General features: G+C 37.7%; 2 protein-coding genes across 4 annotated transcripts; one reads left to right on the top strand and one right to left on the bottom strand.

Annotated features, from left to right (window-relative positions):
• The first annotated feature begins 39,358 nt into the window (after positions 1–39,358).
• Positions 39,359–40,810, top strand: LOC104121690 (protein PELPK1-like). Its single transcript, XM_070174826.1, has one exon. It carries the CDS (start codon positions 39,359–39,361, stop codon positions 40,808–40,810), a length of 1,452 nt encoding a protein of 483 aa, XP_070030927.1.
• Positions 40,811–46,321: 5,511 nt separating this feature from the next.
• LOC138903719 (uncharacterized) lies at positions 46,322–59,802 on the bottom strand. Of its 3 annotated transcripts, XR_011413081.1 has the most exons (5): positions 59,698–59,802; positions 57,468–58,521; positions 47,908–51,173; positions 46,654–47,813; positions 46,322–46,584 (listed from the first exon to the last, which is right to left on the bottom strand). XR_011413081.1 is itself a non-coding variant. In XM_070192196.1 (4 exons), the coding sequence occupies exons 2-4, from the start codon at positions 58,485–58,487 to the stop codon at positions 47,240–47,242; spliced, it is 4,860 nt and encodes a 1,619-aa protein (XP_070048297.1). In that variant the 5' UTR covers positions 58,488–58,521; positions 59,698–59,802; the 3' UTR covers positions 46,322–47,239. The 3 variants fall into 3 exon arrangements, 2 of the variants coding, with proteins under 2 accessions (XP_070048297.1, XP_070048304.1); XM_070192196.1 differs by having other exon boundaries at positions 46,322–47,813; XM_070192203.1 differs by lacking the exon at positions 46,322–46,584 and having other exon boundaries at positions 47,576–47,775.
• Between the last annotated feature and the right edge of the window lie 12,287 nt (positions 59,803–72,089).

The raw sequence follows: 72,089 nt of genomic DNA, 5'->3' as shown, positions 1-72,089 counted from the left end.
CCTTATAATATTTTACTAACATAATAAACAGGAAATTGCGTACATTCGTCTTCTTGGATCTAAACGACACTTACCGCTACTTTTGCGACCGCTAGATATATCAGTAATTGTTCAAATTCCCCCGATTTTGATAGTAGCGGGGGACTTGATAGATACCATTTCAAGTCTCTCAAGGACTACTGGCATTCCGGAGTCTATTCGAAATTATTTTTCTTCTTCAGAAGTGAGAAGAAGTGGTGACATTTTTTCGAGGATCGAGATATGAACCCGCTTAACGTGGCCAATCTTCCGGTTAGCCTATATACTTCTTTTACACTCGTTAGCTGGTCCAAGATGTCTTCAATGGCTTTGATTTTATCAGGATTAACCTAGATCCCTCTCTGTGAGACTAAGAACCCCAAAACCTTACTGGAGCCAACCCTGAACGTACATTTTCCAGGTTGAGTTTCATGTTATGCTTCCTCACGATTGCGAAGGTTTCTTGGAGGTGTTTCAAATGATCACCTATATTCAAAGACTTGAATAACATGTCATCAATATATACTTCCATTGTTTTGCCTATTTATTTTTTAACCTCTTATTAACAAGCCTTTGATAAGTGGCTCCGATATTTTTAAGCCCGAATGGCATCACATTGTAACAATATGTGCCGAAATTCGTTATGAAAGAAATTTTTTACTGATCCTACAGATTCATCTTGATCTGAATGTACCCAGAGTAGGCATCAAGGAAATTCATTAACTCGTGCCTGACCATTGCATCAATCATTTGATCAATGTTTTCCAATGGGAATGAGTCTTTAGGGTACGCCTTATTTAAGTCCTTATAATCTACGCACATTCTAAACTTGTTATTATTCTTTGGAACTACAACTACATTAGCTAACCATTCAGTGTATTTTACCTACCGGATTGAACCGATGTCAAGTAGTCGGGTTTTACCTCTTCTTTAACAAACTTATTTCTGTCATCGGCTATTGGGCATTTTTTTTTGCCTTACCAGTGGAAAATTTGGGTCCAGGCTTAGCTTGTGCACGACCACCTCTAGCGGGATACCTGTCATATCCGAGTGCGACCACGCGAAACAATCAACGTTAGCTTTAGGAAATTAATAAATCCTAATCTGAGTTCGGGATTGAGCACTGTTCAAAAGTGAAACTTCCTTTCCAAGAATTCTTCAAACAAGGCCACTTGCTCGAGTTCCTCTACAGCGGTCTTAGTTGCATCTGTCTCCTCCGGTACCTGAAAGTATCTCGCCACCTGGTGGGATTCCGAAGACTCCTTGCCTTTATCATCTTCATTTGGCAAGGGAGAAGGCGTAAGTTCATGTAATTTCTATTTGCTGCGCTCCTTCCCTTTACTGTTGGAAATCGATACCGCGTTCAGCTTTCTTGTTGCCAGTTGATCTCATCTTATCTGCTTGATTCCTTTCGGGGTCGGGAATTTAAACAATTGATGATATATTGAGGGCACAACCTTTATCTCATATATCCATGGCCTTCCGAGGATTATGTTGTAACCCATCTTACCATTTACTACTTCAAATAAGGTGGTCTTGGTCACCCCTTCAGTGTTCATGGGCAGCAGGATCTCTCCCCGGGTTGTCACACTTAACAAGTTGAACCCAGCGAGGAGCTTTGTTTCCGGAATGATGCTTCGAATTAACTTTGTTTGTTCCAGCACTCCCCATGAAATGATGTTGTCCGAGCTTCCTGGGTCAACCAAAACACGCATAATCTTGAAATCTAGGATATTGAGAGAAATTACCAGGGCATAATTATGTGGCAGAAGAAGTCCGCCGGTGTCTTCCTCCGTGAAAGTGATGTCATCTTCTACGACCTCCCGGAGTCTCTTCTTGTATGTTACTAATATCTGTTTTTTCTTGGCTACCGAGAAGGTTACACCATTAATTTCTTTCCCCCTGAAAATCATGTTGATAGTCAACTGAGTGGGGGTCTTTTGCTATCTTCAAAGGCTTTGCATTGTCCCAGCTACGGCTGTAATTATTCTTGGCTCGGACTCTCAAGAACTTCCTGAGATGGCCATTCTTCAACAACGTCGCCACCACTTCACACAGATGTCACCAGTCCCCAGTTCTGTGGCCGTAAGTCCCATGATATTCACACTATAAGTAAGGATCCCTCTTGCTGGGATCGGATCTGATTGGCTTCGGAAATCGTGCTTCTTTGATGTTCCTCATCGTTGATACCAACTCCACTATGCTGATGTTGAAATTGTAATTTGACAACCTGGGATATGTGGAATCTCGGGCCCCCGATACCTCTTTTTTCTTGTAATGATTTGTTTCTTTGGCCACGGCCGGTCCTTCTATTGGGAGAAAACCTATCCGAGGACTGGAACCCCTTGTTGCTGTGTCCTTTATTTCTCTCATATGGTAGGAAACGACCTTTAGAAGATCGCCAATCCGTATTGAAATCGCTTTTGAACTTATCCTAGTTCTTGTCTCGGTCTTGCCCCTTGGTTGATATTGGGAACCTGAGCTGATCGTATTCTATCCTTATTTTCTACTCATAACGGTTATGGACATTCGCCCATGTGGTTACTTGGAATTCGAGCAGGCTTTTGTTCAACTTTTGGGAGGCGTCAGAACTCCTCAGATTTAAACCCTTTGTGAATGCCTCCGCTGCCCACTCGTCTGGTATAGCCGGTAGCAACATCCTCTCGTTTTGGAATCTGATCACGAATTCTCATAATAATTCAGATTCACCTTACGCAATATTGAATATGTTCGCCTTCCTAGCTTTGACCTTCATTGCCTCGGCATGGACTTTTATGAATGAATCTGCAAGTATTTCAAAAGAGTCAATTGAGTGCTCGGGTAAGAGTGAATACCATGTCAGGGCCCCCTTCGTGAGGGTTTCAGCAAACTTCTTCAGCAAGACCGATTCGATCTCATGTTGAGCCAAATCGTTCCCTTTGACAGCCATAGTGTAGGTTGTGATGTGCTCCTGCGGATCCAAAGTCATATCGTATTTTGGTATGTACGGCATTTTGAACTATTTCGGACTTAATTCTGGTGTTGCGCTCGGTTTAAACGACAGCTGAGTGTATTTTCTCAAATCTAGCCTTTCAAAACTAGTGGTGCGCTTGGAATCTAATTCATGCGGGCATGAAACTCCTTCGCGTTTTGATCCATCAGTTCGTTCATTTCCTTATAAATCTCATGAGCTTAACTTTGAAGGGGTCATTCCCTTCATCATTACCAGATCTGCTACAGTCCCCCTGGCACCGTCGAAACCGACCTTGCCCCTTGGGGTATTGTTATCAACTCTTCGAGCCATTTGATTTGCAGGAACGCCGAGAAGAACCGGGCCCTGGGCCCCTTTCGTTTGCATTGTTGAAAGCACCTAATAATGTTTGTTTCAACTCCGTAATTACCCTATCCTGCCTTGAGAGTTGGCCCATTACGACTTTATGTTGCCCTCTTAGGATTCTTACTATTTTCGCAATGTCTTCCTCTTCCGCGTCATCGTGAGATGGCTTTCGTACATGCCGGGGTTACTGCCCTTCACGAACCGGGGTCGCCTCGTCCCCTTTGTCATGGGTGTCGCTGATTGAATCCTCATGTTGGGACAGATTTTCGTGTCTGTCGACGTTGTGTGTAATGTTGACATCATTAGCTGCCATTTTAAATTTTTTGCTAAGGAAAAAATCAAACAGGTTAGTTACAAACGTAAGGATCAAAGCAATTACGCAACTGTCTAAGCCTCACGGTGGGTGTCAAACTGTTTACCCGTAAAACGGTATAGTTAAATTTGTTACATTGTTTATAGACAATAGAACTGATTCGATCCAAAATGATAAATAGATAAGATTAAAAATAAGAACTTAGCAATTAGAATTGAAAGCAATGACAAGCCTGGCTCCGAGAACAGTGCCTCCGAGGACAGAAATGAGAATAATATAAAAGAACAAATAAAATTGTTGAATAGAGAGCGAAACAATATGTTTCGCCAAGAATTTTGTGTCTTACAATGGCTGCTGAGCCTGTTATTTGTAGCTATTCCTAGGGAAACAAGATCCTAGGATCAAGCACCACTTAAATGATAACAAAGAGGTCATGAATGCAAATATTCCTTGCAACGACTAACCATTTAATATTCGAGAATATTCTTCATTGAATGCTACCCGATGACAAATATTCAACCTGCTCCCCTTGACCATGCTCTGTTCGGGGTTTATCCAATATCAATTGCAACTGTTGATTTCAGTGTTGATTGTTACTTGATTCGCCTTTTACCGGTCTTCGGTTCCACGTATTAAAAATCAAATCTAAAATTCTTCTATCTTTTAAATACAACTTCAAAAATTTGAATATTAAGTAGTTCAATCTCTTCAATGCAGCTTCAGAAATCAAATCTAAAGTTCTTCTATATATCTTTCAAATGCATTTTCAGAAATTTGAATCTTAAGTAATTCAATTTCCTCAATGCAATTTTAGAGTGGAATGTTAAGTTTGAATACATAAACTTATTCTTTGAATTTCAACAATCCAACACACGATTCAATGCCTAAACCATTACAAATGAGCTCAAATTTGAAACATAATTTTTGAATATCATAAAGAGCAAACCTCAATCAACAAATTATCAAAACAACAACAAATTCAACAAACTCATATGGCAACTAAGAAGAAGAAGAAGAATAAGAAGAAGAATAAGAAGGAGAAGAAGAAGAAGAAGAAGAAGAAGAAGAAGAAGAAAGTGTATGTATCTAAATTATCAAAAATTAGGTATCAGTTAAATGTAACGACCCAGCCGGTCGTTTTAAATATTATAACCCCATTTCCCCATTTACTGCTCAATTTATGCCTCGCTATTGATTTATGACCTATCGGGTTAGTTAGTTCGGGTCCGGAAGGAATTCAGAGTGAAATGAGACACTTAGTTTCATAATTGAAAATTTAAGTTAGAAAAGTGGATCGGATATGGACCTATGTGTAAACAACCTCAAATTTAAATTTTGATGATTCCAATAGCTCTATATGGTAATTTTGGACTTAGGAGCGTGTCCGAAAAATTAATTGAAGGTCTGTAGTGGAATTAGGCTTGAAATGCCGAAAGTTGAATTTTTGGGAAGTTTGACCGGGGGATTGACCTTTTGATATCAGGTCAGAATTCGATTTTGAAAATTGGAATACCTCTATTATGTCATTTATGACTTGTGTGCAAAATTTAAGGTCAATCGGACGTGATTTGATAGGTTCCGGAGTCGTTTGTAGAAATTAAAAATTTCAAAGTTCATTAGGTTTGAATTGGGGTGTAATTCGTGGTTTTAGCGTTGTTTTAGATGATTTGAGGGTTCGACTAAGTTTGTATGATATTTTAGGACTTGTTGGTATATTTGGTCGAGGTTCCGAGGGGCTCGGGTGAGTTTCAGATGGTTAACGGGTTGGATTATGGACTTGGAACTCTGTTGAAATTTTTTCTGATGCACCATCTGGTTTCTTTCATCGCGTTCGCGAGTGGAGCCTCGCGTTCGCGAAGAGGAACTGAGAGGCTGGAAATATTTGCTCTTCGCATTTGCGAAGAGAAGAACACGTTCGTGAAGGGTGGACTGGGTGTGCATCGCGAACGCGAGAGCTGTTATGCGTTCGCGAAGAAGAGAAAAAGCAGCTGCGGACCCCAGGCAATTGGTCTACACATTCGCGCAGGGGTGTCACGTTCGCGTAGTGAGGGGGAATGAAGCATCGCGTTCGCGATGGGTTGAATGCGTTCACATAGAAGGCATTAAGGGCAGAGGCATTTTGTGCTTCGCGAACGCGAGGGTGATGTCGCGTTCGCGAAGGAGGAATTTGGACGGGAATTATTTTGTGCTTCGCGAATGTGAGGCACTGACCGTGTTCGCGAAGAAAAAAAGCCTGGGCAGTGAGTTTAAGTTCTAAAAATGGGATTTCGTCCCATTTTCAGTTTTTAACAATTTGGAGCTCGGATTGAGGCGATTTTTGGGCGATTCTCAGAGGAAATAACAGGGTAAGTGTTCTTAACTCAATATTGGTTAAATTACCAGAATTCATGATTGTTTTCATCATTTAAATTGATGAATTGAGTTTTGAAAGTTTGAAAACCCTCTTGGCTTAAATTGAAGATTTGAGGGTCGAGTTGGGGTCGGATTTTGGTAAAATTGGTATGGTTAGCCTCGTAGTTGAATGGGCTTTCGGATTTTGTAACTTTTGTCGCATTCCGAGACATGGGCCCCACGAGCGAATTTTGAGCTAATTTTTGGATTTTATGGAAAATTATTATTTTCTTATGGAATTAATTCCAATGAATTTTATTAACTGAAACGAATTATTTATGGCCAGATTCGAGGCATTTGGAGATCAATTCACGAGGAAAGGACATTGCAGAATAAGAATTTCACGGCTTGAAGTAAGTAACAGTTTTAAATCTGGTCCTGAGGGTATGAAATCCCTGATTTTGGTATCATGTGATTATTTTGGAGGTGACGCACATGCTAGGTAACGGGCGTGTGGGCGTGCACCGAGGGGATTGTGACTTGGTCCGTCCTGGGAAACTGTAAAGTTGAATAATTTATTGTTAGCTATATGCTCTCTATGTGTTGATAAAATTTGACTATAAATCATGTTAGAAATCATGTGTAGGCTATATGATAGTACTGTTGGGACCCACAGAGGTCGTGTACTTGTTGAATTGCCTGCTAAATGCTATATATACTCAGTCTCAGTTTTTACTTGCACATTTTATCTCAGTCTCTGTTATTATTATTGATACATCATATCATTGTTGTTTGGGCTGATTTCATGATTAATGAGAGCCCGAGAGACCGGAGAGATTTATGACTGAGAGAGGCTGAGGGCCTGATTGTGAGATATTGATATCATAGCACGTGAGTTGGTCGTGCATATCCTTATATTATACTATAGCACGTGAGTTGGCCGTGCAGCACGCGAGTTGGTCGTGCGGATCCTTATATTATATTATAGCATGTGAGTTGGCCGTGCAGCACGTGAGTTGGCCGTGCGGATCCAGATATTTATATTATGGCACGTGAGTTATAAGTGCAGCAATGAGCGCGGGTACCCATTGAGAGTGAGTGATGAGGGCTGGGAGCCTAGGGAGTGATGAGGGCTGGGAGCCCAATAAGAGATTGTTGTCCTAAGCGGTTGTACTATATTTTCATTTTTTGTTGCACTTAGTTGCTATCTGTCATTGTTGTAAAATCTCTGAAAGATTTTGATATACGGATTACATGAACAGGAACTGTATAAAAATTGATTTGACATTAAACTTCCAGATTTGATATCATGCCTATTCTTTGCTGGAATTACTAGAAATGAACTATAACTGTGTAGCTCGTTACTATCTTCAGTTCCTTATTTATTATTGTTACTTGCTGAGTTGGTTGTACTCATACTACACCCTGCACTTCGTGTGCAGATCCAGGTATTTTCGGACATAGCGGGTGTTGATCTTTTCGCGTGGTTAATTTTTCAGGAGATTTTGATGTAGCTTCCGTGCTTCGCAGACCTTGTCTCTCCTTCTCTATCTCTTTGTTTACTGTATTTGGTCTTAGACTATTATAGACCATATTTTTCCAAAATTGTATTCATATTAGATGCTCATGTACTCAGTGACACCAGGTTTTGGGAATCGTATAAGTATTTGTAGGATTATGTATTATATTTAAAATATTATATTTTCAGACTTAAGAGAATTACTGGTTCATTGAGATTCAGCTTGCCTAGTATTGAGATAGGCGACATCACGACGGGTTAGAATTTTGGATCGTGATAAGTTGGTATCAGAGCCTAGGTTATGTAGGTCTCACGAGTCATGAGTAGGTTTAGCAGAGTCTTGCGGATCGGTACGGAGACGTCTGCACTTATCCTCGAGAGGCTGCGAAACCCTTAGGAAAATTTCACTTTCTTGTATTCTGTTGTGCAAATTTGTTAATTCTTGAAACTAAATTCCTGCTATTCTATTCTCTCACAGATAGTGAGGACACGTACTACCGGATCAGAAAGTCAGCCACCAGTGCCACCAGTTAGGGCCGCGAGAGGTTGGGGTCGTGGTAGAGGCCGGGGCCGAGGTAGAGGTCGAGGTGTAGCTCGTACCACAGTTGGAACAACACCTGTAGTACCACCAGTTATTACAACTCAGGGGCAGATTCCAGATACAGTTGAGCTGACAGGATCAGCTCAGGCACCATCTGTGCCCATTGAGATTGCAGGCATTCAGGAGACTTTGGTCCAGATATTGGCAGCCTGCACTGGCCTTGCTCTGGTGGTTTCGGCTCAGGTCGCACCTGCCACTTCTTAGGCTGGGGGAGGTACTCATACCCCCATTGCCCGTACTCCAGAGCAGGTAGTACAGGGACTTCAGATACCGGGGGCACTACCAGTCCAGCCGGTTACAGCTGCTCAGGCCCCGGTAGTTCCTGTTATGGCAGATGATGAGCAGAGGAGACTTGAGAAATTTGAGAGGCTTCAACCTCCACCATTTAGCGGTACTGAGTCAGAGGATTCTCAGGATTTTCTGGATAGGTGCCAACGGATGCTTCGGACAGCAGGTATTCTGGAGACCAGTGGGGTCTTATTCACTACTTTTCAGTTTTTTGGGGCTGCACTCAGATGGTGGGAGACTTACGAGAGGCGTAGGCCTGTTGGCGCAGCACCCCTTACTTGGTATCAGTTCTCCGTGGTTTTTTGGAGAAGTTCGTACCTCAGTCCCGTAGAGAAGAGCTGCACAGATAGTTTGAGCAGCTTTGCCAGGGTGATATGTCTGTGACGCGATAAGAGATGAGATTTTCTGAGTTGGCTCGTCATGCAATTCGGTTGGTTTCCACTTATAGGGAGAGGATTAGGAGATTTGTTGATGGCCTCACATATCAGCTGCGGTTACTTATGACTAGGGATAGAGTATCTGGTACTACTTTTGATGAGGTAGTGGACATTGCTCGGCAGATAGAGATGGTTCATAGCCGGAAACGTGGAGAGAAAGAGAGAGGCTAAGAGGCCTCGTGGTCCGGGTGATTACATCGGTGTTCCTTCAGGGGGTCAGTTTCACCGAGGTAGGGGTCGTTCTTACAGACACGCTCAGACAGGTCGTCTAGCTCATTGTGGTGTATCAGCTAGCCATGGTTCTTACAGTGCTCACTCAGGCCAGTCCTCATTCAGTGCACTACCAGCTTAAAGTTCTCATCATGCCTAGCCCGCACAGGCTTCTGCAGGTCATTCCTCGGGTTATCAGGAGTAGCAGTTCCGTCAGAGAAGGGGTTGTTTTGAGTGCGGAGAATTTGATCATTTCAAGAGAGAGTATCCTAGGCTGTTGAGCAGGGCTTCACAGCAGAGTTCTCGACCGACGACACCAGCACCAGCAGTTACACCACTCGCCCTTCCATCTCGGGGTGGGGGTCAGGCAGCTAGGGGTCGCCCAAGAGGGGGAGACCGATCAGGTGGCAGGCAGGCTCGATTCTATGCTTTTCCTGCCAAGCCAGATGATGTTGCCTCCGACGCAGTGATCACATGTATTGTTTCAGTGTGCCACATGGAGGCTTCTATATTATTTGACCCTGGCTATACTTATTCATATGCATCATCGTATTTTTCTCATTATCTGGATATGCCCTATGAGTCCTTAGTTTCACCTGTTTGTGTATCTATACCGGTGGGCGATATTATTGTTGTGGATCGTGTGTATCGGTCGTGTGTAGTAACTATTGGGGAATTGGAGACTAGAGTTGATCTCTTATTACTTGGTATGGTTGATTTCAATATAATCCTGGGTATGGATTGGTTATCTCCATGTCATGCTATTCTTGACTGTCATACAAAAATCGTGACGTTGACAATGTCGGGGTTGCCAAAGGTTGAATGGAAGGGTTCTCTTGATCTTGTTCCTAGCAGGGTAATTTCTTATTTGAAGGCCCACGTATGGTTGGAAAGGGATGCTTGTCATATTTGGCCTTTCTGAGAGATGTTGATGCAGATACCCCTATTATTGATTCAGTACTGGTCGTGCGAGACTTTTCGGATGTATTTCCTGTAGACCTGTCGGGTATACCACCCAACAGGGATATTGATTTTAGTATTGACTTGGTACAGGGCACTCAGCCGATTTCTGTTCCTCCGTATGGTATGGCACCAGTTGAGTTAAAAGAATTGAAAGAGCAACTTCAGGAACTCCTTGAAAAAGGGTTTATTAGGTTTAGTGTGTCGTCTTGGGGTGCACCAGTTCTGTTTGTGAAAAAGAAAGATGGTACTATAAGGACGTACATTGATTATAGGCAGTTGAACAAAGTTACAATCAAGAATAAATATCCATTACCGCGTATTGATGATTTATTCAACCAGCTTCAGGGAGCGAGGGTGTTCTCTAAAATTGATTTGAGGTCAGGGTATCACCAATTAAAAATTGGGGATTCAGATATTCTAAAGACGACATTCAGGAATCGTTATGGCCACTATGAATTTCTTGTGATGTCTTTTGGGCTAACCAATGTCCCAATAGCATTTATGCATTTGATGAATAGTGTATTTCAGTCATACCTTGATTTATTTGTCTTGGTATTCATTAATGATATTCTGGTGTACTCACGTAGCCAGGAGGAGCATGCACAACACTTGGGGATTGTATTACAGAGGCTAAGAGAGGAGAAACTTTATGCCAAATTCTCTAAGTATGAGTTTTGGCTTAGTTCGATGGCATTCTTGGGACATATAGTGTCCAGTGAAGGAATTAAGGTGGATCCGAATAAAATAGAGGCAGTTCAAAATTGGCCCAGACCATCCTCAGTTACTGAGATTCGGAGTTTTCTCGGCTTGGCTGGTTATTATCGTCGTTTCGTGGAGGGTTTCTCGTCTATTGCATCGCCTATGACTAAATTGACCCAGAAAGGTGTTCTGTTCAGGTGGTCGGATGAATGTGAAGAGTGCTTTCAGAAGCTCAAGACAACTTTGACTACAGCTCCAGTATTGGTGTTGTTTACAGCTTCAGAGTCTTATACTGTGTATTGTGACGCATCACGGATTGGTCTCGACGCAGTACTTATGCAAGACGGTAGGGTGATTGCCTATGCATCCAGACAGTTAAAGGTATATGAGAAGAATTATCCAGTCCACGATCTTGAGTTAGCAGCTATTGTTCATGCCTTGAAAATTTGGCGGCATTACTTGTACGGTGTCCAGTGTGAGGTATATACCGATCATCGGAGTCTACAACATTTGTTTAAAAAGAAGGATCTTAACTTGCGGTAGCGAAGGTGGTTGGAGTTGCTTAAGGATTATGATATCACCATTCTCTATCATCCCGAAAAGGCCAATGTGGTGGCCGATGCCTTGAGTCGTAAGGCAGAAAGTTTGGGCAGCTTAGCATATTTACCGGTAGTAGAGTGGCCTTTAGCCTTGGAGGTTCAGGCCTTGGCTAATCAGTTTGTTAGATTGGATGTTTCCAAGCCGAATCAAGTTTTGGCATGTGTAGTTTCTCAGTCTTCCTTATATGACCGCATCAGAGAGCGCCAGTATGATGATCCACATCTGCTTGTCCTTAAGGACACGGTTCAACACGGTGATGCCAAGGAAGTCACTATTGGAGATGATGGTATATTACAGATGCAGGGCAGGCTATGTGTACCTAATGTAGATGGTTTGCGTGAGCTGATTCTCTAGGAAGCTCACAGTTCGCGGTACTCTATTCATCCAGGCACCACGAAAATGTATAAGGATTTGAGACAGCACTATTGGTGGAGGCGGATGAAGAAAGATATAGTTGGGTTTGTATCTCGGTGTTTAAATTGTCAACAGGTAAAGTACGAGCATCAGAGACCGGGCGAATTGCTACAGAGACTTTAAATTCCGGAGTGGAAGTAGGAGCGTATTACCATGGACTTCGTAGTTGGACTCCCACGGACTTTGAGAAAGTTTGATGTTGTTTGGGTGATAGTAGATCGGTTGACCAAATTTGCACATTTTACTCAGTCAGTACTAATTATTCTTTGAAGCGGTTGGTTGGGATTTATATTCGCAAGATTATTCGCCTACACGGTGTACCGGTGTCCATTATTTCAGATCGGTGTACGCAATTTACCTCGCAGTTTTGGAGGGAAGTACAGCGAGAATTGGGCACACAGGTTCAGTTGAGTACAGCATTTCACCCTCAAACGGACGGACAGTCCGAGCGCACTATTTAGATATTGAAGGATATGATACGCACTTGTGTCATTGATTTTGGGGGTTCTTGGGATCAATTTCTGCCACTTGCAGAGTTTGCTTACAATAATAGCTATTAGTCAAGCATTCAGATGGCTCCGTATGAAGATTTATATAGGAGACAGTGTCGGTCTCTGGTGGGTTAGTTTGAGCCTGGTGAGGTTAGACTATTGGGTACTGACTTGGTTCAGGATGCTTTAGAGAAGGTCAAAGTAATTTAGGAGCGGCTTCGCACGGCACAGTCTAGACGGAAGAGTTATGCCGACAGGACGGTTCGTGATGTTGTTCACATGGTTAGGGAGAAGGTTCTGCTCAAGCTTTTACCCATGAAGGGTGTGTTGAGGTTCGGGAAAAAGGGCAAGTTGAGCCCTCGGTATATTGGGCCCTTTGAGATACTTAAGAAAATTGGGGAGGTGGCTTATGAACTTGCTTTGCCACCTAGTCTATCAGGTGTTCATCCAGTGTTCCATGTATCTATGCTCTGAAAGTATGTCGGGGATCCGTCTCACATTCTGGATTTTAGTACAGTACAACTGGACGGTAATTTGACTTATGATGTGGAGTCGGTGGCTATTTTAGACCGGCAGGTACGAAAGCTGAGGTCAAAGAACATAGCATCAGTAAAGGTGCAGTAGACAAGCCTGCCAGTCAAAGAAGCTACTTTGGAGATGGAGCAGGAGATGCGGAACAAATATCCATACTTATTTGAGACTCCAGGTATTATTCTAAACCCGTTCGAGGACGAACGTTCATTTAAGAGGGGGAGAATGTAACGACCCGGTCGGTCGTTTTGAATATTATAACTCCATTTCCCCATTTACTGCTCAATTTATGCCTTGCTATTGATTTATGACTTATCGAGCTAGTTAGTTCGGGTCCGGAAGGAATTCAGAGTGAAATGAGACACTTAATCTCATAATTGAAAATTTAAGTTAGAAAAGTGGACCGGATATGGACCTATATATAAATGACCTCGGATTTAAATTTTGATGATTCTAATAGCTCCGTATGGTAATTTTGGACTTAGGAGCGTGTCCGAAAAATTAATTGGAGGTCCGTAGTGGAATTAGGCTTGAAATGCCAAAAGTTGAATGTTTGGAAAGTTTGACCAGGAGTTGACCTTTTGATATCGGGTCGGAATCTGATTCTGAAAATTGGAATACCTCTGTTATGTCATTTATGACTTGTGTGCAAAATTTGAGGTCAATCGGACGTGATTTGATAGGTTCCGAAGTCGTTTGTAGAAATTAAAAACTTCAAAGTTCATTAGGCTTGAATTGGGCTGTAATTCATGATTTTAGCGCTGTTTTAGGTGATTTGAAGGTTCGACTAAGTTCGTATGATGTTTTAGGACTTGTTGATATATTTGGTTGAAGTCCCGAGGGGCTCGGGTGAGTTTCGGATGGTTAACGGGTTGGATTATGGACTTGGAACTCTGCTGAAACTTTTCTGATGCACTATCTGGTTTCCTTCATCGCGTTCGCGAGTGGAGCCTCACGTTCGCAAAGAGGAACTGAGAGGCTGGCAATATTTTCTCTTCACGTTCGCGAAGAGAAGAACGCGTTCGCGAAGGGTGGACTGGGTGTGCATCGCGAACGCGAGAGCTGTTACGTGAGAGCTGTTACGCATTCGCGAAGAAGAAAGGAAGCAGCTGAGGACCCCAGGCAATTGGTCTACGCGTTCGCGTAGGGGGTGTCGCGTTCGCCTAGTGAGGGGGAACGAAGCATCACGTTCACGATGGGTTGAACGCGTTCGCGTAGAAGGCATTGAGACAGAGGCATTTTATGCTTCGCGAACGCGAAGAAGAAAAGCCTTGGCAGTGAGTTTAAGTTCTGAAAATGGGACTTTGTCCCATTTTCATTTTTGACGATTTGGAACTCGGATTGAGGCGATATTTGGGTGACTTTCAGAGAAAACAATGGGGTAAGTGTTCTTAACTTAATATTGGTTAAATTACCCGAATCCATGGTTATTTTTATCATTTAAATTGGTGAATTGAGTTGGGAAAGTTTGAAAACCCTCTTGGTTTAAATTGAAGATTTGAGGGTCGAGTTGGGGTTGGATTGTGGTAAAATTGGTATGGTTAAACTCGTGGTTGAATGGGCATCCGAATTTTGTAACTTTTGTCGAGTTCCGAGACATGGGCCCCACGAGCAATTTTTGAGATAATTTTCGGATTTTATGAAAAATTATTATTTTCTTATGGAATTAATTCCAATGAATTTTATTGACTGAGACGAATTATTTATGGCCAGATTCGAGGCGTTTGGAGACCAATTCACGAGGAAAGGACATTGCAGAATAAGAATTTCACGGCTTGAAGTAAGTAATAGTTTTAAATCTGTTCCTGAAGGTATGAAACCTCGAATTTTGGTATCATGTGATTATTTTGGAAGTGACGCACATGCTAGGTGACGGGCGTGTGGGCGTGCACCGAGGGGATTGTGACTTGGTCCGTCCCGAAAAACTGTAAAGTTGAATAATTTATTGTTAGCTATATGCTCTCTATGTGTTGATAAAATTTGACTATAAATCATGTTAGAAATCATGTGTAGGCTATATGATAGTACTGTTGGGACCCACAGAGGTCGTGTACTTGTTGAATTGCCTGCTAAATGCTATATGTACTTAGTCTCAGTTTTTACTTGCATATTTTATCTCAGTCTCTGTTATTATTATTATTGATACATCATATCATTGTTGTTTGGGCTGATTTCATGATTAATGAGAGCCCGAGAGACTGGAGAGATTTATGACTGAGAGAGGCTGAGGGCCTGACTGTGAGATATTGATATCATAGCACGTGAGTTGGCCGTGCAAATCCTTATATTATACTATAGCACGTGAGTTGGCCGTGTTGCATGTGAGTTGGCCGTGCGGATCCTTATATTATACTATAGCACGTGAGTTGGCCGTGCGGATCCAGATATTTATATTATGGCACGTGAGTTGTCCGTGCAGTTTATAGCTCTTGGGCTGTAGGAGCCGCTACGGAGTCTGTACACCTCCAGTAAGCGCGGGTACCCATTGAGAGTGGGTAATAAGGGCTGGGAACCCAGGGAGTGATGAGGGTTGGGAGCCCAGTGAGAGATTGTTGTCCTAAGAGGTTGTACTAGATTTCCATTTGTTATTGCACTTAGTTGCTATCTGTCATTGTTGTGAAATCTCTGAAAGATTTTGATATACGGATTACATGAACAGGAACTGTATAAAAATTGATTTGACATTAAACTACCAGATTTGATATCATGCCTATTCTTTGCTGGAATTACTAGAAATGAACCATAACTGTGTAGCTCGTTACTATCTTCAGTTCCTTATTTATTATTGTTACTTGCTGAGTTGGTTGTACTTATACTATACCCTACACTTCGTGTGCAGATCCAGGTATTTTCGGACATAGCGGGTGTTGATCCTTTCGCATGGTTGATTTTCAGAAGATTTTTAGGTAGCTGCCGTGCTCCGCAGACCTTGTCTCTCCTTCTCTATTTCTTTGTTTACTGTATTTGGTCTCAGACTATTACAGACCATATTTTTCCATACTTGTATTTATATTAGATATTCATGTACTCAGTGACACCAGGTTTTGGGAAGTGTTCGTATTAATATTTGTGGGATTATGTATTGTATTTAAAATATTATATTTTCAGACTTAAGTGAATTTGTGATTCATTGAAATTTCGGCTTGCCTAGTATTGAGATAGGCGCCATCACGACGGGTTAGAATTTTGGATCGTGACATTAAACCTTTTTTAAAAAGAGGGTACAAATTCAATGGGTGATATAAAACTTGACCGCACATGAAAATTTTGCGTCAATAGTTCGGTTGCTAACTTATCCACGTGGAAATATGCAAGGTGCGAAACATCAACCTAAATTAATCGGGGACTTTTTATTGTTGTAGAAAATGGGAAGATCACATGAAGTGAATTCCCGAAAAAGATAATTAGAATGGAGAAATAACTAAAAGAGTTTTAAGCTATTAATACAATCCCTGCAAATAGCAATGATTGTTAAAATGAACAAACGACTAACGTAACTTGTTACACAATCAATAAATTAATCTTTCCAATGTAATATTAATAAGCATTCTAATTAATTAGCGTAGTTGCACATTCCATAAGCGCAAGAACTGCCATTCTGGCACTTGTTATTGCAACCCCCACAATGCCTCTTATGAAACAAAGTGTTGACACACTTCCCTTTACAACAAGTTTCATTATACTTACATTTCTTCCCACAAAATCCACAGTTTTGTTTATCATTCAACACATTTACACACTTCTTCTTGCAGCAGAATGGCCCTGGGCTACCTTTTGCCCAACAGATTGTAGGGTTCTTGTTGCATGTCATACGTGTAATTTTTTTGATTTTCAACTTGTGATAAGATGGAATTTGTGGTAGAAAATTGCCAAATCTTGGAAAAGATAACGTTGGATTGTCATTAGGTTCGTCAAATGAAAATGATTCTGTAAGAGATATAACTAATGACATTATCATGGCTAACCAAAAAAAAACTTTTACACTCTTCATTATTTTCTTGTGTAGGGAGTGAAATGAAACGAGAGATATATGGATGGATATTAATGAAGAAGGAAGCAAGGGAGTACGTATATATATATATATATATATAGAGAGAGAAATTAAGTTGCATGTTAAAAAAGTTGACTTTTGTTTTGCTAATGGAGTGGTCTATATTCAAAGCTAATACATATATTCAAATAGTTAACCCAAATTAGGTGCTTCAACGTAATATAATGTGTTCTATAACGCTATCATCAACCTTATATATCAATTATTCCGCAACTTATCATTTTGTATGGTGGTGTTTGATTAATGAGCGTCAAGTTTAAGAAAGAAAGAAATTTTGTAATAATTATAGTTAAAAAACGTGAGAACATCTTTATGACAATAAAAACATATCATTAGCGATAAAATAAAAAGTATAAAGCTAAAGAATTTTCAAATAAAGAGAGGTGTAATTCTTTTTATTTTTTTAAAATAGACTTAAAAAAAGAGTGGTCACATTAAATATCGGCATCTTAATTCTAAGATCAATGTTTTTAAACTAACTAATTAATGGCAATAAAACCCTATACCAGCATCTTAACTTTAAGAAATCTAATTCTTTGTGTCTAAGCAAAATATATCGGCAATAAAGTGAAATATTGACCGCAGATTTATCAAAATTTTAATGTGAATTGGACAATTGGACTATAGTCGTATACGTTTTTGGGTTTTAACCATACTTTTTTGAGTTAGGTCTCATTGGCAAGAATATAATTCTGCTCGTTTATATAATAATGGGAACATCATCAAAATTTTGTTATTTCCAATTTACTATATCTTCTAGAAGTTTGAAGGATGTAACAGAGCTAGGAGTAATTGATTCTACTATTAGTATCAAAATTATATATTTCTATTTTTTCTTATAAAGAATAAGCTAATAACAGAAGAGAATGTTTAGCTCATAATGATGGTATAAACGAGACATAAACCCGAGCATTAATATGATAGACGTAGCCCTATGAGAGTATATATTTCAATTTTGCGTGATTATTACAAGATAATTAACAACGTGTGTCGTCTAAATTTTAATAAACGGGGCAACACTTCTGATTTTAAATAAGATATCTTAACACAAATAGCTGGCTAAATTTTCTATTTACTAAATATATAAGATTATATATTGATTATACACGGTTATACAATTTTTCCGGTGTATTTTGAAGAAACTGAAGTTTAAAATAAAATATAAATATTGGATTACACGGATGGAATAAATTTCAAAATCAATATATGTAATGCTCAAAGTAATTTTGAACTTTTGATTTTAGGTACGGTTTTTGACGTGTTTGGACTTAGAAAAACAAGTGCAGAAGCACTGAGGGCTATCGTTCACGCTTTTGACTTCCAAATTGCATTTTCGAAAAATATTTTATTAAACAACATAGAAAAATTATGATTATTAGGTAGATTTTGATAAATAATTTAACAAAATTGGTCAATTATAGATAACACAAAGTCATATCAGTCTAGTGGAATTTGATGAACAATTGAACAAGTATAAAATCAAGCCAAGTGGGTAGAGTTGCAATAGGTATAAAGCAGATAACAAAAAGTCACGCCAAAATGGTAAAGTTTGGTGAACAATTGAACAAGTACAAAATGCTAATCGGGTAACTTTGATGAACAGTTTAATAGATAGGTGGAGCAAATAGAGCATAAACTATACCAATCTAGTAGAGGATCCTGAAGAGCAATAATTGTGTGCGCTAGTACGGGACCATTCTTAAATACCTCCAATTATGAGAAAATTGGGTATCAATTAAATTTTTTTTAAAAAATAGTATAGATTAAATGGTAATCAAATAAGAGATATATGTACCCACTTTTGGGGGCACCATTGAAGTTATACCCGCATTGCATAAAAATTTGTAAAGTGTACCTGTTCGAATCGAAAGTAGTTAAATCTCTTCAATGCAACTTCAAAAATCAAATCTAAAGTTCTTCTATCTTTCAAATGCAACTTCGAAAATTCGAAATTAAAGTAGTTCAATCTCTTCAATGCAATTTCAAAAATCAAATCTGAAATTTTTCTATCTTTCAAATGCAATTTAAAAATTCGAATGCCCAAATTTCTATCTTTCAAATTCAATGCCCAAATCTACTCCAAATGAGTTCAAATTTGCAATATAACTTTCAAATATCATAAAGAGCAAATCTCAATCATCATATTATTAAAACAACAATAAATTTAACAAACATGTTTTGCAACTAAGAAGAAGAAAAAGAAGAAACTATAAGTACAAAGAAGAAGAAAACAACAGTAAAGACGAAGAGAAAAATATATGTATTTAAAATTATCCAAAAATTAGGTATCAATTAATTTTTTTTAAAATAATAGGTAGAAATTCAATTGGTAGTGCAAAACTGGGCGCCACCTAAAAATTATACTCAAATAAAGCGCCCCGTGAAATTTTTACTAAATTTCAATAAGGAACTTTATATAACTGTCACAATTTAAAAGAAATATAACAAATTTGTAGCATGAAATCCAATATTACAGTTTAGGCAGAAAAATATTTATATTTGTAGCACATAGTTCCATTAAAATAGGAATATTAATTATTAATCGCTAAACATAAGCAATTTGAATGGAAAGTCAAATAATTCTTTGTACAAAAATCATGCATTTTTTTCTCTTTATCTATTAACTTGCCTTCTTTTTCTTCATCTTCTTAATTTTATTTTCTGCCGAATCCAATATATTTTCTAAATTTGTTCCATTCGTTTTCTTTTTAATTATCTTTTTTAAGTTTTTCTCTTCCTTCTTTCTTTCTTTCTTACCATAAAGATCTTACTTCGATAATAATATTCGTTAATATATACAAAATGTATATAAAATAAATATATTGAATTAACACATATAAAATATACATAAAAAATACATCTTCAATTAAGATGCCACTTAAACATGTAAAATATAAATAAAAAAAATATAGCTTAAATTTAATTAAGATGGCATATAAATATACAAAAAACATATATATATAAAATACATCTTGAATTAAAAATATATTTGAAATATACATTAAAAATACATCTTAAAATAAGATGGCACTTCACAAATAAATATATAAAAATTATATACATAAAAATGCATTTTGAATTAAAGTGATACTTGATATACAAAGTATAAAAGACGTATAAATCAATACATCTTGAATTTAGGTGGCATTCACATATGTATCAGATTTTAAAAAATGGAGTGAAGAAGATGAATATTGGGCTTAATTTTTGTAATATACTAATAATGAAAAAAAAAATACTCTTTATGGAATAAACAATATATGATACTATTTTTTAAAATAATAGTTAAAAAAGGATCAACCGTGTAAAAAACTCATTTCATTTAAGTAATGAAATGCCAATACATAAAGAAGTCCAAATCCAGTTCATTTAGGTAGGGTAGTGGGCTTTATGCGTCAGTCTACAAAAGAAGTAGGGCCTCCATTCAATGAGGTCCATTTATAGCAACTCGAGGGTGGGCTAGAAGTCAAATGGATTATTTTTTTAGGAAAGTTGCACATTTGGTCGCTCGGCAAAAAAGAATTATAGTCTCTAATTGCCGGGTAGTTTCTTTGCCGGGTAGTTTCTTGTACAAGTGGCTATTTATGTGAGTTTTTAATATTTCTTTTTGAGAAATTTAAATGGAGTGTCACCTTTGAAACAAAAAAAAAACCTTATCTTCAATCGATAGAATACTTTTTAAAAAAATTTCATTTGGCTTCGATTTTTTAAATTTGTGTCCACTTTTACTTTTTCATTTCTTTTAATAGCAGTGTACTCTTTACCCGTCCCAAAGAGATTGGATTTGACATTAATCCACTCCCGAAGCACTTTCTTTTTTTGAATTTTTCAAGAACTCGCTATTGAATGCAATTAAAATTATATATTGGATACAATTTCTTAAAAGATTTATTTATATAAAAACTGGAGGCAAAGTTTCTCCCGATTCTCCAGTGAGAAAGCGAAGGGTAAGCATGGATTGACGAAATGATAATTGAGGTCGGGAACCCCTTATATCGAGATCATGGAGCAGTGAATGATGTATTAAAGATCGGACACGGTAAGGCAACATGATCGAGACCAAGTATTGCCTCTGTACCTCGGGAGATACAGTGGACGATTATGCGTGGCGGATAGGGGGCCGTAATGTTCGGCCTCAACCGAATTTTACGTCGCGAATCCCATTCGTTGTTCATTACATATCAACAATTACCGAAAAAATAAGATTTTTACCTTTTTAGGACTTGTACAATGATTGAAATTCTTCTACTATATAAAGAGGAAGTTTTTCTTTGATCTGATACATTGTGACACGCAATTCAAAGTAATAAAAGTTTACTTTTGTCTTCTAGCTACTATTCAATGCATTGCTTGTTTGTTCTATTCTTTACTCACGATCGAGCTTGTACCGAGGGTTCGATCGAGGACAAATTCCACTGTTCAATCTAAAATCAGGCTTGGTCATCATATTGCAATTGGTTTGATCGTTTATTTTATTTTTAATTCATATATCTCTTATTCCTAATTATTCGTATTGAATTAAACTACGTATTCTTTAAACCGCGTACAAATTTAATTATTACTTATTTTTGGGATAACAATATACAAAGTGTAAAGAATTTTGTACTAAGCTTTGCTTTTAGAAGGCAGTTGTTACATAGGTTGATTCTACTTCTTGTTGTCCCCTCGATTTAGAGGAATAAAGAGAGGGCTTGACCACAATTTCTCTAAGTAGAAGATAGAATCTCAGTAATTGGAAGGAAAAGAAGGGCTTAGAATCAACATATGTTAAGAAGGTGTAACATAATTGATATATTTTCCAAATTAGTAATATCACGAGTTATTGTTAATGACTAACTACCTGTCATTAGCTTTTAAGTTACTTGACTGTAAATGTTTTACACCATCACTATCATATAAAAGTTAAGCTCTTTATAAAAGAACCATGTCATAATTGGAAGGAAAAGAGGGCTTCGAATCAGCATATGTTAACATGTTGTAACAAATGGTTTCAGCTTAAGTAAAATGTTGTAACAAATGAGTTTCAGCTTAAGTAAAATATCGTTGGTTTTTTTTACTCTTTTAAATAAAGTTTGTAATAGACAAAATAGTTATTTAATTATATTTCTAATATTTAGGACATGTTTCCTAATATTTAGGACTTTAATAGTTTTCTAATACTTGGGACTTCTACATCAACTAAGTTTTCTATATAGATTTTGTCACGACCCAAAATTCAACTAGCCATGATGGCACCTAACTCACCCCGCTAGGTAAGCCAATTAACAATAAACCAATTCCAATGAAATTTGATGAGACAATAATGATGAAATAACTGAGCTTTTATACAAAATCCCAAGGGCTGATAGTGCAAACCATGAGTTTCTAAGATTTAGAGTTTACAAAGCTGGTATGAAATAAATACATTATCTGTTTGAAATATATATGAACAGATTAAAATTCTAAAGCTACCAAGATCAAGAGGCAGCTATGACCGGAACGCAGGTACGTCTTCAATGCCAGCTCTCTCCATACACAACAACATCATCATTAAAAATCTGCATGCAAGGTGCCGAACGTAAGTATGAGTACAACCGACCCCATGTACTCAATAAGTAACAAACCTAACCTTAGGTTGAAAGTAGTGGCGAGGTGGGAAAGGGGTCAGAGTCCAACACCAATAGCCAACAACAGCTCATAACAATATAGTAAAAGTGGAACAAGAAATAACTCAGAGATATAATGCTTAGCTCTGTCACAATTCCGAAAAATAGGCATGCTTTTCAAGTATAACAGTAAAACAAATTCTAAATCATTTACTGAAATCACCAAAATATGAATAAATCTAAAAAGTTATGATTTTCCCCAAAAACTTTCAACAATAGGTAAGATATTTCATTGTCAAATGGCATGTGTAAAGTATATCTCTATGCCTACATGTCAATGTGTATGTGAAGTCATGAATGACACAATACCGTACAACATGAGGAAAATGCATCTTTATAGCTGTATGTCAAGTGTGCATGTCGAATGCAATATAACATAATGATAAAATCATATGCATATTCTCAAAATATCAATTCAGTCAGTCCTCTCAGTCACTCAGTCCTCACAGTCACTCAGTCCTTCCAATCACTCAGTACTCGCTCTCGGCACTCGTACTTATCACTCGGCACTCGCACTCAGCAGGTACCTGCGCTCACTGTGGGTGTGCAGACTCCGGAGGGGCAGATCCAGCCCAAGCACTATAATAAGCCAATCATGGCATGAATCAATAAAGCCTCTTACGGCGTGCAGCCCCATCCCATAAATATCACTCACAAACAATCCCTTGACTTCAATCAGTCATTAATCTCTCAAGTCTCTCGGGCTCACAATGTCATGAAAATCAGCCCAAAAATGATGATATGACATACCAATAAATAGCAAAAGAGTCTAGCATGTGCGTCACCTAGCATGTGTGTCACCTCAATACCAAATACATATCACACGGTGTACGCTCACATGCTCGTCACCTACCATGTGCGTCACCTCAACACCAAATACATATCACGTATATTCAGGGGTTCATACCCTCAACACTAAGTTTAGAATTGTTACTTACCTCGAATAAGTCAAATCCAATACCGAGCAAGCCAAATGATGCTCCAAAAATACCATCCCGCGCGTACCGACCTCCGAACGGCTTGAAACTAGCCAAAAGAATCTCAAATACATCAAATAATGCGTAAGGAAACAAACTCAATTGATAAAAATTGAATCTTTAATCAAAAGCACCAAAGTCAACCAAAAAATCAAACCTAGGCATGTACCTCAGAACCCGACAAAACTCACAAAACCTGATAACTCATTCAATTATAAGTCCAACCATACTAGTGTCACTCAAATCCGACTCAGAATCGATGTTCAAAACTTAAAAATTCACTCTATGAAACTTAGACAACCCCCCCCCCCCCCCAAATTTCTCTCTTGAAATCCTCAATCAAATGCCAAAAATAAAAATAGATTCATGAAATAAAATCAAAACCGAGTAGAGAACATTTATCCCAATCCATATGGTGAAAATTGCTTCAAAAATTATCTCAATCCGAGCTCCATCGCACCAAATATATAAAAATGGCCGAAACCCCCGAAATAGAGTACTTTATATTCACTGGACGAATTAATGATTCGCGATCGCAAAAATACCATCGCTATCACGAAAAAGGAAAATGCACTGCCCTAGAAATACACTATACAATCGCGTACAAACCTTCACGATCGCGATGAACAAACAACAATGCCTCCACAAATACTCTACGCGATCACGTATTAAACCATGTGAACGCGAAGCACACATACTCCACACTTTGCGAATGCGTCACCTCTTACACGAACACGTTGAAGATATTCCAGTTCCCAACTGCCCAGTCTCAACATTATGCGAACGCAACCTCCATTGTGCGAGCGCGTACCATATCCATACCAAACTATGCGGTTGCATCCATCAAATTGCGATCGCGATTAAGAAATTGCCCAGCTCAAATCTTTCCTCTATTCGATAGCATCTCCTTATCCCCAATCGCGAAGAACACTTTGGCGCACCAGACTTCAGCAAAAACCTGCAATGCAATATGCAGAAAAAATGGTCCAAAATCGATTTGAAACACGCCCGAGCCCCTCGGGACCACGTCCGAACATTCCAACAAGTTCCATAACTTAACACGAACCTACTCAAGGCCTCAAATCACGCATAACAATATCAAAACCATGAATCGCTCCTCAAATCGAACTTAATGAACTTTGAATCTTTCAACTTCCAAAACTTGTGCCGAAACATATCAAATCAACCCGGAATGAGCTCAAATTTTGCACACAAGTCCCAAATGACATAATGAAGCTATTCCAATTCCCGGAACCACAATTCGAATCTGATATCCTCAAAATCAACTCTCGGTCAAACTTGTGAACTTTTCAAACTTTCAAATTTTCAATTTTCTCCAATTAGAGCCGAAACCTTCTAGAAATATCCAAATGTGAATCCGGGCATACACCCTGGTCCAAAATCACCATCCGGACCTAACGGAACCATAAAAACTCAAATCCGAGGTCAACTACTTAAAAGTCGAACTTGCTCAATTCTTCCAACTCTAAAGCTTCAATCATAGAATTTATTCTTCCAAATTAATTCCAAATAACCTTAAAACCAACATCGTCGGTTCACACAAGTCATTATACATCATATTATGCTGCTCGAGACTTCAACTAGCTGAACGGAATGTAAATGCTCAAAACGACTGGCTGGGTCGTTACATTCTCCTCCACTTAAATCCAACTAACTGTGATGGCACCTAACCCAACCCGCCAGGTAAGCCAATTGACAATAAACCTATTTCAAATGAAATTTGATGAGACAATAATGATGAAATAATAGAGCTTTTATACAAAATTCTAAGGACTGGTAGTACAAATCATGAGCTTCTAAGATTTAGAGTTTACAAAGCTGGTATGAAATAAATACATCATCTGTCTGAAATATATATGAACGGATTAAAATTCTAAAGCTACCAAGATCAAGAGGCAACTATGAGTGGAATACAAGTACGTCCTTAATGCCAGCTCTCTCCATACACAACAACATCATCATCAAAAATCTTTACGCAAGATGCATAAGTGTAGTATGAGTACAACCGACCCCATGTACTCAATAAGTAACAAACCTAACCTTAGATTGAAAGTAGTGGCGAGGTGGGAAAGGGGTCAGAGTCCAACACCAATAGCCAACAATAGCTCATAACAATATAATAAAAATGGTACAAGAAATAACTCAGAGATATAATGCTCAGCGCGATCACAGTTCCATAAGCATGCTCTTCAAGTATAACACTAACAAAAACCCAAATCTTTTACTAAAATCACCAAAATATGAATAAATCTAAAAAACTGTGATGTTTTCCAAAAACTTTCAACAACAGGTAAGATATTTCATTGTCAAATGGCACGAGGAAAGTTCATATCTATGCCTACATGTCAATGTGTATGTGAAGTCATGAATGATGCAATACCGTACAACATGAGAAAAATGTATCTCTATGCATGTATGTCAAGTGTGTATGTCGAATGCAATGCAAAACAGTGATAAAACCATATGCATACTCTCAGAGTATCAATTCAGTCAGTCCTCCCAGTCACTCAGTCCTCACAGTCACTCGGTCCTCTCAATCACTCAGCATTAGCTCTCGGCACTTGCACTCGGCACTCGCACTCAGTAGGTACCTGCGCTCACTATGGGTGTGCAGACTATAGAGGGGCAGATTCAGCCTAAGTGCTATAATAAGTCAATCATGGCATAAATCAATTAAGCCTGCTGCGACGTGCAGCCCGATCCCATAAATATCATTCACAAACAAGCCCTCGGCCTCACTCAGTCACTCAAGCCCGGCTGGTTCATTACATTCTCCTCCACTTGATAAGTCGAACACACCTTAACAAGTTTTACTCCAAAATTCCAACCTAACTGTTACAGATCTTAAAAATTCTGAAGCAGTTACTGTAGTAACAAATCGCTTGGGATTCTCTAACATGTCCCAGATTGTTTCCGATTCAAATCTATCAATTCCAAGAATTAATGAAGCTACTCCAAATCCTAACAATATCATCTCATATGCAGCAAGTTTGAATTACAATCAATCTCCCGGGCCTCTCATAAAAACGAGTTTGATATCTTTCGAACTTGTCCATGGAATTCCTACTCTTCAATTCTCCATGGATGAACGTGAAGAATTTGCAAAGCAAGAAGGATTACACCAAGCAGTGATGATTAAACTGTCTAGTGGCGCACCAAAGTTACAGATTTTAAGGAGTATTCTGCTGAAAATCATTGGCATTAAAGGTAATTGCTTGGTAGGTTTATTGGCCCAACGACACTTTTTAATTCATTGTAATCAATATGAAGATTATGTGGTTTGCTTGGCAAGAGCTGTAAACTACTTTCAACACAATGGAAGAGAGCATAAATACAGAGTTTTCCCCTGGAGTGTTGGATTCAATCCAAATGAGGAAACTTCGAAAGCAGCTATTTGGATTTCTCTGCCGAATTTGTCGCCTGAACTGTTCGCGCGCAAGTATTTATTGTCCATTGCAACTATGGTTGGAAAACCAATTGCAATTGATAAGGTGACGCAAATTAGATCTCGTCCTAGCATGACAAGAGTCAAAGTTATCATTGATTTATTGGACAAACTTCCTCTGAAGGTTAGGCTTCAATATCTTGATGTTACAACAAGTAAGCTTGTCGAAGATTACCAGGAAATTATCTATGATAATTTGCCTTCGTATTATTGCCATTGTAAGCATCAAGGACATGAATAAAATCAATACCGACGCTTAAAAAGAAAGGCAGTTCAAGCTTCTCGTGTTGATGAAACAGTTGAGAATGAGCATCAATTTGTTGAACAATTAAAGGGTGATGCAAGAGATTTTTTGAATGCTAAGAGAGCTGGGCAGCAACTTATAGAACGATCAGAAAGTGATGAGAATACTAGGCATCATATGAACGATATAGTTGCTACAGGTGTTAAGGCAGTAATTACACAGCCTTAACATCTGGTTGATGATCAGGCAACTTCTGGTATGCAAGCAACTAATTTGAGAGTTGAACCAGCTGGTAATCTAACATATGATATTCCTGCTATCACTACTTTGGCGCGTTCAGCTTTACAACCTAATACTACATTGATGTTGGGTGGTGATCGAGCTAAACCAGGGGTTCAAACTGTTACTGATCGAGGTGTAGTGGATGTACATGATATAACAAATGTTGTTATTGAGGAAGAAATACTAGCAGGGACTAAACCTACAACTAGGAAGAATGTTCCTCAGGTGTTGGAGGGGGAAAAGCAGGCTGCTAAGGGGCCTTGTTTTGATCTAGTTCAAGCTAGGATTCCTTCTATTGCTGGGCACATTTATGCTAAGGATCAATAAGTATCATGTGAGGAGGAGAAGGAAAATGGGACACCAGAATCTGCTAAACAGGAGCACAAGACTTCAGTGAAATCTTGGCAATCTCCTAGTCCTACTGTTGTTGCTTTAACAACTGGTGTTGATCGTTCTGTCACTTCAAACAGGCATGCTGTGATTCAACAAGTCGTTGGGACATCTGGTTTTCAAATTGGTAATGAACGAGGAATGTTTCATGATCAACCGACTGCTGAAAATGCATGTTCTAAATCTACAGCTCAGAAATAGAGTTCTCTGTTTTCTTAGGGGGAAAGAACTGGACCTAGAGCTGCCCGCTTTATAGCAGATACATCAGGTGATTGCGTAGATTTTATGGAATTGGAGTATGCAGCTTCTCGAGGCATGTCTATTGCAACTAACACTGAATGCGAAGATGTTGGTACTTTGGGTAATGTAGCTGCTACAGAAGTTAGGGCAGTGTTTGTACATGTTAAACGACAACAAAAATGTGCAGATGCTTAGGAAAAAGATAGAGTTTGGACAGTTGTAAATCAATCACCTACCAAAAGAAATTATCCAGGTGCTAAAAACCATATTTTAGCACCAACACACACTAATATTTCTAACTCTTTTGATGTACTGGTTGAGGAGCACGATCATGGTATGAAAAATAATGACAATAATGTGCAACGAGTCATGGAGGATACAAGATCAACAACTGGAAAAATTAAATCCACAAGTAATGAAATGCAGCAACAAAATACAGCTCGACTACATGTCGCAAAAGAGCTCAATGCTGTTGCTGAATGCAATGCTGAGAAAAAGGTAGTAGCAGCTACACCATGTCGTGATGATGTTGGGAATATGGAGCAGCAATTTGAACGTGAAGCAGCCACAAAAACCAGCGCACAACAGTCATCAAACAGTGCAAAACACCAGCAGTTATCATAAAATACAAGTGCTTAAATTAATGTCCAAAAGACAGTAGCAAACGTGATCTGCCAAGTGAAAACTCTACAAAGAAGTTGGGTGTTCGACGAATAGCATCGCAGAACAATTTGGTAGAGATTTTGAAGGATGATCAGGTAGTGCGACACAACACTCCTAGGTTGCATTTTTCCAGCCCAGAAGTTGAAAGAATTATCAAAGAAACTCAGTTTTCCATGATGATAAATGTTAATCCTACAATCAAGCAACCTTTGAGTCCAAGGGAAGTAATTGATACTGGTGAACAAAAGACAGTGGCTGAACATGTTCATCATGACTTAGCTTCAACAACTACACTGTCTAACTCTCCTGACATTACAAAGCAACAACAGTCCATGAAGAATGCAGAAGAACGATCAAAACTTTTAAAGAATCTTGCAATTGTTCCTGTTGACGAGCAAAAGGTTGGAGCAATACAAAATGCAGCTTCACCAGTGGCTTTAAATTTTACACGCAAGACATGGGCAAAACAGGCAGAAGAGGACGAAGAGGGTGAAGTGTTTGGTCCCTATGGAGAACAACAATGTCAGACAATCGCAGCAGTAGGATTGAAGAGTTATTCGGGTGAGATTATTGCACACCATGACCGGGCACTTTTGGATGCTTTGGACAGTCCAAAACATCATAAAGGTGCATTTTCAGCTGGCTAAAAAACAACTGCACAGGTGCTAAATTTAGACATGAACCAGGTAGTGTACAATCAGGTAAGAACCTCACCCAAAAAGCTAAATTTAGAGCTTCTGCAACGAAGAATAATGCCAAGAAGAGGCATGAACCATTATGGATGGTTGAACAATAATTAGCTAATCAACAACTAGAGGCCAACTTACGTGTAGCCATTTATGACGAAGGTATGGAAGATGAATTACTTGCATATTGTCAGGAAGAGGCGGTTAGAAGTGGAGAGTTATCTCCTATGCATAGAGAAAAAAAGAAGGTGAATGAAGGAGTAGCAATCAGGCAACTCCCAATGAGAGCTGCAAAGCAAAAAGGGGTTGCTCCCACCACATCTACAAGGTCCACTCGATCGGAAAAGAAATGAAGAATTTTGAAGATTTATTGAAGATAGTTGAAGAGGAATTTAAGGAACTTCAAATTGAAGAACTCACACGTACGATGAATGAGGGGCAAGACTCTAATTTCTACATGATTTTATTTTATCATTTTCAAAGCATCATCACATATAATATCATCACAGAGTATGTTATAAACTTTGTGATGATCATAGAGTATTTAGTTTTTTCTAGTTCGTATTTTCTTCATGCGTGCTAGTTGACGAGGTTTTTTATGCCTCAATAGGAATTGTAAGGTAAGGTCCAGCACAATGTATGCTATATTCCTATGCCTTTGGGAAGATCCAAGCGGCTATGAGATTATATGCCCTCGTGAGACTTTTTGCCGGCAGCTACACCATGATCCTTTACATGAGGCTGCTATCTTAAGGCAATGGAGGCGCAAAGGAGTGATTATATAGCCAAGGCATAGAGGCAACACTACCGTAGCTAGCCCCCTTACTTGTACTTTTCCTTTGTTATTTTCTTTTTCTTTTATTATTAATAAAATTGCTACTAGGAATACCTAGTAGTATAATTTAAATTTAAAAAAGAAAAAGAAAAAAAATCCAATTTCCAACATCGAAAATGTTTTACAAGACCTTAATTTTGCATCTACACACTGTATAACTCTAAACAAGCTGCATCAAGTCATAACCATAGCCCAAAAGACAATCACATGATATACCACATAACTCAAATACTCATAGCAATAACTTCTGTTAATAGTAGCTGCTCAAAACAACCTAATACCGGTAATAAACCTCATATCGAACAAAAACCCCTTCTAAAACCTTCGTACACTGCCGATGATGAAAGAAACACGCAGAAACCTGTAACCACTTATCAGATCAACAAGTCATGGAGCTTTCTCTCATTCGACAAGAACTATAGTCAATTTCTAAACCGATCAGCGACATTATCCTCCCAAATATACCGCAATCAAATCCGATAGCACAAACCTTACAATCTGTGCACCAATATGCAACAATTCAAATGCACCCAAAAATAGAAAATGACTCAAATGAGAGAACCGTCCAGTAAGCTCAATGAGTACCACCACAACGCAATGCTAAGAACTCATCACACACCGTAGAACCAAAACAGACGAATCTATCACAAAGGATCATATCCCAACATAACTCCACTTCAATGCGTGATCCCATCCAACACCGGTCCTATGAAATACCTCAAGCCATAATTCTCAAAAGCATCAACCACACATAATTCGACATCAAATACACAAAGTGCATGGCCATAACCATGAATAAGCAAACAATACCATATGCCACAACAGGAAAAGGCCATAACCAAGGCGAAATCAACCATTCCACACCCCAATAACCATTTTGCTCGAATTCCGCTACAAGACCCAAACAGAATCGCACCAAGTGTGCATATAACCAACAAATCACAGCCCCTCATAGCATAGAATAGTAACACATAGAACATATCCGAATGCTAACAAGCTCAACTCTAACCGAATACCATACCCCATCAACACAGACGGTTCATAGTCAACAAATCTGACCCAGTGTAGAATACACATCCTCATTGGTCATATCAATGGGCCCCCAAATCAACCCTGGTCATCCAAAAATAGCTAAATAACCCTCTGAACGTCCACAATGACCTAACCATAACACATACTGTCATCTGGCTAGCTTTGGCCACATCTTCACAGTCCACAACTACAAAACAATCTGATTTTGAGAACTCCCGGTCTCCAAATCCATAAAACACACGAATCACCATATCTGATCCCAACTCTACCGCCCGAATGTCTAACATATCTCTCATACACGATCATCCCACGAGGAATACTTCTATAATTCTTCCATGCCACATAGCAAAAATCTGAATATCAGTAGCCGATCAACCAGATAAGTACTGCAATACCAATGAAGCATCCGTAAGTCAACAACATTCAGTACACCTTCTAAAATGTACACTCTCCTCAGGCAATACCAAGTAGTAATATCATTCATCTAGTTATCTGAAATTGTCTATGTTGCCTAAGAATTCATGATCTTCCCTTCAAAACTGAACTGTAACCTTGCACTTGCAAATATCGATCCCACACAACGCACCGCATCTATCATGCCATCATATGAAAAGTACGAGAATCTCATAATCAACTCTAAGTCACAAGCAAAATACATACTCAATTAGCCAAGAACCTTTCACTTGATCCTATCCAGGAGAAAATCATAACACATAACATGCTCCTCATGCCGGTAGGAAATATCCATCTTAAACCGTGGTAGAAACCATCGAGAACTCTTCGAAACCAATTTGCGCATAACCGAGCCATCAGAACTGAATCTCTATAACTCAACCAAGCCACGCATGTCACCAAACCCAAGAGTATTTCCCCAAAACACCTGTAGAAACTCACCACATCATAAGTACCCAAAGAATCGATCATATCCATTACCGTGCTGATCTAACCTAATGTCAAGTTGTCCTATTTCTCCGAGTTCCTTCTGAATTACCCTCAAGGTAACACTTCTCCTTGCCAAAACATCATGATCCTTACCCAAAGATCACCACAAGAGATCTTAGCATAAAACCACACCGCCCTAAGGCTCATAAGCCGTTGTATTCCCTCTTGAACACCCCAAAAATACCACAACCGAGACACCCACTCTGAAGAGACCTTCTGTGAATCTAAAGTCGTTTCCTTCACCTTCCTGATACTGAAATATATAATCCATAATAATATAGAAATACTGTGAGTCTCGATACCATTCGATGTAAATCTCAGATTCTAGCCATATACAAATCCTGAAAATTCCCAATTTCTACATATAACTCTTGAATCCATTAGAACCTTCTCGAGAGTCATCCACTCTACTCAAATCTCAATTGCACCGCCCAAACGGGCCGAACGACTCATGCTCCATCAGCACGACAACACCCAAGGAAGTAATCCACACCTCTAAGAAACCGAGTGAATCCCTTTTCTTAGTACATCACATCTACCACGAACAACAGACCTATATCATTCCAAGATTACTATATATTCATAATGTGTAGTACACCATGCACCCAAAAATTTTCCTTGCTTAAGTCATCCTCAAAACCAGTCTCTACAAGTCATAACTGATCCACAAGTATGCCTCAGACCGAATCCAATACAATATGTAACCATGCAATCAAATCATCGATAGAAAACTTCCCAAGTTGGCTCAAAGCCATGGAATAAAACATCTGATAACTTACAATAACCATACCCCATTACTGCCATAATACCGCAGTGAGTTTCAAATAAATCCTTCATAAACTCATGTAATACAAATCACATAATACCTCAAATCATTTGCTAAACTCACATTCATCCTCGTGGCGGACAGGTCAACTTTCTCAACCAATCCAAACTCAAATTGCAACACCTATACCCACTGGTAGAAAAGAAAGCCTCCACACAGCATCATAAGGATCACATATCCGTAAATTACCCCGCAGGTGATAACCCACCTGCTTTGCCTCAAACTAACATCTCTTTATACCCTTTTGCAGTCACAACTACTATGCAATCACTTAATCTTACGGAGTCTGAACTCTTCAATAAGACATGAGAATATAATTTGTTCCACAATTAAACAACATGAAAGATCCGTCAACACACTCATAACTCGAGACTATACGTCACATCAAGATAGGAATCAAGCACCCAATAGTCCATTTTACATCTCAAGCAAACTTTTCTCGCCACATTAAAACTATCTGAACACGTCCCGCAAGCACATCATACTTCATCATATAGTCATCGAACCACTCACCGAGCCATAAATTCCACTTATAGGGATACTATCAGACATATAAGTCCAAAAGCATATACTCATATAACTGAAATCCCCATGCTCAATCTACAATCAAAATCCGGCCTCAAGTCCTCCAGACTGGCCCATCATCAGCACACAAAAATTACATCTCGCACCTCATCCATGGAATCACAAGTAGTCGATACACAGCTGATACCGATCGCTCACATACACATACAAGTAAGTGGAATCAATTCAAAGAGTTACGCTTCAATCTGAATCAATGTCGCACGATAAGGAAAGAAAGATGGGAAGTTTATCCTAAATGCCATGTAGCCTCTCGAAGATAGGTATGGACGTTAATATACCGATCCACAAGACTTTACTAAACACTTGCTTATGACTCGTAGAACTTATGAACCTAGAGCTCTGATACCAACTTGTCATGATGCAAAATCCAACTAGCCGTGATGGAACCTAACCCAACCCGCTAGGTAAGCCAATTAACAATAAACCAATTTCCAATGAAATTTGATGAGACAATAATGATGAAATAACGAAGCTTTTATACAAAATTCCAAGGACTGGTAGTACAAATTATGAGCTTCTAAGATTTAGAGTTTATAAAGTTGGTATGAAATAAATGCATCATCTGTCTGAAATATATATGAACAGATTAAAATTCTAAAGCTACCAAGATCAAGAGGCAGCTATGACTGGAACGCAGGTACGTCTTCAATGCCAGCTCTCTCCATACACAGCAACATCATCATCAAAAATCTGCACACAGGGTGCAGAAGTGTAGTATGAATACAACCGACCCTATGTACTCAATAAGTAACAAACCTAATCTTATGTTGAAAGTAGTGGCGAGGTGGGAAAGGGGTCAGAGTCCAACACCAATAGCCAACAACATCTCATAACAATATAATAAAAGTGGTACAAGAAATAACTCAGAGATATAATATTCAGCTCGATCACAGTTCCATAAGCATGCTTTTCAAGTATAACACTAACAAAAACCCAAATCTTTTACTAAAATAACCAAAATATGAATAAATCTGAAAAACTGTGATATTTTCCAAAAACTTTCAACAACATGTAAGATATTTCATTGTCAAATGGCATTAGGAAAGTTCATATCTATGCCTACATGTCAATGTGTATGTGAAGTCATGAATAATGCAATACTGTACAATATGAGAAAATGTATCTCTATGCCTGTATGTCAAGTGTGCATGTCGAATGCAATGCAACACAGTGATAAAACCATATGCATACTTTCAGAGTATCAATTCAGTCGTCCTCCCAGTCACTCAGTCCTCACAGTCACCCAGTCTCACAGTCACTCAGTCCTCTCAATCACTCGGCACTCGCACTCAGTAGGTACTTACGCTCACTGTCGGTGTGCAGACTCCGAAGGGGCAGATTCAGCCCATGCGCTATAATAAGTCAATCATGGCATGAATCAATTAAGCATGCGGCGGCGTGCAGCCCGATCCCATAAATATCACTCACAAACAAGCCTTCGGCCTTACTCAGTCATCAGTCTCTCCAGTCTCTCGGGCTCACAATGTCATGAAAATCAGCCAAAAATGATGATATGACGTACCAATAAATAACAACAGAGACTGAGATATGATATGCAAATGAATGAGTATGACTAAGTATGTAACTGCTATTTAAGCAAATAACTTCACAGCAGATATGACCTAAGTGGGTCCCAACAGAATAAGCATATAGCCTAAACATGATTTCTAACATGGATCATAGCTTAATTACTCTAACACGTAGAAATCTCATGGATAAAACAAGATTAGGTAACTACACAGTACCACAGAAATAACCCAGTCATAATTCACACGGTGCACGCCCACACGCCCGTCACCTAGCATGTGTATCACCTCAACACCAAATACATATCTTATATATCCAGGGGTTCATACCCTCAATATCAAGTTTAAAAGTGTTACTTACCTCGAATAAGCTAAATCCAATACCGACCAAGCCAAACGATGCTCCAAAAATACCACCCCGTGCATACCGACCTCTGAACGGCTCGAAACTAGCCAAAATTAACTCAAATACATCAAATAATGCCTAAGGAAACAAACCCAATTGATAAAGGTCAAATCTTTAATCAAAAGCCCTAAAGTCAACCAAAACGTCAAACCCGGGCCCGCAACTTGAAACCCGACAAAACTCATAAAATTCGATAACCCATTTAATTACGTGTCCAACCATACTAGTTTCACTCAAATTCGACTCTCAATCAATGTTCAAAACTCAAAAATTCACTCTATGAAACTTAGACAAAACCCCCAAATTTCTCTCTTGAAATCCTCAATCAAATGTCAAAAACGAAGATAGATTCATGAAATAAAATCAAAACCGAGTAGAGAACACTTACTCCAATCTATATGGTGAAAATCGCTTCAAATTTCATCTCAATCCGAGCTCCATAGCTTCAAATATATAAAAATGGCTGAAACCCCTGAAACAGAGTACTTTATATTCACTGGTCGAATTAATGAATCGCAATCGCGGAAATACCATCGCGATCACGAAGAAGGAAAATGCACTGCCCCAGAAATACACTATGTTATCGCGTACAAACCTTCACGATCGCGATGAACAAACAACACTGCCTCCACAAATACTCTACGCGATCACGCATTAAACCATGCGAACGCGAAGCACATAGGCTCCCACACTTCACGAATGTGTCACCTCTTATGCGAACGCGTTGAGGAAATTCCAGTTCCCAGCTGCCCAGTCTCAACACTATGCGAATGTAGCCTCCATTGTGCGAACACGTACCGTATTGACACCAAGCTATGCGATCGCATCCATCAAATCGCGATCGCGATTAAGAAACTGTCCAGCTCAAATCTTTCCTCTATGCGATCGCATCTACTTATCTGCGATCGCGAAGAACATTTTGGCGCACCAGACTTCAGCAGAAACCAGCAATGCAATATGAAGAAGAAATGGTCCGAAATTGATCTGAAACACACCCGAGCTCCTCGAGACCACGTCCGAACATTCCAACAAGTCCCATAACATAACACAAACCTACTCGAGGCCTCAAATCACGCATAACAACATCAAAACCACGAATCGCTCCTCAAATCAAACTTGATGAACTTTGAATCTTTCAACTTCCAAAACTCGTGCCAAAACATATCAATTTATCTCAGAATGAGCTCAAATTTTGCACACAAGTCCCAAATGACCTAACGAAGCTATTCCAATTCCCGAAACTACAATCCTAATCCGATATCCTTAAAGTCAACTCTCGGTCAAACTTATAAACTTTTCAAATCTTCAAATTTTTAACTTTCGCCAACTAGCGCCGAAACCTTCTAGAAATATCTAAATGCGAATCCGGGCATACGCCCGAGTGCAACATCACCATCCCAACCTAACGAAACCATCAAAACTCCAAGCTGAGGTTAATTACTAAAAAGTCAAATTTGGTCAACTATTCCAACTCTAAAGCTTCAATCATGAAATTCATTCTTCCAAATCAATTCCGAATAACCTGAAAACTTACACCGACGATTCACACAAGTCATTATACATCATACGATGCTGCTCGAGAATTTAAATAGCTGAACGGAATGTAAATGCTCAAAACGACCGGCTGGATCGTTACATATTTTTTTCTTTTTTTAATTATGTAGTATACCATATTTGCAACAAAAAAAAAAAGTAATACACATAATGCATAAAAATTACATTTTTAGGTTTAGAAGCTTTAGAAAATATTGCAAATTCGCATTTGTTCCTAGGCATGTAGGAGAAAAGAAATTTTAAAAAATTACATGTTGAAAAAACGATTGATTAAAAAATGGGATGTTTCATAAGTAACAAACTTAAAAGAACGAATGCAAACTCATATTAGGATAGTTTCGAATAATTTGTATTCCTTTTAAGTTTAAGAGTCTCTTTTCATTGTTAACTTTTTTTTTAAAGATTGATTTTTTGGAAATTCAGTCTTTTAGAAAACAATTAAAAACTACATAACACCATTTGGCATTATGTGCTTCTAATAAAATACTAAAAATTAACAAATAATTTAGTACTCTAATTTATTACCAAAAAAGCATTAATGGATATAATTATTTGTAAGTTGTTAATCACTAACATTAATTATTAAGTAATAATTTTCATAACGCACATATATGAAAATATTTTTATCATACGCAATAATGTAAAAAAAAAAAAAAAAAATTGAAGAAAGCCTCGAAGAGGAGTCGAACCCCCACGTTATTTAGCACGAGATTTTGAGTTTCTCGTGCATTAAAAATAGAAGAATTTTCATATAAAATGTCTTATCGAATCCACTTTCATGACACGATGTTAGTGTTCTCAACTTCTAAAATATAATTAATGAATAGAGTTTTTGACAAGTCATGTGGTTAATAATGAATTGTTTATGATCTTTGAAGTATACACACTATTGCACAAGAATTGTGGGACGAGCCCATGCTCAAGGCGGTGGGCGCATACCAATTGTTCGTCCGCGCGCTTGAAGCATAAATTTCCAAAGACAAGAGCCCACACATAAATTCAAGAATATCTTACAAGTGTCTCTAATTTTGCCTAACCTTCATTTGGCAAGTGCAAATAAAAGTGATTGCTAAATCCAAATAGAATGATTGAAAACTGATACATTCATTAATTTGTTACCTTTTGAATCCTTCATTATCTGAATAGTTTTGGAAGTCTTGATATTATAAATTTTAAAAGCAATCGAGATTTTAATTTATATAAATTATTTCTTATTTGAATAATATAACATGACCAGAATTCTTTTTATATTATAACATGAATTCATTCGATATCATCTTTGAACTCTTTAATTATCTGCTCAAATAATATTTTTTACTTCTTTAGTTTTTTGTATAATATTTTAAACTGATACTTAACAATCAAAACAAATAACAAACAAATAATTAATAATGTAGAAGATAAAGATAGAGGGAGGAAAAGAGAAAGAAATAAGATAATCGGATAAGTCATATTTTTACATTTATTGAAACAACTAAATAGGATAAATATTCATCATTTTTCAAGAATTTATATTTTTTTTAATTTTTGTTTTATAATGCAAACATGTTATTTAATATTTAGACAATTTCTTAAAAAGTTCTATACTCATTATATGGATACACGTGCAAAGTGCCTACCCTAAAATTAGTATCGAGAAAAAGTCTCTATTCGCATAATTGTCTGCTTATTTAAGCTATATATGTCCTTTCAAAGCAAATCTTGGGCATGACTTTTTTATCATTTTCTTTTTCAAAGGGCATGACCAATAGTGGAGATACACTACTATCCAAACCTTGGACATAGTTTTTGGGGAGATCTTACTGTTATCGAATAAACAATATGTTTCTTTCTATAATAAATGTTATATAAAAGAAAAGATATGTCAATAAATGCTATATAAAAGAAGCGTATATTCCATAAATCAAATGTCTATCCAAAACGGTAGCTAGACGTGCAAGCAATTCGGTCTTGAAAGGGTTCAATCTCCTAGTTAACTTAAGATTCTATATTAATCATATAAAATATTAACGAATCCTAATCTTCTCTTTGTTGTGTATGCTATTTTAAAAATATAATAGCGTCAAAAGGCATCCACGACAAGAGAACCATCAACTACATGTTGGGCAACCACTTATAGGATCAATAATCAAGGAGGGGAGGGATTTATTTTATTTTAAATAGGACTTATACCGTGCTATAAATAAAGTGGTAGAAACTATCTTTTAGGATAAATAAAACATTAAAAGCCAAAAGTTCCAAAAAAAAAATTCCATAGAGGGAATTGTGTTTGTTTAAATGGGGAACTCAAGAAGACATCAACTTGTAAATGCCATAGCATTTTGCTTGGTTGCCACAAGTGTTGTTGCAGCCTATACACCTTATGGTGATTCTCCACAGCACACTATGAATCAAGAGAAACCTTATTCCCCGGGATCCGAATATAAGGTACCATCAGTTCCACAAGACACATCTAGCAAGGTTCCATCAGTGTCGAAAAACTATTACAAGGTGTCATCAGTTCCGGAAAGCACTTATACTAAGGTGCCATCAGTATCAAAAGAGTATTACAAGGCACCATCAATTCCAAAAGTTACTTATACTAAGGCGCCATCAGTTCCAGAAAGTACTTATACTGAGGTGCCACCAGTTTCAAAAGAGTATTACAAGGTGCCATCAGCTCCAAAAGGTACTTATACTAAGGCGCCATCAGTTCCAGAAACTAAATACACTAAAGTACCATCAGTTCCAGAAAGTACTTATTCTAAGGTGTCATCAGCTCCAAAAGGTACTTATACTAAGGCACCATCAGTTCCAGAAACTACATACACTAAAGTACCATCAGTTCCAGAAACTATATACACTAAAGTACCATCAATTCCAGAAAGTACTTATTCTAAGGTGACATCAGCTCCAAAAGGTACTTATACTAAGGCGCCATCAGTTCCAGAAACTACATACACTAAAGTACCATCAGTTCCAAAAAGTACTTATTCTAAGGTGTCATCACCATCAAAAGAGTATTACAAGGTACCATCAGTTCCAGAAACTACATACACCAAAGTAACATCAGTTCCAGAAAGTACTTATTCTAAGGTGCCATCAGCTCCAAAAGGTACTTATACTAAGGCACCATCAGTTCCAGAAACTACATACACTAAAGGACCATCAGTTCCAGAAAATAGTTATTCTAAGATGCCATCACCACCAAAAGAGTATTACAAGGTACCATCAGTTCCAGAAAGTACTTATTCTAAGGTGTCATCACCATCAAAAGAGTATTACAAGGTGCCATCAGCTCCAAAAGATACTTATAGTAAGGTACCATCAGCCTCAAAAGAGTACTACAAAATACCTTCAATGCCATTTGTACCAAAAGATAATTACAATCACGTGCCTCAAGTCCCAGAACATGTTCATAAAGATACTTACGAAGTACCTTTTGTGCAAAAGAATTACTATAAGGTATCTTCAGGTCCTCAAAATGCTTACAACAAGGTTCCATCAGTACCCAAAGATTACAACAATGTACCTTCAATGTCAAAAGACAACTATGGATCTAAGGTGACAATGCCAAAACCTTACTTCAAGTTACCAACAGTTGCCTCATACCGTTCTCGAAATTTGCCACTACCTAAGTATGCTAACCAAGAACATCCTAGTTACAACTCTTCTCCATCATCGAAGAACTCAGAGGATTACCAATCTCCACCACCTCCAGTAGCATCTCCACCACCACCTTACTACTAAAGACCTCACATATTTTTTAGTGTTCGGTCATTTCTAGCAAAGTATATGAAGGACATATTCATTGTCAATTTAGGATTCTGATGAAGGCCAAGTCAACAGAAGTACGAACTGCAAAAGTTTATCATTATTGTTTTCCTATTTTTAACGATTGTGATTGCTTACTTCCTATTTTGAGTTTTCTTTTTTATGTTAGTTTTTTGTCATGATGTACTTCCTATTTGTAACAAGAGAGTGTTTTTTCATTTTTTTTGTTTCACGCCTGAGATAAATATATCATGAATTGCAATAATTTTTTCCATCAGTCCAAATTGTTGGTAATATCTCAAAATGCTTTCGACAAATGATTTCATGCATGGAAGATTATGAAGTGGCAAAGGGAATTAGCCAAATGACTCCTGCATGGGAGGTTATTGATAAATGACTTTTAACCTATGACACGTGTCATGATTAGAGACCATTTTACATCTATAAATAGCTAATTATAACTGCATTATTTTCAATCATAAGCAATCATAAACAAACTTCGTTAACTCTCTCTCTCTTGCCCCGATTTTTCTTTTCGTGATCATTTACTTCAACATACTCTTAAATTCTCCTTCTCTTATTCTCATTTCCTCACTTATTGGTTTGTTATTTAAATTTTATTTTCTTGCTCTTCCCCCGTAGAGGAAGACCTGTTTAATTCGGGGAAACTTTCAAATTATTTAAAGGTAAAACAGTACTTTGGCCACTTAATCCGATTGTCAACTCGGTAACAAACTTATAACTTTTCCATTTTAAACAACTCAACTCATACATTTGTGAACTAATGAACCCTCAAATGGGGTATGTATAACAATTGTGCTGACATTATAACATATTACATTCTAGGACTATTTGTTGCTTGATGTGTATAATTTGTGTGCCCCACTTCTTTTAACAAATTTATCAAAATTTTGATTTCATTTTCTTCTTCATCGTCCATTACAGATAGGCCAACTCCATCTATCAATTTCTTTTTCTTTTCAATGCCATCACACACACTACATCAACTCCTCACACCTCTGCCACTAGCACCATCACACCATCACAAATAAGTCGAAATCAGTAGAAATTATCTCCACCAGAGACCACACCATCACATATAAGTCGAAATCAGTAGAAATTATCTCCACCAGAGACCGGAAAAAGGGGAAAAAGAAGCAACACAGACAACTCCATTAATTGTGCTGTCTCTAAAACCACAAGCTCACCACTCTTTTCCACCTATAGACCACCATAAAACTACACTAGAACGCTCCACCACTTTGAAACCATGATCCCTGAAATTTCAAAATTAATTTTTTTTTTTAGGGAAAATGACATTGTATAGCCTCTCAAAATAATAGACGAAAAATATTTATTTTTTCTCGATTTTAGAATTTTTTTAAAATCAAATTATTGTATTCACGTGCGTTAATTAGGTGACTTGCACACATTTTATCCACATAACCTGTGCCACTGCCACATATGCATGGTTAACTATCAGAAGGGTTTATTAATTCACAATTGTATGAGTTGAGGTGTTCAAATGGGAAATTATAAATTCATTTACCGGGTTGACAATCGGGTGCAAGTTTAAGTAGTCAGGATCTGTTTTGCCCTATTTAAATAGTTTTCCAGAATAATACCTAGCATGACTCAAGCTCTACGTGTATATTCATAAATAAATATTGTTATTAATGTCGACTTTTCCAACACAAAATGCTTGATTTGTTTCTCCACGAATAACTGAAGCATAGTTGTGTAGGACTACTAAAGCTTACGAATGGTTAAATTAGTACACATTGGCCATTATAAATGATTATAATTCTACTGTTCTAGCATTAGACAAATATCTATCTATATATTAATATAAAGGAGGGCATAGCCTAGATGACTTTGGCACCTCTTTTTGACCAAAAAATCTATTTATCTTTTTTGTCCTTCTTTAATTTATCTTTTTAAATATTTTGCTCATTCTTTGCTTCTTTTCCACTTTTATTAATTGCTTATTCATTATTTTTAATAAGAAAGACTATGAAGATTTGCGACTGCATTGAAGAGTTGTAATAGTGAGGTCAAGAAGAATCACACCGTTCACTCGAAAATGGAATAAATAGACAACCGTTATTTCTTCAATCTTTATTACTATCAATAAATGTCCTTAATCCTTTAAGATATTTAGAAAAATGAAAAATGAGTAATGAAATGATTCAGTTTCAGTTTCTAAAACCCCCATTTTCCAGTAACATTTCATTTTCTGGTACTAAATTGTGATGATCCGATAGGTCGTTTTGAGTACTAGCCTTAATTTTCGTGTTCTGAGACCTCCCATAGATTCATTTGATGTTTCTTGATTTGCGTACGTGGTCCGTGTAGCTTTTCGAAAAGCTTTTATTTGAAATTTTGAAGAAGATAAAATTTTGACTAAAAATGATGCTAGAGTTGACCACGGTCAACATTTTGGGTAAACGACCCCGGATCGATGTTTTGACGATTCCGGCAGGTTCATATGATATTTTTGGACTTGTACGCACGTTTAGTTAGGGTCCAGGGTGACCCGAACGCGTTTCAGTGTATTATGTGTGAAATTGTGAAAATTGAGTTTAAGTTGAAAATTCTTGAGTTTTGGAGGATCGATTCTTGTTATTTGATATTATTTTGATGATTTGAGGTAGCGAACAAGTTTGTATAATATTATTACACTTGTGTATATATTCGATTTGCAGCCTGAGGGGGTCGGATGAGTTTCAGGTGTGTATCGCATGAGTTTGGTTGGTTTTAGGATTGCTCGTGCAATGCTGGTTCTGGTGTCAATCTGCAAAATGCGAGATCTGGCTCGCATTTGCGGTCCAATGATCACATTTACGATAAGGGGCTGGTGGGTTGGTACTTCGCTTTGCAAATATTTGATTGCATTTGCGGCCTCTGAGAGTTCACATTTGCGACTTTTCAGTCACTTTTGCGACTTGGAGCTAGCAGCTGGCAGCTTCGCAAATGTGAAGCTTAGCTCGCATTTGTGGTTAAGGGTTGTATCGCATTTGCGAAAATTTATCGCATTTGCAAACAAGTGTTCGCAAATGCAATACCTGCAACTAGGTAAAAGAGGAGAAAACGGAACTTAACTCATTTTACACCATTTCTCAACCACACACTCTTGAGGCGATTTTTGAAGAACTTTTTCTTCCCAAATTCATTGATAAGCAACTCTAATTCATTTTCTATCAATTTTTCATTACAATAAACACTCAATTATGGTAAATATGGTGTTTTTTCCTTCAAATGATAGAAAACCCAAATATGATAAGAAAATTAGGACAAAGAAGATGCCCATGAAAAAGAATTTTTTAGAGGAAGATAAAAACTAATGATCAAACAACTAATTAACTAGGCAAAGCAAACTAAACAAAAAGAATCAAACAAAGCTAATGGAACACATATTCTACTACTAGAATAGAATTGAGAGAAAAAAAACTACTCCCTCCGTCTTAAATTATTCGTCGTGATTTTTAAAAATAGTTGTCTCAAATTATTTGTCATTTTAGAAGTTCAAGAGTAAATTCATTTTTTTTTCTATTTTACCCTTAATATTAATTGTTCTTGAAGACTACAAATACCTTAATTATGAGTAACTATTAAATGAAAAGAGATTATATCTTAAAATATAAATAAGGGTAAAATAGTCAAAAAATTTTCCTATTTAATATTTTCTTAAGGAGGTGTAAAAGAGAAATAATTTGAGACGGAGAGAATAGTGTTTTACCAAAATTCAAAAATCCACTCAAGTCATCATAGCGCGATGGAACAATCACGACAACAAGTCTGACTATCAAACACACCTTTCTTAATGATGGAAATCGTAGCTTCAAATGTCGGCGAACCGGAATTTCGGCTACGATTTTCATTACCAACAAGAAAGGATGTCTGGAGTCGATCATAAGCCATGGAGGGGAAATTGTCCTGGTTGTGGCAGTGGCGGTTAGGCCGTGGTGGTAGTAGCTAGTAGTCGTGGCAGAGGTCAGGATTTAGGGGTAAAATTAGAGGGAAAATGTAGATCTCTTTGATATCTACACGCATATGTATGTAAAGGCCTGGAACTTGACGATTTTGAAAAGGGGTGGCAGCTAGGGTTTCAGTCAAAGCTAAGTTAAGGGAGAATGGAGAGAATTTTGGGGATTTGAAGGGTTTGGATACGAGTAGGGGGAGAAGAGAGGAGATAAATTGTGTAAAATTGTGGTGTTTGGAGCACCACCAACGACGACGTACGGTGGAGGCCGCGGCGATGGAGCAGAGAAAGGGTAAGAGGGGGGAGGCTTTAGGGTTTGGAATAAATGGCCAAAAGTCTAATTTTTGGCCTTTTTGTACGGGGAAAAGGAGAGATTTAGACTATTGGATAGGGGGAATGAATGAATGAAGTTTGATCTTGATTTACTTAACGAAGCAATGTAGTTTCAAGCCAAAAACTGTGACGTTTCAAACCCCTTTCCTCGCAGTTGGCTCTGATATTGTACTTTTGGCCACTTTCTCTTTCAAATTTGCCCCAGTTCTACCAAATTGAAAGGGAAAGTGGTCAAAATCTTTAAACTCTTTAACCAATTAATGTACAGTGGACATAAATAAAATATATTTGGTCTTTTGTAATTCAAAGATGCAAAAAATAGGCATTTAAAATTATAAGGACGACTATGTGATGATAGAGTCCGACAAAGTTTAATTTACAAGAGGACAGGAATAATACTAACTTTGACTTTTCAATGACAAAGTGGATACTCCTAAGAATGATCATATCAAATAATTTGCTTAACAATGAATCAATGAAAGCTCGAAATCAAGTAAACATTCTTTAGTACAACCACCAGATAACTCTGCTAATCGAGGCTTATTTTTTTGTTTTTGCTAGAATTTGAACCCTGATCAATATTTGCACCAACTTCATTAACCACTAAACACACCCTCAACTACCAACTTCCAACCCTTTACATCTAGAAGAGTTGTACTCCATGCCAAACTAGCTAGCAACAAATCCTGAGCCATATGTAAGAAAACATACATGTTTATGCGGGTACAGATATCACTACTATTTTTTTTTGTAGCAGTGGGTTTGAACTGAGAAACATGGAATATTCACTTTCCTAAAGGTAATTCAAAACCATTGAGGAAACACACTCTTAGAAAACTTGCATGCTTAAAATATAGCAAATCTCTCCGCTTAGTATTCTATCCTTGGAACTAGTATCGACAATAACATGTTTAAGATCTTCTCTATTTTTTTATTAGAAAAAATTCATTTCAAAGTTCTACTATTCCAAAAGAAGTCTTATTTGGTAAGTTCAAAGCATCTATAATTTCTTAGAACATATCTAGACTGGAGGGAATCTTGAAAGAGACAAAAGGATTGCAATTATCTCTGCTTTACAAAGAGGAAATGCCTCCAATGCTTTCATATTACGAAGAGGAAATTAATCAAATATTCAATAGTAATACACAGGCAAATACAAAGGTCTCACATGATTTAGTGTTAAGTTTGAAACATTATTGCAGCAACAAACATAAACAAATACAAAGGTTACACAAGATTTATTGTTAGGCTTGAAACATATTACACAAGCAAACACAGCAAATAATTCAAGTTTGTATGATAATGTCCACAATAACTAGCAGTGTGAACTTCCACGAATTTCCCTCTTAATCACAGCATCGTGCCCTCACCTCCAAAATCAATTATTAGAAAACTACCATACAATAGGTAAAATACAATACTTCTTTGGCTCAAACTGCAGGACATAAATCAAATTAGTTTAACCAGTTAAAGTTTGACCACACAATTTATGTAATAAACTTACTAGTGCAGAATCTTGGCCAAGGGACTCCTGAATTTGCTAGATAAAGATTTTGAATCCACCATTTCCCATGTCAACTTGTGTATCCTGAATTTGCTTGGCCGATTCAGTGACGGAAAGGCTGCACCAACTAACTTCAATGCTTTGTATCGAACAGTTGTAACCGAAACAAGAAGGGATCTCCTTAAGCTTCTTACATCTTTGCAAAACCAGTTTCTCGAGACTAGGAAACGCATCATCAGAGACATCCCATTGAGAGATAACTACATCGTCCAGTTTCAACACTTTGAGTGCAGGGAACTCATCATCTTTGACTTCCCATTTTTCTCCCTCAAAGGCTTTATGTAGCAACTTGAGTACCTCAAGGTTAGGAAGTATTGCAATTATTGATATTTCTTTCCAGGGTAGATGAAAATTTGAAAGTGTCAACTTCTTGAGATTCTCTGGGAGCATAAATTCACAGGGTTGTGACAGTTTTTTGCCATTAGAAAACACCTTCAGCGATTCCAGATGAACTAGAAAGTCCAATGCGGGGAAACGAATGCAATCCTTTCTCAACTTCATCGAATAATAGACAGATTCCAAAAATCTACACTTCCAACTTTTTGAGATTGGAAAACTTCCTCATCATTTTTTCCATGTCATCTCCATAAGCAAGAGATGGGGTCGAAAATGTTTCCAAATCATCTAATTTGGAAGAATTCTCAATGACCTCCTTTGTGAAACCAAAAGCAGCACGATCATTTATGTGCACATGTCTCAACCTTGCCATATCCCAAAGGCTGTCTGGTAATGCAACTTCCCCTCTCAATCCTTTAATCAGAAGTGTTTCCAAGTTTTCCAACTTGTATATCCAGGCGGGAATGGAAGTCATGCCAGTTCGAACAGCTAAAAATGTCAAATGAATTAGCTGTTCAATTTCATCTGGGAAGGAATCCAACAGGTTGATTCTCTCTAAATCCAACACCTTAAGGAGTCTGAAGCATTTAATGAAGGAGACAGACAGTACATTCGTCTCTACACTATTAGCTGTCATGAGCAACAAAGAGCGAACAGGGGAACCAACTAGCCTCAATGAGGCAAATCTGCCATCAGGACTTACTAGCATTCGACGTCTCTCTAGATCTTGTAAATCAATATCGGGAGAATCCTTGGCTTGATGACTGGTAATAAAAATAAAGAATAGTGGAGAAAAGACCAACAATGATATCAATTAGTTAAAGGAATTGAGGATACAAAGGAATTTATGAATAGTACCTGTATACATATTGCCAAAACTTTTCTTCTTTTGCTTTATTCTGACAAAATTCATGCAAGAGATCATGAATTCGGCACGATTTAACCCTGCCATTATATCTCATTTTTGCATCCATTACTAGGCTTCTGCTAATAAGATCGACCAAGTATTCTTCTGCCATATCTTCTAAGCTCTTTGGTTTATGTTTTCTAACCAAGCCCTCGGCAATCCACTTCCATGTTAACTTTGAGACTGGAATTTCTTCATCTTCCATGAATCCTCCAAAGTAAAGAAAACAAGGTTTAAGATATTCAGGTAAATGCTTGTAACTCAACTCTATTATGCCTCTACTGCTCGAGTCACCAACTGTAGTAGTGCTTAGACTTTCGGCAACTTGTAGCCATCCATCTTCTTTAGTCTCCATCTTTCCAAGAAGACCAGCCACCAAAACAACTGAAAGGGGTAATCCTTGACACTTCTCTGCGATTCTTTTACTAACATCCACAAGTTCTGGAGGACATTGTTGGTCTTGAAATAGCTTCTGTACTAACAACATCCAACTTTCTTCCTTATGAAAAAAACGGAGGCGCAAAGGATCTGTGGTACACTTGGCATATGAAGCTACTTCAGCATGACGAGTCGTTAGAATAATTCTACCTCCTTGCTTATCATCTCTAAAAGGAGTCTTGACATCATCCCATGCTTCAATGGTCCAAATATCATCCATGAAAATGAGGTACCTCCTTCCCATGATACTTCTCCGCAACAGGTCAGCCAAATCTCCCTCACTCTTTTCTTCAACATTTTCTGGAAGTCCAATATTAATTTGTTGTAAAATGTCAATCAACAATGATTTCTTTTCATATCTTTCAGAAATGCAGCACCACACACAAACATCAAAGTGATTGACAGCTTTGCAATCATCATAGACTTTCTTGGCCAAAGTGGTCTTTCCAAGTCCAGGCATTCCAAAAATGGTTATAACATCTAAGTCAGGGGATCCTCCAATTACTCTCTGCTTTAATGTTGCCAAGACATCTTCAAAGCCCACTACTGCTTCATTTATAGTTGGCTTCTCAATATGAGTGGAGATACGGGAAATCTCGCCAAGAGAATGTGTTCTGGAATCATACAAGTCACTGGTTGAGATCTTTATGACTCTTCCTTTGATAAGCTTTATATCTTCTACAATATCAGAAAATGTATGGTGCCAAATCGTTCCACCTCCATTAGCAACATATGAGTCAATGATATATTCCACTTCATACGCTACACCTACCACTTTTTCCCATACACTTCTCAACTCAACATGCTCATTACGCTGCTGGGCAATTTTCTCAAGAAATTCTCTTAGAAATTTGAGCTCCCTTTGAATCGTCTCAATTTGACGCTTTAAGAGAACAATTCGGCCGCCCTTAAAGTTTAAGATCTCTGCTAGATTTTCAACGAGTAAATCAAGAAAACCTAGTCCATCAGTCATGGGGAAATTAGTTCTTGACAGATTTGGAATTTTAGGACAAATTTCTCTGTCCTCTGCCTTGATCAACTTTATTTTCTGTAGCACATCCGAAAGTTGAAGGTCCATTCTTCCTGCCATCCCTTCAACATCTATTTTTGAGCAATGAGACTCAATGATGGTATCTATTTCGGCAGCCACCACATCAACACAACTTAAGAGATGGTTTCTTCTTTCTTGCTTTGCATATTGCTCTGGCAGATCCAAGAGAAGCGTTCCCAGAAATTCAAGATCCATCAGAAGGTTATCAAAATTATCCTTCACAGGATCTACTATATTGATCTGATTCTTCAAGAGTTTCCTTAAACTGATCTCTGACTTGATAAGCTTTACCTTCACTGATAATTCAAATGGGCCATGAAACAACATTTCATCCATGTGTTCAGTCACATTTGTTATGTCACAGACGTTGATGACATGCTCGAAACTGTCGGATAGAGCTTCAGCGTTCCTTGAGTGACAATCACATTGCCAAAGAACATCTATTGCAATTGTTGTCAAGGCTTTCAGCTCCTCAGAAAGGATTGTGATTTCACCTTTCCAAGACACCGTTGAGTTGGGAATGGATTGCTGTAGATCCATCAGAAAGAATTCTGCCTTGACGAGTTTGATGATTACTGTCAGTTGAAGAAGTGAAGAAGTTACTTGCGTTGACACCTCTTCTTCCTTCATTAGATCAAGAGGAACTGAAGGAGCTGCTTGATTCATCTTGTCAGATTGAGCCTTGACATATGTCAAGAGATCATCAAACTTTATATTCTCACTACACTGTCTCCGCAAATCCTTCAACAAAGTTATCAAGAAACTCTGGTCTTGATGAATGGTTTCAATTCGGAGAGCTTTAGAAATCAAGGACGTACTCCCTTTATCAGCAAGCTCCATGAAATTGTCGGAAAGAGAATCAACAACGGCTACAACAAGCTCATTGCTGTAAGGAGTACGATATTCTGATTGTGAAGAATGTAAAGCCTCTAGGGCTATGAGATAGTTGTCTCTCATCTCTGCCTCAAAAGATTTCATCCTTCTCAAAAGATCCGAAATTGCGTGACTCATTTCATGTTCCATCTTTCTACTTAACTTTTCAGGATAACACCAATAAGAAATGCATGCCGCTTCACCAACTAGAGCTATAATACGAGCCACGAGATTCTCCAGTCTCGCAGATTTGATGAAAAATATGGACGTCAACTTGAGGAATCCCCTGAGAAAGCTCAGCTTTACTTCAAATATTTCCATTACTCTTTTCACAGTAGCCTTAGGTTTGAGTCTATATCTCACTAAACACTTCAGATTCAGAAGAAGAGTGCTGATAAATTCTATTGCAAGTTGAGTACGCATGGGTGCACCCTGTGCCAACAATGCCTTCTTGAAGTAGAAGGGAGGATTGTTTTTTTCATTCGCGGAAGAACTAAGGAGGAAATGAGCACGTTCTACTTCTTGTCGAAGTTCAAAATCTTTGAGCATAGAAGTCAGTTGTGATTCCAAGATCGACAGAGCAGAGTCTACTCTTCCATATTTTGCACTAATACATGCCTCATGAATGTTGGTTCCTATGGTTTTCATGGTTTGGTAGACAAGATTGAACTCCTCCTGCCAACTTGGCCGTCTCTTCAGAATGAATTGTAGATATTGAAGTCTTATATTGAGCTCCAAGGCCACACGTCTGATTTTTATCTCATCATGCTTCTCTAACCACTTCATACACGTGAAGGGGTCTGTCATCAACTTTTGCTCTCTCCTAGAGTAATGAGTGCATAAGTCTTGGATGCTCTGCCAGAAACCAAAGGAAGGTTAAATTAATACTTCATTTTATTTGCTATTTGCTAAAACATTTGCATGTGTTGCTTTCATTAAGAAGGTACTTCTGCAAACCACATCAGCTATGAAAGTTGCTAGCCCAACATTTCCAGTTTGCTAGAGTCTACTCAAATTATTGAATCAAGTTGTAATATTCATACGCATACTCTAATTTTCGCCTTCTATTTTCCTCATATTTTCTAATGATGGCAGCCGGCACTCATTTTATTACTATATCTATTCAGTATTCATAATCTTATGTGCAAAACTATGAAATTAGTTTAGCACTTTAGCCGTAAGTTCTTAAATTCTAAATTAGGCCTTCCACTTTAAGCATCTCATAAAAAGAAGTCAATTTCTTAAATGGTCACTCAAGTTAGTTAGTGAGATTGTGTAGTAAAATCACTTTGTCCCTATTTTGAGACAACTCAAATTAGCATCAATCTCTTTAAAAATAAAAGCATTCGGAGAAGCTGCCGAATATGTGATGTGGCATAGCATTTAATATAATTATAGAAATTCCTTTATTTTCCATGTCATATAAGAGTGAGCCCACACTAAATAACTAATTTTTCTGATGACACTCGATGTTTCTCCGAAATACAATCCCAATTATCATGTACATAAGAAAAACCCCAACAATTCATTATACGAATTAAGCAGAAACTTATAAATTATTTCTTCTCCCCTAAAAAGGAATTGAAACAGAAAATAAGAATCCATTATCATCGAAATTCCAGCTTAATATTCGCACGAATTGTTCTTCTACCAAAAGAGATCCTACCCCATTATCATCAGAAAATTACAGTTACTTTTTTTTTGGGGGGCAAAAAATTAACTACTAAACTCTCTGTTACCCCAAAAATACAACTCGGTTATCATGTTTACAAGAATACACCCAGAAATTCAATGATAGAATCCAGCTAAAACATATTTATTTTTCACTTTTCCCTTATAAGATAAGAAGAGAGTATTTAAGGAATTGTTACATTAGGTTAAGGAGGTAGAATAATACGAGCTGAAGGCTGAGACAGATAAGGTGGTGGATTATCACGCTACGTTGTTCTTCAATAGCCGTTCCTAATTGTTCACTTAGCTCAAAAGCTAGTTGTCAAGGGCTCAGTAAAGGCGCGCTTAAGCCCTGAAGCTCAGAAAAGCTCAGGGAAGGCGCTTCGCCTCGCTTAAGCTGCATTTCAGTGAAAGGCAAGGCACTAAGACATGCAGCTCATTGCCCATGAGTTTTATTGGGAATCAAGTGGTACTAAACAACAAATATAATCAGAAGATAAATGTATTAGTTGTAAAGGAAAACATTACAAATGAATTTGTTACTTCCTTTAGATCTTTTCGCCTTCTATAACTCCATAAAAAGGAATGAACTTCTATTAATTGATTAAACTCACAAAAGGATAGCCCCTAACTTATCATATCACTGTAGTTAATTCTTTTTCTATTCATTCCTTTTAAGAATAAAAGTAATGGCAACCATGGTTTTAATTTACTTAATCCAAGACTTTGATAACTTGGAAACTGAGAAAATAAAGTGAAGTTTAAGTTATACTACGGATGACCTGGGATCGAATCCCCCTCAATGCCTTATGGGTTGAGTTTGTCGCACATGGCTTGCCTAGTGCGGCTTACCTCCCCTGTGTGGTTTGCAGGCTATTACACAGGGGAGAGGTTTACCCAGTGCGCACCAAGTGTAGCGGCTGCGGGTTTCCCTCCTTAACCAAAAAAAAAAAAAAAAAAAAAATATATATATATATATATATATATATATACTAGTCTAAGGAGTACAATTTTTTAAAAATTATATTAAATTTCTAATTGAATCACAAAATATATGCCAAAGAAAAAATTTTAAGTTCCTAAATTGATGATTCTTGATTCTATTTTGCCAACTCAATAAAAGAAGAAACTTTGTCCGACAGGAGTTCTCAGTCATCTCAGTCAATATAGTTAACACAATTTATTTAAGATTTATAAATGCATCCTTTTTAGTTTTAACAAGATCATATAACTTTGAAGATTTAGAATTATTATATTTTTGTTTTGAAAAAGCTATATGTTCTCATGTTAATTCTAAAAAGATATAAACATGACGTCATCTAACTGACATAGGACGTTAATACTATCCTAGAAGAAGTAAAAATATGAAACTCATGTAAAAATCAGAATTAGAGTTTATTTTTTCAATTAATTCTCATGGATTTAGTGTGTTAGTTTTCTTGTATTTGTATAATCAGTTTTTATATTTTAATTGGGACGTTTTAAAAGTTAGTATAATTTGATTCAAAAAGAAAATTATAAATTTTTATATTACCAAAATAATATTTTTTATATTTTTCTAACTTTTTGTAATCAATATTTGTATTTTGTTATGTTTGCAAGCGTGCTCATAATTAAACGACCAAATTAAAAAACCAAAAACGGCATTCTTAATTTCTTCGTAGCAATGTATGTGCACATAGTATAGAATATACTACTCCATTTAAATTTGGTTTCAGCCTCATCGAACTCTCTAAAAACTATTTAAGAAAAGTTGTGTAAGACTACAAATACTTAATTAGAATTAAAAGCTAAACTAATAATAACATGGACCATCGTGTGAACAATCGTGGTTATACTTTTTTTTATCTATAAAAGGTAATTTTTTAATTGATTTTAGTGTCCTAAATATTCGGATCATATACATAGTTTAAATAGAAAAGGATTTAATAAGTCAAATTTTAGTTGGTTTCAAAATTCTAATATTAGGAAAATAACTTAAATTGCAATTTTATCCAATGTGAAATCTAGAGGGTAAAAAAGGCAAACGACATTTCTCTAAGAGCCTTCGTGCTTTTAATATAGTATAGATATACACACACACACAAAAAAACAAACACTTGAAATTCACCAGACAAGGCGCCTGGCCCAGATGGTTAAACCATGGCTTTCTTTCAAAAAGCTTGTGAATTCCTTAAATGTGACATTATGAATGCAATGAATTATTTCCATCAAACAGGTCACATGGTTAGATCGTGTAATGCCTCTTTCATAGCATTGGTTCCCAAGAAAAGAGGTTCAGTGGAATCGAAGGATTATGGACCAATTAGTTTAATTAATGGTGTCTACAAGCCGGTGGCTAAAGTTTTGGCCGAAAGGTTAAAGAAGGTGGTGGGGAAGCTGAGGGGAGCAAAATGCATTCATAAAGGGCAGACAGATCTCTGATGCATCTCTTATAGCAAATGAAGTACCGGACTCGAGGACCAAAAGTGGCATGCCTGGGATTCTCTGTAAATTGGACATTGAAAAGGCTTTTGATCAGTTGAACTGGTCTTATCTCACAAACATGCTAAAGAAGATGGGGTTTGGTTTTAAATGGATAAGGTGGATTGAATTTTGCATAAAGACTGTGAAGTACTCGGTGCTAGTGAACAGGGGACCAGTTGGCTTCTTTTCTCCACAGAAGGGTTTAAGGCAAAGAGATCCTCTCTCCCCATTCCTTTTCATTCTAGCTACGGAAGGTTTAACAAGAATACTAAACAAGACAAAGCAATTGCAGTGGATACAGGCATTCCAAGTGGGTAGAGATCCTTTGAATACTATTAGCATCTCACTTTCTCTATGCAGATGACACCATGATTTTCTGTGAAGCTGACAAACCACAAGTTCAGAATCTCAATCTAACACTCCTCATTTTTGAAGCTTCATCTGGATTACACATCAATATGTTGAAAAGTGTTATATACCCGGTCAATGAGGTAGCAAATCTAGAAGAACTTGCTGGGATTCTCAGCTGCAGCACTGGCACATTTCCTACCACTTACCTAGGTTCTCTAGGAGCGAAATTCAAGTCAACAGGGATATGGAATGGCATAATTGAGAAATTTGAGAAGAGACTTTCCACTTGGAAAATGCAATACTTACCCATGGTGGTAGACTGATACTAATTAACAGTGTGCTTGACAGCATTCCTACGTACTACATGACTCTCTTCCCTACGCCAAGTTCAGTAATTAAGAAGCTCGAAAGATTGAGAAACTCATTCCTATGGGAAGGTAACAGCCAGGAGCACAAATTCCACTTGGAAAAGTGGAGCAGGTGCACTCAGCCTACGGCAATGGGGGGCCTGGGTATAAGAGATCTTAAGCTACACAACAAAAGCATGCTTCTCAAATGGCTCTAGATGTATGGGCAAGGGGATTCTGGTTGCTGGAAAAAGGTAATCTCAGCTAAGTATGATGCTCAGAACAACTGGTTCACAAAAAGAGCTACATCAACATCAACACATGGCACTGGTGTTTGGAAGCACATCTCTAGGTACAGGGATGACTTCTTCGAAAACATATCATACAAGGTTGGGAATGGAGTACATGTGAAGTTCCGGAAAGATAAATGGTTGGGGAACATTGTACTTAAAGAATCATACCCAGCACTTGCCTCAATTGCATGCAATCCTGACTCCACTATTGCTGATAATAGAGAGGGGAGCACATGGAATCTCACTTTCAGAAGGAACCTTCAAGATTGGGGTTGTGATGATTTTTTGAACCTATTAGCTCTGATTGAAGGCCATAGTATAATAGATTCACATCGAGACAGAATCTCATGGGAAGGCACTAGCAAAGGCATATATAGTTAAAGCTGGCTATAATCATGTGAGTTCTCAAAATGGAATGATTGAAAACTGGCTTTGGAAACTTATTTGGAGGACTAGACTTCCCATCAAAGTGATTTGCTTTTCCTGGACAGCTCTAAATGGTGCTTGTCTGACCCAGGATAACCTCACCAGAAGGAGCATTCCATTGGTTAACAGATGCTACATGTGCCATAGGAACTTGGAGTCCATCATCCATCTTCTACTTCACTGCCCAGTTTCAGCAGAACTTTGGAACTTCTTCCTCTCTGTTTTTGGACTGAGTTGGGTGCACCTCAGTCAATAAAAGATGCATGCTGGAGTTTTTGCGGAGTTGATAAAGCCATCAAAAAAATCTGGAGGATGATCCCAGCTACTATCTTTTGGTGTTTATGGAATGAAAGGTTTCACAAATATTTTGATGGAATCTCAACTCCAACACACACTTTGAAGGCTAACTGTTTAACCAACCTATACAGCTGATATACTCTTAGTCTCTTGCCCCTGTAAATTGCCCAATTAATTTTTTGGATTTTGTTAGCTCCTTAAACTTAGCTTAGCTACCATTGTACTTGAGCTAACACTACTTTTACTTTTGTAATTATTCTGCATATACTTGATGCCTTTCAATGATATCTCTCTTACTTCATCAAATATATATGCACACACAATCTAGCAATATGTAAGCATAAACCTTCTGTTTTCAAGATGAACTCCAAGGTTTATGTTTGGCTATTGCTTTGCAACTTTACAGATTTTTTGGATTCTTTGCTAGCATTGTATAAGCATGATGTTTTAATTATCAGTGACTTTGTGTTCACAAGATTGACTACTTAATTGAATTCAATCGTGTATATATGTTATCAAGGGGCGAAGGGTCCTCCTAGGAGCATCTTTGATTCTTATCTTGGTTTAGTCTAGCTAATTTGAATTCCTCCAACATATTTTAATGTTTGAATTAGTGTATAAGCTTAAATGAAGTAGGACCTTCTTTCCAGTCCTTCAGGTAATTGTGACCTTAAAATTCCTAAATAATAAATTTACTAAATTAAGAACTGTTTTAAAAGTCTTGTTTCTCTAAATTTACCTAGAAGCAGGAATGTTGGAAGAACTATTAAGATAACGTAATTCACGACAAATAGGAAAGATATGAAGGAAAAGGTCCTTTAATCCACTATATTCACTGAATACTAATCAGCTTGAATTTCATTGATCTTGCTAGCACCTAGACAATATGACATTTAAGATATCAATGCATCAAAAACTTTCACCTTAGGTCCAATGCGCATAAATAAATAAAAAAGTGAAAGCAAAAAATTATGGCAAATGCAAGGAATTGGAAGCAGCTGCGGAATATAACTGTAAATAGCAATTTTGTCGTAGAACAAATACAGCAGGAGATTGAGTGTAGATTAGAGATGTTACAGGGTACAAAAAGAGCTATTAGATATCAAGTGTTATTCCACAAATTATGTAATTAACTGCTCTTTCTTTGAGGCCTAGCTGACTATTAACAACATTTCTAGAAGGGGGGTTAAAGTTCTAGGTGCTCTTTAGGTGAATCAATTTGGTCGTTGGTATGGTAACATTTCACATTTATTACCGAAAAGAAAACCATGGCAAATAGTAAGAAATCCATAAAATACCTTTGGATTGATAGCAAAAGAGTGATTGGATGCTCCTACTTCCTTTTCCATAACTTCAGCTCGTAAAAAATCTATCCTTGTTATTGCTTCCTGTCCTTTCAATTTAACATTCTCAGTGCTATGTGTTAACCGATCAGCTATTGAAGTCCCCAGATATTGCAGAGTTTCAGACAGACCCTTGGTTGGAAACTTTGAATTTTCCTTAGAATTGTGTAACTCAACCACACTGTCTAGGACAAAGTCCACAAAATATAACGGAAGATCGTTTATTGAACTATCAAAAGTCAACAACAGCTCTGAAGCTTTATGCAGACGAGTAAGAACGTCTCTGGCATCAATCTGGATTGCATCTTCACACCTTCTAATCGATGAAGAAAGATGTTGCTCAAGTCCCTGGGCAATTTCTTCGGGGATGTCATCAAGCCAATACAAACAATTCAGGCATGACACTGAATAAGATATGTCACTGCAAAACTGCTGCCAGATATCCATGTTGGTTTCGCGCTTAGCAAACCCATCTCTGATGGACCAACGGAACCTTCTCTCGAATGTTAGCTTGAAAGAAAGAGCCTTCATTTTCTCAAGTAGGTCAGGAGCAAGACGATCAGCCATGCAATCGACCAAATCCTCCAAAGTATATGAGACAATACTGAACATATCATCACAATACCTCCCCCACGGCTTCTCTGACTCCCATAACAGGACAAGAATTTCCCTGATCTTTGGTTGAATAGCTTTTCGTACTAAGTTACCCTCTATACCAATGTGATCATAAGAAAGCCTATTATTCTTATAATTACAGCAAATCGTAGACATATCATTTACTTGATTATTTATGAAGAAGAAGTGATTTCTTAAAGACTCGGGGAGTGAATACTCGGTCAATACACGCAAGACGCATTTCAAGAATCTAGCCTCCATTTTAAGTATCCGGTAGTGGCATTCATCATGGACGCCAACGCAAAATTCACCCACCAAATCATTTGGCCAAGTGTACCAGTATATTGTGCTCAGTTCCATTTCAAGCTTTTGAAGGACGAGGACAGTAGTGTAACTGAAAGGAAAACTTCAATTTTAGGACTGCAACTATGCACAACGTTCAGTCTTAAAAATATAATTAAATCATGCCATTTTGGTTTTGACCTATTTTTCAAAGTATTCTCCATAACACTTATGTTCCAAAGCAGACTTTCCCACTAAGATTTCATATTGAATACGTATATTAGTTATGGTTATACATCAGTAATTCTCAAAAATTGGTGGACACTATATATCCAGGAAGCATTTGCAAATACGTTTAAACACCAACAAAGAGAAGGAGATAGTTAAACCAAAAACAGCATCTAACAGCAGTGTCCAATATAGACTTTCTTTTTGGTCTATATTTAGAATGGCAAGAGGGCTATATTTGTTCCTCTACTTTCAAATATTGTTTATATCTGCCATCCTTTTTACTGTTCGAATCTATATACCCTAGTCACACTTTTGAGCAAGAATACCCCTCTACCGTTAAAACACCCAGATCCACCAATTAAATGAACACGTGGAGGGCTATAAACATATTTGTTACCCAATTCATTTTGCCAAACGCCAACCATTAATTCGTAACCTATTTAGCCGACCCAAAGATCATTAGCCCTTCACTTATCCTTAATCCAAAGCTAATGATAAATAACCACATTTCGTAAAAATGTGTAGAATGTTTATATGGAAGTTCTCATTTAATTTTTCACTGATGCAGTCAAAGACCCCTTTGTGATTAAAGTCTAGACAAAAACTTATCCCTACAACAAGTATTAGCCCTCCGGCAAAATCTCATCGGGAACTTGGCCAGATAATATTCCTTTTGAACTTCAATAACAAAATCTACAGAATTCAATATCGAAAATGTAGAATTTTCAACCAATTCATCATATCAACAAAGAGTTTACCAAAATTCAATCTTTGGACCGAAAGAAAAAGGCAAAACGCAAACAGAAAAAGGAAAGGGAACGAGAGAAGCTGCAAGAGACAGATTTTTGGGGAGATCAGTGAGGCTGAGAGAAGAGATAAAGAAGGAATGGAATTTGTATAATGGGATACCGGCGGCGAATGAGAAAGTGAAAAGGTGGGAAAAAATTTAAAATAAAATAAGGTAAATGAAAAGAAAGTAGAAGCATGTTAGATAAATGAGAGCAAAAGGAAACAAATTAAATTAGATGAAAAGAATGACGAACAAAGAGCTACACACCTTAATCTCTCCTAATGTAGAGCACCTTACACATGAAATTTCTTTAGCCTTCAAATAGCTCATTAGAGATGGTTGTCATAAGCTTAAGTCAATTATATTAGTCATTTTTATATTAGCCTTCAATTATTTTTTTATTTCTTTCACATTTTATCTTTCTTTAGTACAAGTCACATTCACCATCAATAATGAACTACGTGAAAGAGACATATGCAGCGTTCGTCAAGCTGTTGTTTAATTTTGACTTGCCAAAAGGTCTTTCTTGAGTTTAATTTTATTGTTGATCTCCGGGTCTTTCTCTATTGTACTAGTCAATGTTAAGCTTTATTAGATTTTTATTTAATTTGTATATACTTATTCACCGCTTTAGATCTCAAAGATGCATGCTCAATTAATTGTAATAAGACATATATTGCAGCATGTTACTAATTGAAAATGAGTCTAGGCATATCCACAATTTTAAATTAGTGAGTTCTGAATTTATGGTTGCGAACGAGCAATCATCCCTTATTTGATAGATTTAAAATATAATTTTTAATAGATTAAGTATAAAAAAAAAAGTTTTAAGTGATAAATATATTTGTTCCAATCTCTTGTAAGGGTAGAGTACTTTTTACATATAACTAATGTATAATTTATATATATCTCATGTAAATTTTAAATCAAGACACATAGTTTATTACATGATATCAGATTACCTAGGTTTCTGATTAATTTTAAAGATATGAATAGTTCTTTCTCTATTTGAAACTAACCCTTCTTAGGCTTAGAACTTGCATAAAATATAGATCAATAATTATAAGGTAACGCAAAATCACCATATATTTCTTCACCTTTTGCTTCAACTATTCTATCGAAAGTGTTACATACAGTCATTGTCCGAAAAAAATTGGATGTTGAGCAGTTTAAGATTGAGTAGAAATCTTCAAGTACAAGCTCAAGCAAGAAAAAATAGCTTTTATAGCAGTATTTTTCAAGCACAATGATCGTTTACTTCTTGCGTTAAGAATTTTCAAGAATATAAATCTCACTTTTTTGAAAAGAAGCTATATGCTAATTCTTCAAGTGCGAGTTTTGGCTAGACTCGTGGTATTCTTGGGTTATGTGATATCTAGTGATGGGATCAAGGTGAATTCGAAGAAGATTGAGGTACTTCAGAGTTGGCCCATACCTTCTACCACTACTTAGATTCGGAGTTTCTTAGGCATGGCTGGGATTTATCACCAGTTTTGTGGAGGTATTTTTATCTATTGCAGCCCCATTGACTCAGTTGACTCAGAAGGACGCTCCTTTCAAGGTGGTCAGACAAATGTGAGGAGAGCTTTTAGAAGCTCAAGAAGGCATTGACTATGGCTTTAGTGTTGGTTTTTCCTTCAGGATCGGGATCATATATAGTCTATTATGATTCTTCGAGGGTTACTCTTGGATGTGTATTGATGCAGGACGGTAAGGTGATTGCCTACGCAACGTGTCAGGCTGTCAGCTGAAGCCCCATAAGAAAAACTATCTGGTGCACAATCTGGAGTTAGTTGCTATTGTACACGCGCTCAAGATTTGGAGGCATTATTTATATGGCATATCTTATGAGTTATATACAGATCACCGGAGTCTCCAACATCTATTTAAATAGAAAGATTTGAATTTGAGGCAACGGTGATGGTTGGAGCTGCTGAAGAACTATGATATCACCATTCTTTATCATCCGGGGAAGGCCAATGTAGTAGTTGACGCCTTGAGTAGAAAGGCGGAGAGCATGGAGAGTTTGGTATTTATTTGGTTGTTGAGAGACTGTTAGCTAGGGATGTTAAGGCTTTGGCCAACAGGTTCGTGAGGTTAGATATCTTGGAGCTCGGCAAGGTACTTGCTTGTGTTGTGTTGCAATCGTCTTTGTTTAAGCGCATTAAGGCACGCCAGTATGATGATCCCCACTTGCTTGTCCTTAGTGACACAGTGCAACGAGGTGGTGACAAAAAGGTGACTATTGGTGATGATGGGATGTTGAGGCTTCAGGGTCGGATCTGTGTTCATAATGTGGATGACTTGCGGGAGTTGATTCTTGAGGAGGCTCACAATTCGCGGTATTCTATTCACTTAGCTGCTACGAAGATATATCATGATTTGAAGCAGCATTATTAGTGGAGAATGATGAAGAAGGACATCATTGAGCATGTTACACGGTGTTTGAACTGTCAGCAGGTCAAGTACGAGCATTAGAGACCGGGTTGTTTGCTTTAGAGGTTAGATATACTGGAGTGAAAGTGGGAGTGTATCACTATGAATTATTTGGTTGGGTTGCCATGGACCTATAGGAGATTTGATGTTGTGTGGGTCATTGTGGATGGACTAGCCAAGTCTGCACATTTTATTCCGGTTATGACTTTCTACACCTCTGAGCATTTGGCTCGGATATATCTTAGAGAGATTGTCCTCCTGCATGGTCTGCCTATGCCTATCATTTTGGATCGAGGAAATCAGTTTATATCTCATTTTTAGAGAGCAGTGCAGCGTGAGTTGGGCACATATGTTGAGTTGAGTACGATATTTCATCTTCAGATGGACGGACAGTCCGAGCGTACCATTTAGATCTTGGAGGATATGCTGAAAGCTTGCGTGATTTATTTCAGAGGCCAATGGGATCAATTTCTACCATTAGTAGAGTTTGCCTAGAATAACAACTACCCGTCGAGTATCTAGATGTCCCCGTATGAGGCCTTATATGGAAGGCGTTATCGTTTTGCGGTTGTTTGGTTTGAGCCTGGACATACTAGGTTATTGTCATGATCCAAGATCTCAACTAATCGGGACCGTGATAGTGTCTAACATCGCTTGCTAGGAAAGCCAACATACAACTAATAAATAGGAAGAACTGATATAAATGACTGGAAATAGAATGATAACATAACATAAAGAAAATTCTGAGATAAACATAATAAGGGTAAATCTAACATTTAACGTAAATCATCCCAAGATGTGGAGTCACAAGTACATAAGCTTCTAAAGTATATTAAATATAATATTCTGAAAGAAATACAACACTGTCCAAAATAAAATAAAATCAATACAATACAAATAAGAAGATGATTCAAGGCTTGCGAACGAGAGGTAGTTGTATCTCAAATCACCTGTCCGGTATCCGAAAAGCACCTTTCGGGACTCTGTTGGTACCAATATCTGAATTTGCACAAGAAGTGTAGAAGTGTAGTAAGAGTATAACTGACCCAATATACTCAGTAAATATCGAGCCTAACCTTGACGAGGTAGTGACGAAGGTAAGACAAGACACCTACAATAAACCTATGCCGTTATATATCCAAAGCAACGGAAATAACATGTAATGATTCAAATATAACAACAGGGTATGGACATAAGAAAGGGGTAGCAAAGAGAAACATAAAGTAATGTATCACTAAGTCAACCTCTTTCAAATATAAATAGCGAAGCCACAAAGCCAAGTCCACATTTTAAATATCAAGGTAAAGAGCAATGAAATCAATAAATTGCACGGCACTTCGTGCTTTTACTCTCATCCTCACATGATAATATAAAAGCAAGTGCACAACATCACCCTTCGTGTTATTACTCTCATACTCACATAATAATATTAAAAGCAAGTGCATGACATCACCCTTCATGCTTTTACTCTTATCATCACATAATAATAATAAAGCAATTACACATCATCACCTTTCGTGCTTTTACTTTTTTCTTCAGATAATAATATAATCACGGCATCACCCTTCATGCTTTATCCTCGCGTTCACTCAAGCAATAATATCAGTATGTAAATAAGGCACGTCTACACCCTTCGTGCATTTCACTCTTCCTCACTAAGCAATCATAACAACAGAATACCAAGCAAGGTGGGAAGCAAATTCAACATCAACAATAATATTTGAACACAACTTGTCATATGAGAATCTCCCAACAATTAATGCCAACAACCAATCAACAATTTTCACGATCTCAACACCCAATATCACAATAATCTCAATATAAGAAACATCATAAAATCGAGTAATCAAAGAATTAAATAATTTATCTAAAGCATGGAAGACATAATACACAAAATAATCATGGTACAAGTAAGGCTCATTCTACCCACATGCTTATCCCATGGCCAACGCATATACACTCGTCACCTCGCATATACGCTGCCCCTGACACATAGTTCACATAGCAAAAAGACTTGATTCAATCTTATTTCCCTATAACGACCCAATCGGTCGTTTTGAGCATTTATAATCTATTTAGCTATTTGAAGTCTTGAGTAGATTCATACGATATATTATGACTTGTGTAAATTATCAGTTTTGGTTTTCAGGTAATTTGGGATTGATTTGGAAAAATGATTCTCAACTAGGAAGCTTTAAGTTTGAAGAGTTGACCAAGTTTGACTTTTATGTATTTGACCTCAAATCGGAGTTCTGATGGTTCCTTTGGGTCCGGATAAGTATTTTGGACTTGGGTATATGCCTGAATTATCATTTTGATGTTTCTAGGAGATTTCTGTGCTATTTGGCGAAAGTTGGCAATTTGAAGGTTTGAAAATATTCATAGATTTGATCGGGAGTTGAATTTGATGATATTGGATTTGGATTGTGGTTTCGGACTTTTTCAGAGTTGGTTGCATTGCTGGTTTCTGCTGTTATCGAGTGCCTCCTATGTTCTTCGCAATCGCGATGGTCTAGGCGCGATCGCAAAGTGTGATTTGATCCTCTAGTGATTTGTTCATCAAAAAAACTAAAATTATCTACGAACGTCATCGCTAATCTATTGCTAAAACACTCGTAGCAGTAGAATTTCTTGATAATTCATTTCTAATCCGTCACTAAATGAGATTAGCGACAAATTTTTCTGTTTAACTACAGAATTTGTTCATCACTAAAACCTATTTTTTAGTAGTGGCGACAGATGGAACGTGATCGTTGAGTTTTGGATTAATACAGTTCACGTTCGCGCATGGGGAATCGCAGACGTGTAGGGTTGAGCGGGAGCTAGAGAATTCTTTATAGTGTTCGCATAAGTCAGTTCACGTTCCACAGCTTTAGCTTCTGTGGTCATCATGTCCGTGTGGCATGTATCGCGAACACATAGAGTATTTTGGTGACAATAGTGTTTGTTTTCACGATCGCAAAGGATGTCCCACGATCGCGATGGGTATTGCTTTTAAGTGATTATAAAGTACTCTATTTCGAAGATTTTGGTCATTTTATCATATTTTGAGTTATTAAGCTCGGATTTGGGCAATTTTGAAGGCGATTTTCACCACATGGATTGGGGTAAGTAATTTCTACTTGGTTTTGATTATATTCTGTGATTTCATCTTTGATTTTGGCATTTGATTAAGGATTTCAAAAAAGAAATTGGAGGTTTTGTCTAAACTTTTCTAAAGTAAAATTTTGAGTTTTGATCATCGATTCAGAGTCAGATTTGAGTGAAATTAGTATGATTGGACTCGTAATTGAATGGGTTATCAAAATTTATGAATTTTGTTGGGTTCCGAGGTGCGAGCCCTATCACGTCTCAAACAATTGAACATGTAGATTAGACATGATTTCTAGCATGAATAATATCCCACATAGTCATATTGTACAGTCATGATAGTTACATCCGCATGTTATACCCCGGTCTCTGTGCACTTTTGATATGCTGTCTCACATGTTATTTGTGTTCTTGTACGTGACACAAGTTTGAACTGTATTTGGGACATATTGTGTTATTCTGTATTATATAATTGGATTGTGTTTCTGTGAGATGTCTGCATATTCAGACTTGAGCGGATTATTGACTGATATGGGACATAGAGCCATATTGATATGGATATTTGGACCGGGTTGCATGTCGCAACAGTTATATTGATATTGAGGTGACACATATACTAGGTCCCACATTGGGTTAAGCTATACTGATTTGAGGCTACGTGTGCAGCAGGCCCCACTATTTGGGCTATGTGATAATGATTAGCGCTTGGATATGATCCCCCCGAGTCTGACATACAAGCAGCGGTCACATGTACAATATTTTGTATACATGCTTTGATGATGTGCAGTTATGCCAGGCACTCGTGCAGTTCTAAGTGTGATTATTTTGATGGATCCACGTTGATATTGTTTGAACATTTGAGCCACGCACCTGGAGTGTGCTAAGATTGTGTGTACTTACTGAGTTCACCGTGACATTTGATTATTTGACATGTAGGCATAGAGATCTCATGCTAGACATTGATGGCATCTGATTACTTGACATGTATATTTGACATGTAGGCATATAGATGTATTTTTCTCATGCTAACTAGTAAATAAAAAGTCTTATCTGATATTGTAAATTGGAAAAAACACAGTTCTTTTGATAAACTCATGTTTAATTGATTTCGGTGGTAAGATTTAGATTAGGACTGTTATACTTGAAAAGCATATCTACTTTTCTATATCTGTGAAAAAGCTAGGCATTGCATCTCCTGAGTTATATACCTTTACTGTCTTCACTATACTATTATGAACTGTTATTGGCCATTGATTTTGGACTCTGACTATCTTCTGAGCTCGTCACTTCTTTCAACCTAAGGTTATGTTTGTTTACATGGGGTAGGTTGTACTCATATTACACTTCTGCACCTTGCATGCATATTTTGGCGCTGATATTGCTGTGTATGGCGGGAGCTGGCATTGAAGATGTACCTACATTCTGGTTATAACTGCCACTTGTCCTTGGCAGCTCTAGATTTTCAAATCTGTCTATGCAGATTTCGAACAGATAATATATTTATTTTATACCAGCTTTGTAAATTCCAAGTCTTAGAAGCTCGTGATTTGTATTACCAATCCTTCAGATTTTGTATAGAAGTTTAGATATTCTATTTAGTGATTCCTATGTTCCTTATTTGAGACGTGTTGACTGTTAATGGGCTTACTTAGTGGGTTGGATTAGGTGCCACCATGACTTGTCGAATTTTGGGTCGTGACAAATTGGTATCAGAGCCCTAGGTTTATAGGTTCTACGCGTCATGATCAAGTTTCTAGTAGAGTCTTGCATATTGGTATGATGACATCTATACCTACCTTCGAGAGGCTACAAGGCATCTAGGATAAACTTCTCATCTTTCTTTCCTTATCGTGCTATATTGATTCAGCTTGAAGCGTATCTCCTTGAATTTCTTCCACTAACTCGTGTGTTATATGAGTGCTCGGTATCAGTTATGCATCTACGACTTGTGATTCCATGGATGAGGTGCGAGCTGTATTTTTTGTGTTTTGTTGATGGGCTATTCTAGAGGACTTGAGGCTATGTTTTGACCGCTGCTTGGGCTCGGTGGTTTCTGTTATGTGACTATGTGCTTTTGGACTTATATCTCTGGTAGTGTCCTCTAACGACCCAGCCGATCATTTTGAGAATTTAAGTCCCGTTCGGTGACATAAGGCCCTGAGAAGCTTCATATTATGTGTATTGACTTGCGTGCATGGTTGAATTCAGTTACCAGATGATTCGGGTAAAATGGGACACTTAGTCCCTAAAACGGAAGCTTAAGTCTTAGGATTTTGATCGTAGTTGGGACTGTGTGAAAATGACTCTGGACTTCCAGTGGTTCCGTTAGCTCCGTTGGGTGATTTTGGACTTAGGAGCGTGTCCGGACGATGAATTTGAGGTCTGTAGCTGATTTAGGCTTGAAATGGCAAAAAGTCGAATTTTTGGAGATTTTGACCAGAAGTGAACTTTTTGATATCGGGGTCGAATTCCGATTCCGAAAGTTGGAGTAGGTCTGTAATGTTGAATATGACTTATGTGCAAAATTTGGGGTTAATTGGACGTGGTTTGATAGGTTTCGGCATCGGTTGTAGAAATTTGAAGTTTCAAGTTCTTTAAGTTTGAATCGGAGGATGATTCGTGATTTTAGCATTGTTTGATGTGGTTTGAGGGATCGACTAAGTTCATATGGTATTTTAGGATTGGTTGGTATGTTTGGTTGAGGTCCCGAGGGCCTCGGGTGTGTTTCGGATGCTTAACGGAGGAAATATTGGACTTAGGAAATTTCTGAAGTTTGCTGGTTTCTGGTGTTTTGCACCTGCAGTGGGGGAACCGCAAGTGCAGATGATTAAGAGCAGAAGCGGATTTGGAGGCAGTGGTCAGGGGCCGCAGGTGCGAGGTGAGTTCCGTATCTGCGATGCCCGCAGATGCGCTGGAGAGATCGCAGGAGCGGTGGAGGACCGTAGAAGCGGACATAGGTCCACAGGTGCGCACACGCAGGTGCGACCTTTTGATCGCAGAAGCGGGTGATGAGTTTTAAGTGAAAACTACACTTGCGATGGAAATTCAGCAGGTGCGGAACTGCAGATGCGGTTGAAGGCCCGCAGAAGCTGTTTGACTAGCAGAAAAAGGGGTAAGTGCGAGGGTTTGATTTCATTCTTCATTTTTGGACTTGAGAGCCCGGAATTTGGTGATTGTTCGAGGGATTCTCAGAGGAAGCTTTGGGGGTAATGATTCCTAACTCATTTTTGGTTGTATTCCATTAATCTATAGTTTTTTCTCCATTTAATTTCGGATTTGGGGTTGAAAATTTGGGGAAAAGTTGAGAAAAGTTCTTAGGCCGAATTTTGGGATTTTGATCGAGAGTTTGGTATCAGATTTGAGTAATTTTGGTAAGAGTGAAATCGTGAGTGAATGGGTGTTCATATTTTATGACTTTTACCCTGTTCCGATACGTGGGCCCGGGGAGGCTTTTAGGGCGATTTTCCAATTTCTTGCTTTAGCTTTGATTTCATTAGCTAGATTAGTTCCTTGTAGTTATATTTATGTTATGTAGTTTATTTTGGCTAGATTTGGGCCATTCAGAGCTGGATATTCGTGGAAAGAGCATTGTTACAGATTGATTGAGCTTGATTCGAGCTAGGTATCTTGCCTAACTTCGCGTGGGGGAACTACCCCTTAGGATTTGAGTCTTCTATGTTAATGGTAGTCCGTGTACGCGAGGTGATGAGTACGTGCTCGAACTTATTTGTGGAAAATTGGCCTTTTAGTGTTCTTAGGTCCTTGTATTCGCTGAGTATGCAGTTGTTCTCATTATAATTATGCTTCTTAATTACTAGTTTCACTTCTATCTGCTTTAATTAGAATTAATTACTTCATGATCCGTCCTTATTACTTATCTGAGTCATATGTTCCCTAACAGAAATTGTTATCTCTTCTATCACCATGTTGTCTTTTCCCTAACTGCTTATCTTCATTTGAAGTTATAATTATTTCTTCTGTAATTGTTCATCCTTAACTAAGGCTATGATTTCCTTTATACTGCTTATCCTTAATTGAAGTTGTTGTGTCTCTTTCGTACTTGCCCAACCTTAAAAGAAGTTTAGATATACTATATCTTAGTTGACCTTTCCTTATTTGAATTAATGACTCGTGATATCTCCCTCGTTGTTGAACTGTACTTTGTGGGACTGTTGTTACATATTATTTTCTCCCTTGTTGAGATGTTCTTATTATGACTAGCATTCTCTATTGTGGCTACTCCTTGTGAATTTGTTCCTCCGTTCCTTTGAGTTATGGAATTTCTGAGTTGATTTATTTGTCGTACCCTTGTATTAGTGTTATTATTGCTGTTGTACTTGTTGTTCTTGCATATTTACTTTGGGACTATGAGGCGGTACCTCGGGAGATCCCCATGTCTTGCATATTTACTTTGGGACTACGAGGCGGTACCTCGGGAGATCCCCCCTGTCTTGCATATTTACTTTTGGGACTACGAGGCGGTACTTCGGGAGATCTCTTGTTGAGCATTTACTTTTGGGACTACGAGACAGTATCTCGAGAGTGCCCTTTGTTGACATCTCTTTGTTATGGGGTTGCACGAGGTTTCTGTCGTGCTATTGTTACTATTGATATTTGCATATGCGGCGTGACAATGCGGGATATATATATGTGGGTTGCGCATGTGGCGAGACAAGGTGGGAACATTATTATGCACGTGTGGCGAGAAAAGGTGGGCTATGTTAGGGATTGATTTGTGATGGTTTGGAGGCATTCTTGTAGTTAATATTTGTATAGTGGTACACTTATCTGTGTGAGCTTTATCTTGTTAAAGTTGTGAGAAAATATTCTACGTGATGTCCGTTCTTTTCCTTATGCTCACTAGCTGGTATGAACTATGTTAGGATACTTGCACAAGCATACACATAGTTAAGCACTCTTATCGGATAAGAGGTTGCCTTGATATTGTTGAGTATAGATGCACACTCTTGCTTACTTGCCTTCTATGTGAGAATGGATCTATTTGGCACGCGCTTTGTCAGTGCGGTTATGAGGTGTAATGAGGGCACAAGATGCCAAGTGTTAGGGTTCAGGTATTGAGGCCCGTGAGTTGTGATTTGTCCGAGGTTGGGTACCTCGTGAAGTTATTGACAACTCACAATGCATTTGATTGATGATTTCAAAAGAGAAATTGAGGGTTTTTATCTAAACTTTCCTAAAGTGAATTTTTGAGTTTTGAACATCGATTATGAGTCGGATTTGAGTGAAATTATTATGGTTAGACTTGTAATTGAATGAGTTATCAGATTTTATGAGTTTTGTCGGGTTCCGAGGTACGGGCCCGGGGTTGACATTTTTGGTTGACTTTGAGTAATTGATTATAGATTACGACCTTTATCGTTTGGGTGTGTTTCCTTTGGAATTACTTAATAATTTTGAGTTGCTTTTGGCTAGTTTCGAGCCGTTTGGAGGCTGATTTATGCGGGATGGCATTTCTAGAGTATCAGTTGGCTTGCTCGGTATTGGATTTGACTTGTTCGAGGTAAGTAACATATCTAAATTTTGATTTAAGGGTAAATATCCTTTAGGACTATGAAACTTGAGATGGGTTAGGGATGAGACACATGCTATGTGACGAGCGTGGGTGCATGCACTGAGGTATTCATGATACGGGTAGTGCTTAGGCTATTATATGCCTTCTTTTGCGATCATGCTTCTTTAATATCATATTTTCTCTATTTATGTGACTACATGAGATATTATTCATGCTAGAAATCATGCCTTGAGTACCTGTTCATTTGTTCGAGACATGCTTTCAGCCCAAAGGTTAGACTTGTTACTTATTGAGTTGATTGTAATCATGCTACACCTTACACTTCGTGTACAGATCCAGGTACTTTCGGATATGGTGGTTGCTGATTATCGAAGCTTTATCAGTTCAGAGATTTTTGAGGTAGCTGTTCTGGCTTTTGCAAACCTTGACTCTCCTCTTTTATCTTTTAGTTTTATTTCCATATACTGTTCTACCTTCCTAGAAAATGTTGAAGTGTTTTAGACCATGTTATTGTATATATGCTCACGTACTCAGTAACACCCGGATCATTGGGGAATATTGTATTTAGTCACGGTATTTTACGTATCAGTATTTATGAGATGTTATTCTTAAGCTCATTTTATTATGTTTTCAAACTTAAAGATGTGTGGTTCTTTGTGGTTGTTAGCTTACCTAGTATTGCGATAGGCGCCATCATGACAGGAGAGATTTAAGTCATGACATTTCTCTTATCGGTGGGTTATATATGTTACAACTGAGTTTGGATCGCTTGAGGAGGTTTCCATGACTATCACAAGAAGGAATGTGAGCTTAGCAGATCATTTGAGGTATTTCTACGATTAGTGCTACGTGGGTTCATGAAGGATTTTGTTGAATTACAGTGCAGGATTATGGCAGTTATGGAATAAGCATATTATGGGATATTAGATATTATGTCATATGGCTTTGAGCCCAGTGGGGGAGTATTCTATCAAGGATAAGATATCATGGTTTTGTGTTGTATTAGTTTCGGTCTGAGGCATGTTTGGAGATCAATTATGACTTGAAGAAGTTGGTTTTGAGGATGACTAGGGTAAGAAAATTTCTTGATACATGATGTATTACACCTTATGAATATATAAAAGTCTTGGAATAGTTTAATTTTTATGTTCGTGATGGATGTAATGTACTAAGAAAAGGGAGTCACTCAGTTGCGTTAAGGTGGGTTACTTCTTTGGGTGTTGGTGTGCTAATGGAGCCCAAGTTATTTGGATCGTATTGGCAGTACAATTGAGAGTAGAGTAGAGTGGAGGAATCTCGAGAAGGTTCTAATGGATTCAAGATTCATATATGGCATTTCAAGAATTTTGGGAATTGTAAAAGGCTAAGATGTGAGTCTGCATTGGATGGTGTTGGGACTTGTGATATATCTGTATTATTAGAGGTTTTACGTTTTAGTATCAGGGAGGTTAAGAAAATAACTTCAAATTTACAGAAGGTATCCTCAAAGTAGGTGTCTAGGATATGGTACTTTTGGGATGCTTAAGAGGAAATACATCGGCATATAGGCTTTAGGACGACGTGGTTTCATACCGAGATCTTTTACGGTGAGCGCTTGGTT

This window comes from Nicotiana tomentosiformis, chromosome 1 (genome assembly GCF_000390325.3).
Source record: "Nicotiana tomentosiformis chromosome 1, ASM39032v3, whole genome shotgun sequence".
In the NCBI taxonomy this organism is placed as follows: domain Eukaryota; kingdom Viridiplantae; phylum Streptophyta; class Magnoliopsida; order Solanales; family Solanaceae; genus Nicotiana; species Nicotiana tomentosiformis.
Note: the sequence above shows the minus strand (reverse complement) of the source record. Positions and strands in the feature narration are given on the sequence as shown.

Excerpts from the sequence above, each read along its gene's own strand:
- LOC104121690 (XM_070174826.1), top strand. The coding sequence starts at position 39,359 with ATGGGGAACTCAAGAAGACATCAACTTGTAAATGCCATAGCATTTTGC.
- LOC138903719 (XM_070192196.1), bottom strand. The coding sequence starts at position 58,487 with ATGGAACTGAGCACAATATACTGGTACACTTGGCCAAATGATTTGGTG. Across the intron at positions 51,174-57,467 it reads CTTTTGCTATCAATCCAAAG|AGCATCCAAGACTTATGCAC; the intron begins GTATTTTATGGA and ends GGTTTCTGGCAG. Across the intron at positions 47,814-47,907 it reads TTTTGGCAATATGTATACAG|TCATCAAGCCAAGGATTCTC; the intron begins GTACTATTCATA and ends TTTTATTACCAG.